Below are 72,089 nucleotides of genomic sequence, written 5' to 3' on the forward strand. Positions count from 1 at the left end.
ACAAGAAATGTACTCTGTTTCTTTTTTTTGCAATTTGAGTAGTTCATTATGTGATCGGATAAAAGTAGGAAATTCTTAGATTCATAAAATAAGATCGATTCTATTAAGAACGTGATGTATTGATGAATGTGTAGAAGAAAGACTCAATGTTCGCATTCATACAAGCAGTATGGGTGCCCCTAACTATTCAAGGCCCCTAGATCAATTGGTTTTGTAATGCACATTATATTGTTGGTTTACTGTATATAGTCACACTAATTCATGTTTTTTTCTAAGACTCAAATATGTTATCATACTATTAGAAATGACTCATCTATATCATTCATTAAAAGTTTGATTCATTTATGTTATCGTCGATACAAAATAGGCTGATTTATGTCATTATTTTTTAACGGTGATTTTGTAAAATCAGCTTTGCCACATGTGGCCTCTATTTTCATCGTTATAAACTAGAAATATTGTTTAGAGAACTAGATTGCTCTAGCTTATAGTTGAAGTTTTTGAGAGTCTATTGAGTCATGCATGTCAAAGTAGAGTCTCTTTTATATATGTATCATCATCGTGTCTGTTTGTGTTTGAACTGAGGATCAAAACTAATAACAAACGTCTGCCGATAACGACGTAAAATCAAGTAAACATTGATAGACTAATTAAACTACGTCAAAAATGATGGATCAGTTGAAGAAAACCAACAGACTATCTTAATTATATTTAAGATCTGTTTGGAAAGTCTCCTGATAATTGGAATTGGTGTACTTACTAGGGAAGTAATTATCACCCTAGTAATTACACTGGCATGTTTGTTTACAATAGTGTAATGAAAGTCATCCTTTGTCACTTTCTAAGGGTATGGTAGAGTGGCTTGAGAAGGTGGACAATCCTTCAGTGAAGACCTAATGAGAGGCTAAATTCAAACACACCCAAAATTCAAAAGAATTGTACGAACATCTATGGAGCGAAGCAAGGAACCTTGGCTTCAGCTCTCGTCACCTCACTCAATCCTACAGCGAAAACTCAAGTCGAGGCGCTGCAAGCGAGCAAAGAAGCACTTCTTATACCAAAACAAAAACATCATGGATCCGCAAAGGAAAGGCTTGTTCTGGACCACGCCACTAGATTGAGATAGCCACCTTCCTATTTGAGTAAGGAATGAATAGCGGGCTCTACTGACGTTCAACCGACTACCGGTCCTAGTGGTGCCTGCTATTTTTCCTGTTTCGGCTTGGATTGAAAATACTAGACAGGAAAGGAAAACAAATTGTCCTGCCTTTCAAGCTCTACTAAGTAAAGGGGATGCGTTGCTTTAAAATTTATATTAGACTAATAAGGAATTTTATAAATGATATTAAATTAAATATTTAAGATATATATTGCTTTTTGAAAATGTATTAATTAATAAACATATGTTCTTAACTAATATTATGCAAGTAATTGATTTATATTTTTCGGATTAGTATATTTCAATTGAATTAATCATAAAAACTAAAAGTACAAGATTTCTGTGAACATCATGAAATGTTTGTTAGACAAAAAGATTATTATTATAGATAAAATATCATAAATTATTTTAAAAAATATTTGACAAAAAGAATCTATCAAGTCAAACTAAAATCTAAATGACTTGCAATGTGAAGTATCAATCAATACTACTAAAACAAATGAAACTGAAAATATGACATAAGTTCTAAATTCAAAACAATTTTTTTTAACATAATACTCTTATGTCAAATTTCAATTTAACATACGTAAATATGATTTAAAAGAAAAGAAAAAATGTAAGTCTATAACTTTACTCAACAATGAATTCTACTTTAATTTAAAATTAGAATACTAACAAAATTATGCTAATGAAAAAAATAAACATGACATAAAAAATAGATAATACGAAGAATTACATGGAATCACGTAAAGTAAAGGTTAAGAATGAGAAGAAAATGAAATATAAAAAATAAACTATAAATTTTTAGAATAATAAAAAATAATTTAAAATAATAGGAACAAAAAATAAATTGAAAAGAAAAATAAAAAAAATAAAAAGTAATCAACGTGTGATCACAACATGTAATTATCAGCAATTCACAACCCTTCCTACGAATTAGAGAATGTAATTAGCCCTGCCAATTACATTTAGTTACATGTTGACTGAGTAATTACATTGACCAAATCTAAAGGGTGGATTTCCAACAGATCCTTAAGGAACGTTAGTTGGTTACACAAACATATCAATTTCTATCGGAAAATCAGTACAAAATAAATAAAATACAATTACTTTATTTTTTTTGCGCGAAAAATAACCCATAAAAGTATATCAATTATTTTTTAAAAAATAAGAACTTCCATTTATTCTTTATTTAAAAAAATTTAACCAACCAATAAAGTTCCTCAAGAATAGGGTTGAAATGTTGTTGGAAGACCAAAAACACTTATTTTGAGTAAAAACACTTATCTGAAAAGAAAAGAAAAAGGTGTTCGGCTAATCGGTAAAAACTCCTTTTAGATAGAAGCAAAAACAGTTTTTCTGTTATCAGGAAGAAACTAAAAAAAAATTGCTTATTAAAAAAAAGCAAAAGCAGGAAATTCTTTATTGCAAGACCAAAATATCCTTTTCATATACACATATTTACCAATATATCTCCTATATTTATTTATTTATTTTTGTAATGAGTTTTTCCTATGTGGTGATTCAATTTGTGAAATGGTCTTTAAATTTAATTTTCTTGATATTTTTAATTATATTTAAATTATCATGTTAATATTATATCAATATATAATTTATTTTTTTATTCATCTATGTCGATATTGATTGAAACTTTGAATATGTACATTCTAATTTAATTAAAAAAAATTAATAGATATTTAAAATAATCTTAATATTAAAAATGCATTGATACTTATCCTTTTTTTTGTAATTTGACTCTCAAATGTACTTTTTTTTTTAAAAAAAAATAGTCAAACTCAATATGTTTATCAAAAAGACTTTTTAAATGAACTAAACCAAACATAAATTGTTTTTTTTTTCAAAAACACTTTTCTGAAATGCTATTTTAAAAAATACTTCTACAAATAAGAAATTTTTAGCGATAATGTCAAATATACTCTAAGATTAAGATAAATGAGAATCATAATTGATTATATATTTTATTAATAGAGTAACTAATGTGGAAATGAATCAGCATCCCTATCATATATGATGCATCAAATTTTGACCCCATCTCTTAGGATTATCATAAACTAATACAAGGAATCTACTAGACAACAACCCTTAATTTTAATAAATCAATTTGGCACTTAAATATCATAATAATAAATTAAGAGTTGTCATTATGGACAGACTCAATCCATTCGAACTAGTCCAAGACATCACTATGTGGGCTGTGATTTGTGTAGGACTAACACATTTTTAAAAATAATTCTATTTTTTTAATATAATTTTTATAATATTAACATAAATATTTACAAATATTATATAATATCATATAAAAATGTTAACATCACGTCATTAGTATAACATAACAAATGAATGGCTCATTATTTTGTGCTTATTTGTATAGAGTTAAATCTTTCAGAGTTTCTATAAACAATCATTTTCTATAATAATAGACCGTTAAAATTTTTATTCGAATCAATCTTTTATATTATGGTGTAGTATATATTTTTCACTATAACAATTTTAAAAATTATTGGAACAAACAACATTGTTATAAACATTTAACTTTACATATAAAACATTTTTTTTAAAATAACATCCCTAGAAGGAAATAATAATGTTTTGTACTCCTTCTATCTCATTTTATATGATATAATTTATTTGACACTGAATTTTAGATTAAAAAAAAAAACTTTTAAAAATTGTGATCTAAAATAAGAAATAAATTTTTGTATAACTATAAATAATTTCATTAACGATAAAATGAGTATTTTAAAAATTAAATTGTTATTTAATATATAAATGTGTCCTTTCTTTTAGAACCAACTAAAAAAGGTGAATCATATAAATTGGAATATATGGAGTAACTACTAACAAGAATTGTGGTGGGATGTTTCACGTTTATGGTGAAATCATATTTAAAGTGTTATGCAAATTCAAATTTAGTCGAACTCTAATATTAATATTACGAAATAAAAAAAAAAACTATGGAGGTGTCCACGTCGGATAATCTTTAATAATGCATTAACTACTACTACAATCCAAAATTTCCCATATCAGCCTTTATCGAAACTCCTATTATATATATTTGTCATTTGTGTGTGTTGGGGCAACTGGTTGATCAACTATGGCGTTACAGAGGAAATTACTAAATGGGTGTGCCGGAATTCCCAAATTTAGGTGGTTGTCCAACGAGGGGTTGAGGCATTTTTCCGGTCAAGTGGCGGCGCCGATGGAATTGCCGCCGTTTGACTACCAACCAAAGCCGTATAAAGGACCTTTGGCTGATGAAGTGTTGGAGAAAAGAAAGAAGTTTTTGGGTCCTTCACTCTTCCATTACTACCAAAAACCTGTAAAGATTCTTTTTTTTTTGTTTCTTTATGGAGTACAAACTTGTGTATGTAATGTTCTGTTTATAGTACATTTTCCTAGTTCTTAATCCCCTATGAATCTACAAATTGGATTGTAGGATATTTACTTTAGAGGGGAACAAAAGAGAGAGAAAACCGGGTGTGATCTAATGGTCAATAGACTGACATGAGCCCTAATAGATAAAAATATTAGGTGATTCTTTTCCTATTTGTGCTAACCTTGGGGAAAGAGTTATCTGTTATATGTTGGTGGTGGGAATGATAGGTATCTCGTGAAATTAGTCAAGGAAAAAAAGAGAGAAGAAAGAAATGGAAGAGGGTTGTGGGTGGTGACTGCTATGTTGCTCCGACTCTTTTGAAATGTCAGTGGGTGAGGGTGGATTCTCCAAAAGTAGTGTGTTTTTGGAGAATCTGATATGGGTGAGGCAATTTTTGGTCCCATCAAAAAGAGACCTTGAAAGGACAGTCCTATGATTTCTTCTTCAACTCTATGCTAGTGCTTTGATGGACATCTGATATTCTGTAGTTAGGCTGATATTTGAGAGATATATTCCTGCTTTTTAATTGTACTTGACTACTTTTATTAGATAGCTAACCAAACTAAGAAGAAGAAAGAGTGGCTTAAGTAATGGCTAATATAGGTGACCGTTATGTTGCTCGGACTCTTTAGAAACATGGGCGGGTGCAGGTGGGATTCTACTAAAGTAGTTTGTTTTTTGAGAATCTGACATGGGTGAGGCAATATTTTTGGAGTGTCCAAGCAACATAGGTGGTGGGTGCCTTGTACCCTCAAGAAGAGACCTTGAAAGGACAGCCCTTTGTTTTATTCTTCAACTCTCTGCATGTGCTTTGATGGACATCTGATATTCTGTTGTTAGGCTGATTCTGATTTCTTTAGCTTTTTTCTTAATTTATAAGATTTGAGAGATATTCCTGCTTTTTAATTGTATTTAACTACTTGTATTAGATAGCTAACCAAATTAAGAAGAAGAATAAGTGGCTTAAGTAATGGCTAATAGTGTTCATGTTTGTAAATCCATTTCAAAAAAAAAAAAGTGTTAATGATGGTATGCGAGAGCTCTATAATTGATTTCTTTTAAGCTCTCCCTAATAACTCTTTTTACATCTCAAACAGCTAAATATTGTTGAAGGGAAGATGCAATATTTGTATGATGAGAATGGAAAACGTTATCTTGATGCTTTTGCTGGAATAGTTACTGTCTCATGTGGTCATTGTCATCCTGAAGTATTGGATGCCATCATGGAGCAAAGCAAGCTTCTTCAACATGCTACAACCATATATCTACATCATGCAATAGGCGATTTTGCCGAAGCATTGGCATCTAAGATGCCAGGAAACCTGAAGGTTAAAATACTACCACTACCATAATAGTCTATTTGGTGCAAATTTTCTTTAGCTATATTATGTGCATAAAGATTATACGCTGAGTTTCTCTACAGAATGATTGATATTGTTACCCTTCCAATGGTTTAGGTTTAGCATGATATGTTTTTCTTATATCTTTAATTGGCTTTCATTGACATCCTTCCCTTGATCGATACTTTCTTTTGGCGTGTTCCTTTGCTGATCCAGAATGGAATGTTTAACTTACTTCTATACGATAGCTAATTCAAACTTTTTTCCCCATGATTAGTGGTCCTCGTCCATCTACACCTTGAAAGTTTGTACCCAGTATGTGGATATAAGATTCTAGAATCCTGTGATTTCGTTTTCTCTTGTAGCTTATACAATTTTATTAAGGTAACCGTAGAGAAGTTCTGGTGAGGTTAGAATAACTTCTAACTTCCTTGTAGTAATGGGTGCTGTCAATTTCTACCACGTGTTCATGAGACTAAAGACTGAAGTTGGAATATGGACTAAGTTGTTTGCCAAAAATGCCCTGGTTGTCAAAGTATCTGCTCTTGTTGTCTTTTGAAAAGAACATGGAATATCTATATAGGCATGTTATTCATATTATTATGAACTAAGCCGATATATTAGTACAAGATAAACACTAGGTTAAGCCAGAAAAGGAAAGAGAGGTAAGTGTCAAAGCACCCTGTATCCATTGAATTGTTAGATTTTTAATCCCTCCCTTTGGAGATTGGATAATTGCAAGGTAGTGAGGACCAATTGTCTGAGTGTGGATAGTTACCTGAAGCCCCTAAAAACAAACCAAATTCTGTATCAAGCGCAGTATGGCTGTGGATTTGGATTGGTTCATGTATGCGAGGTTTATCTTCTGAAATATGAGCTCAATCAGTATCCCCCTATGGAGCTTTTTAATATTTGTCTGTCTGACTTGCTTGTTTTAAACTGCAGGTAGTATATTTCGTAAATTCAGGGACAGAAGCAAATGAATTAGCAATGTTGATGGCACGATTGTACAGTGGTCACTTAAATATGATTGCTTTGAGGAATGCATATCATGGTGGAAGCTCTAACACAATTGGGCTAACTGCTCTTAACACATGGAAGTACCCTATTCCACAGGTATACTCATAACCAAAGCATGAAGAGATTTGAAGTGTAGCTTCCTTTTTTCAATTTTAGAAGTTTATATAGTGTACACTTTGATGAGAGATGTCAAATATTCCATGCCAGCTGAATTTGATATTCACTATGCTTATCTTTAATTTCTTTGATGATTTACAGGGTGAAATCCATCATGTTCTAAATCCTAACCCATATCGTGGAGCATTCGGATCGGATGCTAAAAGATATGCTGAAGATGTACAGGATCACATTGATCATGGTACTTCAGGAAAGGTTGCTGGTTTTATTGCTGAAACAATTCAGGTTTGACTTGTTATTTCTGTCATGTGGCAAAATGCTGCTTCGAGTATAGACTAGAAGGACTTGGAACATTTCAAGTGATAATATTCTGGTTGTTTGCTTTAGGGGGTTGGAGGAACAGTTGAATTAGCCCCTGGATACTTGAAGTTGGTTTATGATATTGTTCGCAAAGCGGGAGGTGTTTGTATTGCTGACGAAGTACAAACCGGCTTCGGTCGAACAGGGAGCCACTACTGGGGTTTTGAGACACAGGGTGTGACTCCTGATATAGTTACAATGGCAAAGGTATTGCAATCACCCCTTTTCAACTTTTCAATTTCCAAATGCTTCGCCTGTCCCTTTTATGGAAGATTTTCTCCGTAGACCCTCCCTCCTCCCAAGACTTTCATCCCCAATATTCTCTCTAATAAAGGCACTTCTTATATCTTCTTTTAAGACGAGGTTGTCATCCCGTTTGCTTTAGTCTCGAGTAGGATGCAAGTTGAGGTGACAAGACTGGACTGAACCTCCCTATGTCAAGAGCTTTTGGTCTTCACAAGAGTGCACCTTATTTGTTGGTTACATATCATGTCTTTTGATCTTGTGTGATAGTCTGTTACTCTCAATGTTATTATTTTTCAGGGTATTGGAAATGGTTTACCACTTGGAGCTGTTGTCACAACACCAGAAATTGCAAGTGTTATGGCTCAAAAGATACAATTTAATACATTTGGTGGAAACCCTGTTTGCTCTGCTGGTGGACATGCAGTACTCAAAGTTATTGAAAAGGAACAACGCCAAAAGCATTGTGCTGAGGTTGGCTCACACTTGATTGGACGGCTGAAGGATCTAGAGAAAAGATACGACAGTAAGTCTTCTGTGCTTTCAAAACTCAGACATGCATGTATTAGCAAACACGGATTGCTATTAATCCCTGGAAAGATGTATATTTTTACGGTCTATATAGTTGATATCCTGGAATCATTTTGTTAGAAGTATGAGGAAGAACTGAATCATCTTCACAGCTTCCTTCGTATTCCAGTTCTATGAAACTTCTGCAGACCTTTCATTGTAAGATTTTTCAAGTCTTAGATATGTGATTTTCTTTCCTTTCCATTCAAGCAAAATTGAGAAGCCTTTCCTGAGCTTGTTTGGCATTGAATTTAGCTTCAGCCACCTGAATTTTCGATGTTACTTTTATTTCTCATTAAACAAATGGCATCTTCTTCTGGAACTCCTACCTATTCTTAGCATGATATTGGGAAATCTCATTGCTATTACTCAAACAACCATGAAACATATGCTTCCATATTCATAGGCCAAATCAGATGGAATAATTGTTGGAGACTCTCGTGATGGGTAAGCAAGCATGATAACTTATATGTTGTTCTACATCTCCATGAATCTAGGAACCTTTGCTTGCACTGTACTATTTAGTAGCTTCTGTCATCCATGCTCTGCTTCATTGATGGCCATTTTTAGGTCGGTAGCCTATAACATAGTGATTCTGGTATGTTACATGAGGTTATATCGTTGCCTAGGCAGATCGAGAGTTGATATGATTTCTGTTTCCAAGTCATGTGCTTTTGTGCTCCTTTAGTTTTCCTCCTAATGACATGTATCTTATGGTTAATATCATCACTAACATACCTTATAACTGCCAGTAATTGGAGATGTGAGAGGCCGGGGTTTAATGCTCGGTATCGAACTGGTAACTGACAGAAAAGAAAAGACACCCGCCAAGGCAGAAACTGGAGTTCTCTTTGAGAAGCTTAAAGGTTTGTGTAATCAACTGATGAATTGAAAAGTAATTGAAAAACGTCATGCATATACTAACAATGCACTTGCTTCTGGATGTTTAGATCTTGGTGTTCTAGTAGGGAAAGGTGGTTTTCATGGAAATGTTTTCAGAATAAAACCTCCCATGTGTTTCAGCAAGGATGATGCAGGTAACCAACCTCTTTACCTACTGGTTCAATATATCGCCTTTTTTCAGACTATTCCATCTGATTTGACCAGTATATTTGAAAATCATTGATACTAACACAATCCAAATTTGCAAACATGCAACAAATTCAAATTACTCCCTCGTTTCAATTTGTTTGTCTGTTTTAAATAATCATAAACCGTTTTAATATGAAATCCAAACAAACCAATATGGAAACTTTTCAAGTCTCATTTGTTTCCAGATACTATTTCATTTGCAAGAAATATATTATATGTTGTGATTTTGATCAATAAAACTTGTTTGTTGTGCAGACTTCCTAGTTGATGCATTGGACTATTCTCTTTCAAAGTTGTGAGCATATGGCATATTGTTGTGAGATTGCTCAGTTGATTCTCTTTCAACCATAGGACGCAGCTTATTCCACTACAATAACAATGTAAAAGAAAGCAAGTGATGCTTCATTCCTCTTATTTTATTCCGCACCAAATGAAATAAATGCATTATCAAATAAAATTTCCATTTTGATACCTTTTTTCAATTATTGGATTAGTAGATTTATTAAAAGTCAGAAATTGTGCTTTGCAGTATATCTTCCCTCAAGGGGGGAAAAATAGAAGCAGAGTAAAGAGATGTGTTTTAACTTATGGCAAAATTGATGTGAAGAAATACTGAAATAGGTTATAGAAATGAAGACAATACTTATAAGATTGGTTCAGAAAGTATCTCATTCCGCGGCTCAAACCCATGACTCAATAAGTCAAAAACAAATTTTATCAGTTTCCTTAAAGAGATACAAATATAGCTGACTACAGTATGAGGAAAGTGCAGGTGTATGAATGAAATAATCGGAATGACAAGTGATTACAGAAATAGGGAAAGTCAGACACCGTCAATTATTCGACTACAAGGGGAGAAGAAAGCCTTAAGAGTAAAACAGTGAACTGTATTCCATGGTCCGAGCATCAACGATCTTTTTGGAAGAAAATCTTCATAAAGTAGACATGTATGTGCAAATTTTCTACAACATAATTCATAATATAGTAACAACAAAATATTGGCTCATGCCATCATTGCTTTCTTTCATTTTATAGCAGTTGTTTATCTGCAAATCATTCAAAATTGCTTGGCTCCCATCATAGACAATTAAATACAGAGAGGCACAACTTGGAGTAACTTTAATCAGGAGACTCTGCCAATAACCTCTACCATATTGATTTACAATCATCAAAACCAATGTGAAAAGAAAATAAACGCAATTTCCAAGTTCCAATTACAGCATAGCAGAACTTATATACAGATTTCAATCAGAGATGAAGCAGTGTCTGAATGAGCGCCAACTCATAGTTTTTACCGGCAACACGAGGCAGATTTTAGCTCACACAGCTTTGATTGGCAAAGTTGAAAACCCCAGGTAGCATATATAACGGTTGTTTCTTACTTCTTTAAGCCGGTTCAGAAAGACGACCAGCCCAAAGTGAGCTAAGAGCACGAAGACGTTTAAAGTACTCTCCTAAGGCAAGGAGACCCTGAGCTGATTGGTGCGGAGCCAGTATGCAGGACATCTGTAGAAGGGTTTCTTGGCGAAGATGATCTGCCTGTTACCAGAAAGGCAAACCAGACTAAGTTGGCAGATGAGCCAAGTATGACCACGAGTAAAAAGCATGTCAAATAGTTTCATACACTTCAAAGGTTCTCACATTAATGGTTAACCTTACTGATTTTGCCTTCTACATGGCCAAAAGCATAAAAACCTCCACTTCTAATTTCTAGAACAAAAAACATCATTCCCCAGGTTATGTGAATTTTGCACGTATCAAGCCATGTGATCATTTCTTTTGTGTAAAAATTGCATCGCTGAGTTATAGTGTGGACACATATTTACGTGCGATGTATCCCAGGTAAACTTGCAAAAACCATTCCGTAAGACTAGAATTGCAATTAGAAAAAATGTAGCAAAATAAAAAATTGACATGTTACCTGATTTACAAATCTAACTAGAGCTTCCAACTTCTCAATGGTAGCGGTCATCTGTGGAAGGATAATTCCTTCGCCTAGTGTACCAGCTGCAACAGCCTCAGCAAGAATCTGATGGAGTTTTACCATTCCTTGGGACAACGCATCTTCTGCCTGCTGACAAGACTGGGTGAGGTTGCTAACCTCCTGGATTTGTTGATCTGACAATGGTTCCACATGTGGCGTGAGAACCTGTAGGAACCAAATGAACATGTATAAGCACTTCACTTAACAAAAGACATCAGAAATTAAACACCACCAATCATAGTTGACCTCCAAAAAAAAAAAAAGCAACGGAAAAGCAAAATAAGATCTGCTGATGGATTTGCTTCAACTCCTCAAAGGGATTAGACACTGACCAGGTATCTAGCATCAATCAGGCAGTGGTTCTTACCAAGTCCTCTCAAATGACCAAATCTTTTGATATTAGGCAAGAAAAGAATTGTAAACCCTCTCAGAACAATTTTCACTTCTACAGTTAATATAACTTACATATGGAGCTGTCCTCAGATAGGGTAGTTAAGAGGGAGGTGTCCAAAAGTGTTTGGAACACCAAGCACCATTACCATTTTCAAAAAAAAAAAAGTGTTTGGAACACCAAGGCTACAAAATTATTTTTAAAATTGAAGAGTTGCTTCTTTCTAGGTGTGCAGTAAGGGATGGCATAGTCATACTAACAGCGGACTATCTGAGAAAGAGTAGGATAATATTTGTGAGTTTGTGGTTCGTGTCTGTAAACTGTTGCATTCCCATTGTTCAACAGATCGTGGGTGTTACCACGGACTGTGTAGGAAGCAACTACGAACTGGAAATCGGCAGTGAAAAGAGGACAGCCTGGGGAAAATCACAATTATGCCTCTTGTTGCCATGGAATGAAAGAAATACAAGATTGTTTCAAAATAGTAAGATTTTCTTATTTGTATTGTATTTATGTTAAAAGAGAGAATACAGTGTTGTATAGATGACTGGCGAACTTGATAAATGCTTGTAGACTCATGTGGAGTCACATAAACAACTTGTACATACTTCTGAGACCATCTTGTGTTTATTGATGAAAATTTTAGATGACTTATCAAATTATTAAAAAAGGAAGTTAATTTGGCAAGGAATCCTTGAGCAATTATGACAAGAGAAAAAGGCAAAATGAATGGAGTAAGCCAGTAGATAAGTTATTGAAGACCACAGGATCTCAGGGAGGACTAACCAAACAAAATCACATCACCCATTATTCATATTTAACCAAACAACACAGACAAAGTTTTAACAGAACTTTAAGGTGAAATTGTAGCATTGTGGCCATATGTGACCCCAGATTAACTTGCATATATGTGTGAACGCTGAATCATCAATGGACAGATTTTTCAATGAACATGACATTAGACACTATTATGGCAAGTTATACTAGATCAATCATCACCTTTAGAAGTTCGGAGGGGCGAAACCCCCCAATCCACAAGAAGAAACGCTCAGCTGATGTCTTCCATGTGCCAGACATAAGGTAGAGAACATCAGCATTTGCGGCTGTAGCTTTCAAGCGAAAGAGATCAAAATAGTGATTCAAGCAACCCTCGACAAGAATGCGCAATTCTATTTCACCCATTTGGGAGTTCAGAGCATTCCTTAAATCATCTGTTTGTCTATCTTGCTCTTCCACCCAATGGCCGTACTCCATTTCAAAAGAAGCTATTCCTGCAGAATCATAAGTTAGGGAAAAGCTTCGTTTTCTAATCGAGAATTTCTATATCTAAGGCCTTTTGACAATTTCTTTTAAATGGTAATAATTGTATTCATAAAAAACACAAAGATAGTGCTGGGATTTTGTACAAGTGAGCAAAAGGCCAACAATCTCTTCAAATTCTAGTTTGTCACCTCCCACCCCAACCTTGGGGCGCGGGAGATGGTACACTGATGCCTTAAACTTGTGACAAGTGAACCAACATTTCCTTTCACTCTTAGACTTTGACAATGCATGCTTCATGATATAAATAAAATTTAAATAACTACATTAGGCTCAATGACTTTCTTCACCTAATACGCGGATTTACTCATGAATATCGTTGCATTTTAGGATTTTCAAAGAAGCCTCTCAAGAACTCAAGGTGGAAGGGTTAGGGTTTTTCTTCATTGAGGTAAGTTTGAACTTTCTTCGTAGCTTATGCATGTCTCGGGTATGTATATTGGATGGGTTTTAAAGTTGGAATTGTGGATTATCATATGGTAGTCACGAAATTGGAAATCTTGAACTTGTTAAGTTATTTTGAGCACCCATATTATCATAATGGATGAAATTATCAGGTTTGATTATAATGAGGGTGTCCAATAGTTGAACAGGTATTGTCGGAGGTTGACAATGACTTACGTTAACAGTGAAATAACATGATTTCAAACAAGAAATTGGACATGAAACAATACAGAGGAAGAGCAAAGGAAAGGGAATTAAGTTGAAAATTTAAACGCAAATGGTATGATAATAAGAATGCATCAAGACAACTACAGCAAATCAAAATATCAAGAGAATATGTTCCCATGCATACAACTATCATTTCTGACCATGTAATTGAATCATATTGGTGGCATCTTACAAAAGTTATTAAGGTACTCCGACAAAGATCATAGTTGTGTGTAGCAGATTCTCTTTTCTTCGATATGTTGTTTCTAGCCAATATTCTCTTGATTATTTCCCTTTTTCATTTAAGATATTTTTCATATGGTAAAGAAAGTGATCAAGGTAAGGAGGGAGAAACACAAGAGGAGGAAAAGGAGGAAGAAGGAGAAGTATTTAGTTATTGAAAAACTGATCGATAAATGCTAAAGAACATTATATTCATCAAATGATAAGTGTAGTTAAAAGGAACGAGAAAACTATAATTCCAACAGGGAAGCAAATACATGCCATCTTCAATAATTATCCATCTAAGACATTGCCTTCATGCAAGTAATTTTTATAAATAGTGATGTGATCAAATTTGTTTTAAAAAAAAAGAAAGCTTAGCAGCAAATACACAACCAAAGCTTATTTGAAAAAGTATTCAACAATAACAAAAAATAGGGGCAAACTACAATCCTTACTGAGCAAAAATTTGTAAAATCAAATTCCATTTACAAAATTTAGAAAATCAAATCAAGAAATCCACTTTGTACATATCAATCTACTTACTATTATTGATACTCAGATAGATTGAGCAATGAATCCACACGAACTGTATTATATCATTCCAAGCACAATATACTTCTTTTAGCAATCAACAAGAAGTCAGCATCAATCTACACACCTGAATTTGCGGTTCCAGAGCAACCTATCTGACTAGCATCTAAACCATCACCTACATACAGACCCTGTTGCAAATGTTTGTTGATTTGTTATAATTATTTCATCCCAGAAAGTAAAATGTTTTTGAGATCAATAACTAGAAAAGATTCAATATCTCAGATGTCGAAGCAAATTTTCCTTTACCTGTTGTCTATTACGTTCTAGTTCTTGTTCCAACTGAAGCAGCTTCAGTTTACTATTTTCCAACTGCTGGACATAGGCCTGAGTAACACAATGTGAATTGAGAATACTTATGTCTCAATCAGAACAAGGTTTGAAAAGACGTAACAAAATGGCAGAGAAATTCTGGGTAATGAATGAACAAAATTCAAGTGATACCTTCTTCCGTAAACGACTTTTACGAGCAGCCTCGCGGTTTTGTGCAAGGCGTCTACGCACCTGTATATGAAGGTACGACATTAAGCAATTTCTATCTAAAGATGTGAGGTTTCAGTGCCATGAAAAGGACAATGAAAAATGAAACAGGAAACTGAAGCAATCATGCAGATCATACAAATCCAGTATATAAGCAAACTACAAAGAGAAGTGCTTGAATCGGTGCAAGGAAGCCGCAAAACATGCATATTCAAGAACATAATAAACTGGGTGGGTATAGGCATATAACAAAAAGGATTCGTTGGTCATAAAATGAAAAAAAAACAGACAGGAACTGTTCTATTTTTTGAACAAGTCGGTTTTGGATTCTTTTTTAGCACCATAATTCTCTTGTTGGCATTGATACTATGAAATAAAATAGAGAAGAAAGACCTTCAAGTGAACAAAAAGATAAATAAAACCATTTTCATGAAACAAACTCTGGTGAACCCCTTTTTCTTCATTCATTTCCCTCTGAAAGCAGCAAGAAAAAAGAAAGGAATCTTAACGCTCTAGTCGAATTAAGGTCTTTTAACCATACTACCATATGCTATTGTAGATATGAAAGTTGTTGCGAAAGTTCAGTATTCAACCCATTTTCTTCACCTTCCCTCTCATCAACAATTCTCATGATTAATTTTACTGCTTTCTATCTTCATAACCTGATACCTGGTATGCTGAACGAGAAGATTGACTAGTTCATCTTCTTAAGCTAAGGGCATCTAATACCGCAACAATCTTGCAAACACTTACCACACCTCATACCTCAATTTTCTCCACCAATAGTCAGTTACAAAGCAGCAATATCAGGCTCTTAAAATAGCACAATATCAAAATCTAACAAACGCAAGAGCTCAAAATCATATGTGAGGATAGGGGTGTGCACTATTCGGATTAAACCGAATAACCAAACCAAATCAAACCGAATTTTTATTTGGATTGGTTTTTTGGTTTTTCGGATTGGTTTTGGATTAATAAATTACTTTGTTTGGTTTTTTGGTTTGGTTTTGGATTTTAAAAATAAAAACCGAAAAACCGAAAAAACCCGAATTATATATATATATAATGTTTAGGCTTAGAATTAAGTTGGAGTTAACCACTTTTGTCCCTTTTTGGTTATTGCCTTTCATGATGATTACGTTTATATTTTATGTTTGAATTACATCTATAATAGGTATACTTATAAGTATTGTGTTTTAAGTTTTACTTATGATTTATATTAGAAAGTATATTTAAGGGATTAAATATTATTACTTTGGTTATATATGTTATTAATTATTGACATAACCGAATAACCAAACCGAAAAAAGCCGAACCGAATAGAGGAAAACCAAACCAAACCAAATTTATTTTGGATCNCAAAAATCGAAAATCCAAATCGAATAGTGTAAAACCAAACCGAAAAACCGAATGCACACCCCTATGTGAGGATACAAAGACCCCTCAAAATACATAAATGTGGCGTAATCAGGAATCCAAAGACTCACAGCTCTGGCAAAGTTTACAATACATGTGTGGTGGCCTTAGTTCCATTTCACTAAAAAGGAACAAAGATATTGAAGATATGACTCAAGCCAACTTTAGTACTCACGACATTAATGATTGACTTTTTCTTTCCCAAATAACTGAGAAAAAGTAAATAAATTGCAGAATAAAAATTTCTCACAAGGAAAATGATTCCTTGCGCATGAGAATGGCGATTCTCAACAACAGAGGGTTTTAATACATGGCAGTGATCCAACCATCACCACCATCATTTAACAAATACCCACTGGGAGTTGGGTAAAAAGAAAAGCAGACAAATTTAGAAAATATATTTACCTTATCAATACGTTTAGTTGTTTCAGGTTCATATCTGTTAGACGTTCCAACAGTCACTTGTGATGGTTCCTCTATCTAGACATATAATATGTTAATTAGCATATTTTGCTGCATAACTAAAACAAAGAAAGATGTGAAAATAAAAGTCCAATGGAAAAAAGTGTACCTCATTCTCTAGTCTTTTCTCCATAATAGGCATCTCGTTCTCTAGGCAATTCTCGACTTCAAGAATCAAGGTATCTGGGAAACTGCTACCTTTGAAATCTCCCCACATGCCAATCTGATGGATTGGGTCACATATACCCATCCTTTTAGAGGCAACAAATTGAGTATATGTTGAAGAATTCATTGCCTTTGGACTGCCATTTTAAAAAAACAAGCCAGCTAATAATTGCCAAGGACTTAGACAATGCCATATGCTAATTTTTATGGTACATAAAGAAAGAGGCAAGAAATGAGAAGCACCAGAAAATTACAAGGAATACTGAATTTCTTTTACACCACTAGTACCAATATTATCTAATCCAATAGACATACATCAGTATTAGTTTAGATGATAAGCCGCACTTCTTGTAAAAGCAAAATATGTAACATTGGAATAGATTGTGTGTATATTGTCATGAGGTGAGGGGCTCAAAGAAACAAAGATCTTAAATTTCCAGGTACATATATCCTCAAACACACATTCTGGTAATGATTATTTTCCCACATAATTCTCACACATCTCAATGATTTCCAGAAGATCAAATCCATGGTATTCCATTCTCCGTTGACAGAAAAACAATTCCACAAAGGTATCAACAGGATATGACCAGAAACTACTTTCAATCCAGGGAATGAGGAGGTGTGCAAGACAGAGAAAACATAGATTTGATTCCAAGAGTGATCGCGGCTAATGAAAAAAACCTGTGGGAGTTAGCATCTATAATTTTGAGTACGAATGTAAAAACATCAATTACAAGTAGTTTTTTTTATCATCAACTTCCAATAACAGGCCATTTCAACAACTCCCTATCCTTTTTTTTGGTGTATGTTTGTTCCCTGACCATCCAAGAAAGGAGTTGCAAGAAAGAAAGCGAAACGAATTCAACAAACCAAGATGATCAACATTAGATTCATGTATTGAGCAAATTCAGCAGTTAAAGCCAATCAAAAAGAGTTGACCTTCCCTTGAATTCGAACTCAACAAACCAAAGAATATCATCAAAGTCTAAGAAACAATCAAAATGAGTTCAATTTAACACCCAAAAACAATTTAAAACAGCTTTATTTTCTCAAATTTCTTGTCCAAAAATCATGCACTACATAAAACTAAATCAGTAGATACCATGAAAAAAGTCTCTAACTATTATTTTTTTCAGGCAAGAGTACAGTTCAATTCAAGCCTTACAGAGAAAAGGGGTGAAAGGTCAAACAAGCTAGTAACTTATTTAAACCTTTATAGCTGCTTCATTTCACAAATTTCTAACCAATCAGACAATAAACAAAAAGAATGACTTTTCTGGTAAAGACTCAATTTTGAACTAAAGGGGTTTAAAAAAACTACCAAATATGGATATAAAACTTCAAACAACAAATCAAAATTACCCATTTCATTCATTAAATGCTTAAAAAGATTTACTATTTCATACCAAACAAAAACAGTAGAGCAGAGAAAGGTAAACTAACCTTAAAGCCAACAACAGCAAAGTCTTCAAGAAACCTTTTTTTCCCCACTTCAAAACTCTAAAAGCTTAAATCCTTCTAAACACCCATAGAAGAAAAATTGAATGGAATCTTGAAAATCAAAATTCCAATACCATCAAATCAATAAAGCAATACCCAATTCTCCAAAAAAAAGATCACTCACTTTGCATATATGAATATGTATGAAGTTTGTATACACAAAGAGAGAGAGAAAAAGAAAGAGAGAAAAATTCTACATGTATGTTTGAAAATGGGGTTAATGGGTATCTATACCAATACATACATATATTATTGTTGTTGCTATCATGTGCTACAGTTGAAACAAGATTAGAATCTTGAGAATGAGAACTTGTCATTTTTCCACTATTTTAACAAGAAAAAAAAAAGTCTTTTTCTTTGTGGGGGTTAGGGGTAGGGGTAGGGGTGGGGGTGGGGGGTCCCTGATACCAACACCAGGGGTGGGTGGTGGTTGGTGTCTCCGGCGACCACCATTTGATTATGGGAATAATCGTTGGAGGTGTGGCCATTAATGGCTGCACGCGCCATCAGACGGTAAGATTTAGGATGTAGCCATTTTTAAAAAACTATTGTGTGTTAGCTGGCATGGTGGTGACATCAAGGATAAAACAAATGTTCCATTTCTTTTTTATTCGTATAATGTTCGGAATCTACGTTGAAATTCAATTAATTAGTTACTTTTAATGGTGTTTGTTTACATTTTCATAGCTCGAGTAGAATCATTTAAACTCACGCATGATAGGATCCATTTTCAGGGGGGGAAAATCATTCCCAAGATTCAGATCAACTAATCTGAACTTGCTTATTACATGATTTATTTTTAAAGGATTTTTTTCATTCACAAAGTTTGGGGCGATCGATCTGTATATGTATGTTGCAGGATTTATTTCTAGAAAAAAATGATACTCAAAGCTCAAATCAACTAATCTCAAACTCGTTAAAAATAATAGAAATTTCAACCATTTCACTATCGCCTATATTTGAAAGGAACAATATTGTCATATTGCATAAATAAACTAAAACAAATGAGGGTTTATATTAGTTTAATTAATAGAGTAATGAATTGATAATTGGATTCTAGAATATTCATGGAAATAAATTTTGTTTTTATATATGTCTAGAGAAACTTTGCCCTAGAAGTTAACAATTTAGATTCAAATTCTGTCAAAAAAAATGTTCTTTAAGAAGAAATTTACTCGTATTTTGTGAATATACCAAGATTATAAATGTCATTGGTGTTATAAAAATATTTTCTTTGCAACCATATAGTATATAGTGTGAATAAGACAAGTAAGCGGCATCATATGTGCTAAAAAAAATATATGAATATTTATTAGTAGATATAAACAAATACATAAATTAGATTTTATCTGACAAGTAAATATTTTAACTCATCCTTGTTGTGTTTCATTACTATTAACATGACACATAAATTTCATAAGTGTCTAAATAATCATTTTATAAATTAAAGTGTTTCAACTAATATAGTGAGAGAAAAAAATTAAAATATCTGAATATGCATATTCAAAATTGAAGCAGCTAGTTACTGGTTACTACCAAATTTAAATATATATTTATGTATTATATTTTTATTAGTACTTGATTACAGTGAAGCTTAAAAATATATATTTAAAACTCAATAACAATATTTCATTGTTTAATGAAAGAAAACTAGGTATGAACAAGGTTGGGATATTATGAAATTATTTTATTTTATATGAATAATAGTTTCATCATTTAATAAAATTAATTACACTATTTCAAATCGAACATAAAATAGAATTAATTTAAATTTTATTTTGAAATTATTATGTTTATCTTATTTACCAACCCCCCTTGACCATTAGGCAATCCAATATAATCGAATATCGAGATATTCTTCCATCCATATAATGCTTTAATTTTCTCTCTTTTATCAAAGCTATGTCCAACAAGCTACAAGTCCAATTATTTTAGCTCAATCTTTTATTTCGAAAATTAAATTTGTTTGTCATTGAGCTTAAAATAACTTTCAGGGAATTCCTAACTTTTAATCATTCAATAGTTTTTCTCATTTTTGTTCTCCTTACTTCTTTTTATTATTATTAGTATTACACTTGGTTTTTGAACGGTTGTTACGTATTGCTTCATAATGTATTGTATCGTATTCAGGGGCGGAGCCACCTTGTACAATGGAGGTTCATCCGAACCCCCATCGATGAAAAATATATTATTTATACATGGTTAAAATAATTTTATATGTATATGTAGTAGATGTCGAACCTCCTTCGGCTACTTCATGTGTCTGTTTCTACAGATTTTGAACCCACTTATTGAAACTTCTGGCTCCACCTCTGATCGTATTGTGGTGTGTTATATTACATTGTACGGTACTGTTTTAATGAATACAACGTTTGGATTGATTGTATCGTTTTTCTTCATTACATAATGTCACACATTCATAATTTGAATGATAGACCTATAAGAAAACTAGGATACTAGGTAGAGCTATTAAGAAACGGTAGGGTAAAATAAATATAATTGTTATTATTAAATACTAAGGTAACGGTATCACACCAAATAGGTCGTTATACAAATGAGTATTTTCATTATTACCTAACGATGAATTTAAACATTACGATACAATAAAATTTAATTAACAATCAAAACAAACATTGTACTTAAACTAACAGGTAACAACCAACGAATAACAACCATCCAAACAAGGTGTTAGTATTCTTCCTATTAATAATGCGACCAATTTTCACCAATGCATGAGGTAAATATTATAAATATTTCAATTTTTGTATGAAGAATTTATGTTTTTGCCTTGTTTTATATGACAATATCATTTATTGAAGAGTGAAAATAGTTCTATCTTTGATCGTCATTTTTCCAAACATATGCAAATTTAATAATTAAATTAAAGAATTAATATCAATTTTACATCAAAAGTTAAGTATTTCGACTCTTATGTACCTCTTAGTCAAAGAAATGATTATCTTTAAATACCTTTAATGATCATGAAAACTAATGCTAAGCATATTTGATATAATAACATTTTAGTTGCTGTTAAGTATAAATATTCAGCACATCAGTTACAGTGTGTGGTTACTAGTTTACATTTTTGCATGATTTAAATTTATATAAGGTATGAATCAATTTATGTATTATTTTATGTAATACGTAATTAACTAATGTATAAATAACATGCGCGTGTAGTTCACGTGATTCATGGGAGCGTGAAAAGGATCGTCAATATTTGGGCATTTTGAAATGGTTGTTGTGAGTTGTGACGGAAGCAAAATGTGTTGCTTCAATGACTCTTCTTTAATTAAATTAAATTTACAAACAAGTTTAAAAATAAAATGATACGTAATACTTTATTTATTTTGAAATAAAATAAATATTCTAACCCCTAATGGAGTACCTACTTTCAATTATTGAATAAGAAATTAAAAATATCACGTCTTTCAATTGGAATTAAGTGCTTGCAACTTTAGAGAAGGAAAACTTGTTTATTGGACAAATATAATTAGTAAAAGTAACTTTAATAATAGAAAGAAAGAAAAAAAAAAGAGTGTAACGTCAAATATATTCATATTATTATGATTCAGATCAAATATTTATTGTAATAGATAACTTATCTTATTTTTAAGATGATAAATTTCATAGTTTAAGAAGAAAAAACTTCAAAATAGATTTGTGCTTATGGGGAGTGAGATACTATCATGATTCATAAAATAAATTCTAATAGCATATATATAATTAAGTAGAATAAATTAAGAGAAGGTTCTTCTTTTTGTATAAAAGAGTTGAGTTGTTTTTAATACGAATAAACGACTAATTGCGTGGTAAGATGATTAAAGTTTAAACACGTATATATAGAATTTCATTTCGTCAAAATATACATTGCAAGATAAACATGCTTTTACAATTGATATGAATGTACAATATAAGCTATGATGAGTTAAGTCAAATACAATATTACTTTTAGCTAAGATTCTTATGTGTTAAGAAGTATATTAAATATGTTAAAATATTGAATTTCAAATCAATAACTCAATGATATCTCAAATTCATATAATTCAAACTGTGAATTTGTCTAATCCTTAATACATTATCAATTATTCAGAATTCAAATGGTCCATAAATTCAATGATTATATTATTAAATTCAAATTGTAAATCTGCTTATGCTTAAAATGTTATCAATTACACCTAGAAAAAAAAATCAATTAGAAATATAGTTTTGACGTGTACTATATGCTTAATGTAATCTTGGTCTAGTCATAAAGTGATCAATGAATATATGGAAAAATGCCAAAGTTTGAAGATTATGAGTTGATCTCTTGTACTTTAATTTTTAAGATAAAAGGAACATTAATTTTGGCTTAAAAGACAAGTAATCATTTCTTATATCCAAAAGAAAGACCAAAAGGAAACAAGTAGTACACCCTCGGCTTTAATATTTATTATATGGTCATAGAAGTTATAATTTAAAAAGTAAGATCATTGTAATTAAATAATTAAAATCTTTGGAAGGCAATAAATAAAATGAGGCCACATAAGTTCTACGAAGTTACGTGCCTAATATCAACATTTTAATTTGACTTTGAAAATAGTACTTATATACCTCTCATCTTAAGTGACTTTCTTGATTAGTTTTTAAATTTGTTAAAAAGAGCAGAAGATATATTTCTATATTTGAAAAGAAAGTAATATTAAGAGTTACCTAGTACTTGTTATTGATAGGAGGTGACAGTTGTCTTTTGAAATTAGTTGAAATGTGCAAAAATATTTTGTGAAATTATAAGTNTATACCTCTCATCTTAAGTGACTTTCCTGATTAGTTTTTAAATTTGTTAAAAAAGCAGAAGATATATTTCTATATTTGAAAAGAAAGTAATATTAAGAGTTACCTAGTCCTTGTTATTGATAGGAGGTGACAGTTGTCTTTTGAAATTAGTTGAAATGTGCAAAAATATTTTGTGAAATTATAAGTCGAAATGCACGATACTTGGTCCAGACACCACAATCATAATATTGAAACTTCATTTCGATATAAGTTGACATGATTTATTTGAACTTCATTATAAGTTGACATGATTTATTGGAACTTCATTTTGATATAAAATTTGTACTTTTTATTAAGAAAAGAAGAAAAACAGATATGCAGATCTTTAGTATCTATCATTTTATTTTGATAGTAAGGATAATTTTGGTACCTCGTATATAATAAGATTGTGCTTCACCAACCCATAAATAAGGTAAGATTGTGCTTCACCAACCCATAAATAAGGTACAGTAGATGGGATTGCTCCTCCCTTAACTAGAGTCTTCGATTTGAGCCCTATGTATGAAAAGAACTTTGGTAGGAAGCGCTTGCCCCCGTACAAAAAAAAATTGTACTTCAAAACTCCTTTTTTATTAATTGACATTCGTGTTTAATCAAACATCACATAAAATTATATGATTTTTTTTAGTACATAGATACTATAAAACAATCCATTTTTAGTATATAAAACTATAAAACAGCGTACGTGTTCTTATCAAGCTCGCACCTAATTAATTGAGAGGATTATTATAAGTGGATTAATTAGTTGTCATTCATGTAGGGTTAGAGTTGTCAAAATGGGTTTGACCCGCTAGGCCGGCCCTATTCAACCCTTGAATTAAGTGGGGTTGGGCCTAATTTTTTTGGCCCATTTAGTAACGAGGCTTTTTAGCCCAGCCTCATTTGGCTCGCTAGCCTCATAGGTCCAATCCTCAAGCCTCAGAGGCTAGCCTGTGGGCTATGAATATTTAAAAATATTATATATATATATATATATAGTAGTGTTTTATTTGTAAAGTTTTTATCAATAAATATTAAAAAATAAAAAATCAAGTCTTTTAAACTAGCTAGTTTTTTGTGGAAGGAATGTTGGAATGATCAACATTTTTTCGCTAAATCTTACGTTGACTATTATGTATTTTTGTAAGTATTCACCGAAGTGTGTGATTCATAAATGTATTTTTGTAAGTATTCATCGAAGTGTGTGATTCATAAATGAAAATTTGTATGTATTGTTGTCGTGTTCATAGACGTCAACGTTCGATACTCTTTCTAAGAGAGTAATATTGTTCATTTTTTGGTTGAAGGGTCAACCCGTCCCAACCCGTGGCCCGCTTAGGGCTGGGTTTGGCTGCTATTTTATAGGCCCTTTAATTAAAATGGTCAGCCCGTCCCAACCCATTTAACTCTCTAGCCCGTTAGGGTTGGATTGTGTCAGCCCATTTTGACAGCTTTATGTAGGGTGCATAAGAATCTTACTAGTAATACTTCAAATCATTAAATAATGAATGTGATGCAGTGAAAAATACTCTTTCATTCTTAATTAGAGATTTAAGATTCGACTCGATCTCGATGAATACAAAACTACTTTTGTTGGAAAACATTTTACATCTAATATAAGATTTTTCAATGTGAATTCAGTCAGGTCAATTACAAATACTCTCATGCATTAGGAATGTCCAAGAGGTTTCAAAAGCTAGATTGATCACCTTTAATTAGCCCCTAGGGTTAAGTCAATAGAGGTATTTAGTCCTCTCAGGAGCATGAAAAGACATGGTATTAAAAAGTTGATAATTAATTAATTAGCACATTCTATCCACTAATGTTATCTTATTTTAGATTTCCCTTTTTTGGGTAATAACTACTATATATTAAAGCTGTTTTTTTTTCAGGACTTGGCAATTTTAATACTAATATATTTGATCTTTTGTGTACTTTGGGTGCCTTTTTGTCCACCCTAATCTCAACTTCCCTCCCTACCTAATGTCCCTTCAAATTCTATAAAGACATAGGGGACAACTTAATTAAGCTTTAATTATTAGTATAATTTTGTCTCTTATTCTTGTTTGGGACAACTAGATCTTTTAATTAGATTGGCATATATATATATATATATATATATATATATTAATTTGAAGGGGTTCACATTTGTAGTAGATTTATTTCTTCATACATTTCTAAATAACCATCTTCAAGGAGGTCACTATACAAGTATATATCTAATATAGTATGTTTTGACTTTAAATTTACTCCATTTTTCTCAAAGAAAATGATCAAAATACATGAATGTATGAAAGTCAACATGTCGAATTTTCAATGTGAAATTCATACATTGTTTTTTTGTTTTAATATTGCATAAAAATAACTAAATTTTATGGCTAAATATGCATATTCTATCAAATACTTCTAAACATATGTAACATAGTATATTTTGAGTTTTTGACTTTAAACATATGATGTATGAAAGTCAATACTAGTAATTTTCAGTAAAAAATTTAAACATTGAATTTTTATTTTAAAATTACAAAACTATATTGTGTATCACAAAATTTGATAGCCAAATTACCCTTAAAAAAACTTAGCTATATTATTAGTTTACTTCCTACATAATATAGTAATATTTTTTTGGGATGGGGAGAGTATATGTTTTTTTTTCCTTTTAAGGTTACACAATAGTTTGAAACACTTGCTTATATAATGAATATTCCCTTTTATGTCTTAGCACACAAAAATAAATTGATGTTATAAAATGCTTTTGAATGTAGTAGGCATGGGAAATCAATACTCTAATACCACACGGAAATAACCACATATATATATATATATACACACAAATGGTGCATTCTGAATTTTTTCATCGATTTAGTGGCATTACATCATAATATAAGAAAATATACTTCACCTCTCCCCCTTCTACCTAAAGTCCAAAGCATTAATAGTATATTGAGTTAATAGCATTTTAATTTGATCTTTATATTGTTACTAAATTTTTATTTTTGTGATATTGGATTAATCATGTTTAATTTTTAATTAATTGATATGTACATTGATAATATTTTTAATTGTGAATATTTATAAATTTACAAATTAATAATAGTTACATAATTCAATTGCACAATTGTTACATTAAGGTTAAATTGCTATTTCATATTTTAAAGTAACAATAATTTTAAAAATAATCTAGATATAACAAATTTCCTATTTAAAGGAACCGAAAACACATTTTTTTTTATTTTTTGAAGATTAGATATACTAATAATCATATATCACAATAACTAAAATTTGAATTTATCAATAATTGAGGTATCAAAGATATTATTTTTTCGAGTTTCCTTTTAACCATAAATCAATAAAGGTAGTTGGTTTACGAATTAGCTATTCGAGTTTTTTAATGCAAAAAATGTATCTGCACTAAATAATAATATATAAAATAATCATGTGAAGATATCCTTATTTTGAGATTTTTTTATTTTCGTTCAAAGATAATCTATTTATTTTGATTCTTATTTTATTTAGTATCTCTTTATTTATATTTTTCATGTTGCTGAGACATGCACCTAAGGAGAAAGTCTTTGCAACCAAAGTGAGCCGAGGAGCCAAGTGATGTGATAACGCTACTAATTGAGTGCCCTGAAATGACTTTCAACGAAAGATTGTCTTTGCTAACTATTCTAAGTTGATATTTGTGGAGTATGTAGCTAGGTGGGGAAGTAAAATCAATCCTTATTCATACATAGACTTCTCGAGTAAGAAATAGGCCACTTCAAATAGGTTCATTGCTCGACGAATAATAATATATAATACGTAGAATATTTACTATTTAAAGATGGATGGAGCCATAATAAAATTAAAGAAGAATTACTTCTATTGGGTCACTTAAACTAAAAACAATATTTTGTATCTTTAGATACTCTTATCCACGTCTTGTTAATGTAATATTTATTCTTATTCCACATTTTATCTTGTATAGTATTACTTAGATTCTTATATAGTTATATACTAAAATTACTAATAAAGTAACATTTAATTTTTAATATAAAACTTCGCATAACTAACTGAGCATTGCATAAATTATTATATTAGTTATATAAATTTTGTACCAAAAAAAACATTTTTTTAAGTAATACATAATTTTACACAATTTTTCGCATTGTGGATTTTGAAAATTATAATATCAATGTAAAAAAAAAATTATATTATTAATTTGAATTTTTAAATATTATATAATTTTTTTTTTTTTGGGGGAATAACACCTTACTCATACGTAAGATATCTGGATTAAAAATACGACTAATTACAACTTAATTTTAAGATTAAATAGATCCTCCTAATTATATTTACTAATTGGGCCGGCAATTAGTTTCCTTAAAACAAACAGTGGGCTATACTAGGAAATACTATTTATTTATTTATGGGTTGGTAAAAACTAATCTATAAATTATGCTAGAATGAGAGATCGAAGTACAAGTAAATAGTCATATTATTTTATCTAATAATGATGGCAATGGTTTTTTATTTCATGCCAAAAGTTTTAATTTAACTTGTCGGAAAAAAAGAATAATGTCCGTCGTATTCTAACAAAGAATAACTCTGTTTATTGAAGGGGTTAGTAGTTCTTTTCATTCCTTAGTTATCGATAAATTTTGATTTTAAGTCATTCTGATATATAACTGAATATGTTTGATCTTCAATGACACAACCCAGACCGCGTGATTGACACCCACACTAACCCTCCGATGGGAGAATCATTACTACAACCCAAACTAAACAACTCAACAAAAAACTAAGGCATTTAAAGATACGGAAGCAGGTTTAAATGCAGAAATTATATAGAGTTTTCATAAACTCCGAAGGTTTAAATAAACTACCCAAAGTAATACGGAAGAACAACCCCTAGAACCTGAAAGTCAATGTATCAAAACTCTACTAACAACCCCAAAATTAAACAAACACCTTAAACAAATAGTTTGAGTCCGAAAAGAGTGGACTTAAACAAGAAAGATCCATGGCAGCCTGAAAGAACTGGCTCACCCTTGAATCTGATCACGCTCAACAGTCACCTAGCTGAGGTTTATCAATAGCCGTTTGAAGATGCCCTGCACTCAACAAAGAACAAGCAAGTGCAGTATCAATACACAACCACAGTGTACTGGTAGGATCACGCGATTATCCCAATAAGTGAAACAAATGTAAGTAACCACAACATTATAGAACATGCATATACCAAACATATACAATATTAGTCATTTTTTTCAGGATCAATGTAGCATTCCATGTTCTCAATAATACACATTAGTTATCATTTTAGAGCAACATACATTCTTCCAATATCAATCATCATTAGATATGAACGCAATCATCACAAGTAGATACACAACACAATTCAATGGTCCTCTCACGGAATCCAATTCAATAGTCCTCTCATGGAACCCAAATCCAAATTGTTAATGTATCGATTCGTGGTAACCGATCCAATGTTTATGTCGAAATGTGGCAGCCGATCCCATATTTATGCCGGAACGTGGTAATCGATCCAAGTTAGTGTGTCGAAACGTAACACCCGATCCATTCAACAAACCACAATCACAATCACAATGTACATTCTCACAATAATACAACAAGAGGTGATTCATAGCATACAACTATTCAATTATTCTCATTTACGATTAGGGTGATCAATAATGCAACATTCGCATACATATATGCATTATAATGAGCAATTACAAACATATATCACACCAACATGAAATCACAACCATCACCTACCTCGAATCCAAGCTTGAATCCCCTAAGGCACTTGAATCTTCCATTTCCGGATTCTTTCCGTTTGTTCTAGGTCTACAAACAATTAACATANTCCAATGGTCCTCTCACGGAATCCAATTCAATAGTCCTCTCATGGAACCCAAACCCAAATTGTTAGTGTATCGATTCGTGGTAACCGATCCAATGTTTATGTCGAAATGTGGCAGCCGATCCCATATTTATGCCGGAACGTGGTAATCGATCCAAGTTAGTGTGTCGAAACGTAACACCCGATCCATTCAACAAACCACAATCACAATCACAATGTACATTCTCACAATAATACAACAAGAGGTGATTCATAGCATACAACTATTCAATTATTCTCATTTACGATTAGGGTGATCAATAATGCAACATTCGCATACATATATGCATTATAATGAGCAATTACAAACATATATCACACCAACATGAAATCACAACCATCACCTACCTCGAATCCAAGCTTGAATCCCCTAAGGCACTTGAATCTTCCATTTCCGGATTCTTTCCGTTTGTTCTAGGTCTACAAACAATTAACATACGCAAGGATCAACAATCAAAGGTCTAATTATCAAAATTATAACAAACCCAATAACCCTAGACCAAACCCAAGATCCTAATACCCAGATTAGGGCTTTTTTCACCATAATTTCCAGAACAAAACCCTCCCCCATCGATAATCACCCATGAATTTACATTCTACGGATCGAAAAATGGATTCGGGTAGTTAAAACCTTACCTTTAGCCTCAAGAGTGGTGGAAAAGTGTCAAGAAAGCACCTGGGGTCGTCTCCTAGCTCTCAAGGTCGAAACTTGCAGAATAAAACGATTTTGGAATTTTATTTCCGACTTATGTCGCATTTGTCCCGCTACAGTAGGGCCCATCCTGCTACAGCAGCATGCACGGAGACAGAATATTGGAATTTGAATTCCAAGCCCCCCATTTCACAACACACCTTCATCCCATGACACTCAGAACATACCCGTTCACGCTAAGATCAGTTTCGGGAGTTCTACTCGCGCGAATTCAATTCCGTAAAGTCGTACGGGTTCCTTAATGACTTAGCTATCTACTCATGTGATCAAAATCATAATTAGATCACCCAATTGTTACTAGATTTCTCTAGACTCGCCTGACTCCGATTTCGTCCTAATCTAGATTAGTCTAGGAAATTCCAAGTTACTATTCAAAAGTTTTCTGGTCCCAATTCTTTCCCCATAAGCTTTTCTCTAACGACTAAATCAGATCGTTACATCCAATTAATTAAAATGTTCACTTTTGATTTCTTCGCTCGTAAATATTCATAAGTTTTATCACAATTATCAATTATTTCACCACTTAGCTACTCATTTTCTATGTTAAGTATGAATTGTTAAAAATTACATACCTCCATATTAAAATGTTCACTCCATATTGAACGCTAATATAATTTTAAAAATATTACAATTATAACATAATTTTCTACAAAAAGAGCTAAAAATATATATATTTAAAATAGTTAAAAATTAAATAACTTTTGTTGAATATCATAAAAACTAAAATAAAAATTTACTAATAACAGAGAAATAAAAAAATGATAGATTCAAAATTTTAGAAACAACTATATTTTTGTTTGTTTGTTTTCTCATTTCCCTTTAAAATTATATATATATATATATATATATATATATATATATATATTTTATTTTTTATTTTTTTTTAAAAAAAATTATTTTTTTATTTTTTTATTTTTAATTATTATTATTTATTTTTTTTAAAACAAGGGAATTAAGTTGGCCCTCTATTATGGAGAATATTCAATTACAGAAGGAGTATTAATTAGTTTGGCCCGACAAAATGTAATGTGCAGTTCATTTCAACACTTGAAAATGAAATCTACAACAACATATTTCTACATTAATTAACTCTCTCTCTATTAATTATTTTTTCTGTTTGTAGTGTTTTTCATTTACATACCTCATAAGAAAAATGAGAGGCACTTGACTATATATTTTACTCATATTTATATATACCTTAAGATATAGTAATTTCTTGTTGAATATTTACTTTATAATTAAGATGTCTATAGTCTTCAAAAATAATTACTACTATCTATTATAAAGATAAAAGTAAGAAAATTAATATATCATGAACTTTTAAATTGATAAATATTTCTAGTGGGGACTGTTGCACAAGGTGAATATAACGAAATAGTGATTGAAAAAAATATATTAACGGATGTAATTAAGTGCGTGACATATATTTTTATATTAAATAAAATTCATTTTTGAGTTAGGATGAATTAATATGCATCCTCACCTTTGTTTTGTCATTTATTTATAATAATAATAATAATAAATTAATTAATATGATTTAATACACGCGTCATTGAATATTTTTCGATTAAATCGATCGACAAAAGGTGCTTTTAATTGTATGGTATAGTTATAATGGGGTCTTTTCCAAATAATAAGTAAGAAACCCATTACATAGTAAGTAACAAATCATCATGTTCCCTCCATATATATAGTTGACCTTACATTTATCCCATTATCACATGGTGCATGCTCCAATGCCCCAACCTTATCATTTTTATTTTTATAGTTTTTTATTTGCCTCTCGATATAATTTATATTTGAGTTTGATTTATTTAAATTCACATTGAGGAGGTATCATTTGAGGATAATGCTTTTCAGTAAAGATTTTTTTTCATTCACTTGTTTACCACATTTTTTGGTTGTTCCCCCAATATCAATCATACAACACTACCATTAAGTTGTAAATGGTAGTCCCAACATGAACGAAAAAGATTATAAAAAAAATAGAGTCAGAATCAGAATTTTAAATTTGTGAAAAGATATATTATTGAAATCGATTTTGAAATTTTAAAAATAAAAAAATATATTATTGAATTTTAGATAAATTATTTATTTATATTAAAATAATTTTTTATAAAAATATAAAATATGACCAAACCTGTTAAATTTTGTAAAAATTGAATAGCTTTCTCTTTAGCTCCGTCCCTTATTAAAAGATAACATTATTGATTTTGACCGAGAAGTTACACTTTTTGATTAAAAGTAAGAAAACATTGAAACATAAATGCAGAGTAAAGTTGTTTCGTCCAACTACACTTTTATCAAAAATAAAAATAAAAAGAATTATGTCATCTAAGAAATTTTTTTAGTGACACGTAACTTTCCATTCATGTTATAATTTCTAGTATGGTTTTACGAAAGAACAAGAAGGGAAGTTTTTCCTTCTCTTTTTTTCTTTGAAAAAGAAGAAGAAACATCATGTCCAACTAAGTGTCTAAGTCTACCAACACATGCCTCATGCAACATGATCCTTTTGAAATTCGAACCCATGAACTTGATTTTGATACCACCCGTTAGAATTAAGCACTAATTATTATGTCAAAAATTATAATTTATACCAAATACACTATTTTATTTCTTATCTATTTACCATGTAAGTGTCATGTTCAAACATGACAAAGAACCAATCATCTTACTTCCTTATGGACTTTGCCATAGGCACATGTTTAAGTTTAAAGTTTATTCAAACTTCAAAGTTTAAGTTTAGATAGGTTAATAATATATTTATTTTATTATTAACTTAATTTATTTTGACTCGTTTAATTTAATCCATTAAGTATTTTTTAAAAGAGATTTTCATTTTTTAAATTGAGGGTAGGGGGAGGGGAAATGGGGAGGAGATTACAATGTGGGGAATCGAACCCTCAACAACAAGGTGAGAGTTCAGGTAACAAACCAACTGAGTTACTAAGTAATATATAGTTATAACTTATATAATGTAAGAAAAAAGAGTTTTAGTAGATGCTCAAACAAATTATAAAGAAAACAGATAAAAAATTTAAAATTTAATAAGAATTAAACGGTTTGGATTATGATCATTTTTTATTTCATTTTAGTCCAACTCATGTCATCTCGAGTAAGTTTTGGTGGGTGGGTGACAACTTAGTCATTAGCTCAACTTATTTTGGCATGTACAATAATTTGAGCCAATCCATTCATTTAACACCTCTAATTCAAATATCGTCATAACTAGTGGTAAAAATAAAGTATAATATTTATCGATTTGATATTTTAATCCTTTTTAAATCCAATCCGACCGTCGAAAAATATGTACAATTTTCTCAAGATGTATAAATTCATTAGGAAATATGATTAAAGTTCTACATAATCAAATATGTACAATTTTCTCAAGATGCCACCCTTATTACTCCAAGATTTTAAAAATAAAAAATATTACCCTTACTGCTCCAGGAAATGGTGCAATTATTAAGTACTCATTATACAAAAAAGAGATAAAGTAGTCTGTGTTACCAAAAAAGGGGTATTTTAATCAATCCTTTATGCTTAATGTTACTAAATATTTTTTAATTTAGTAGTTGCGTCAAAATTTACAACTTTAATGTTTTTTTTTTTAAAATAAACTTTTCATGTGGACTAAGTGCTATTCTAATAATCATTATTTGACTTATGTGTCTAATTTATAAGGATGAGTTTGTCATTATCAAGTTAGGCTAGCAATGTCCCTGCATAAATTAATCAAGCATGAAAAAAATAAAAGCAAACTATTTTAAACTTCAATTTGCATGGTCTATTTCTCCCTTTTCTTGATTTGCATGTTCACTTATTATAATACTTGTTTTTTTATGCAAAGGATGATGGAGTATTCTGGTGGAAAAATAATGGAAACTATCGACAATCTTTTAAAGTTGACATCGATAAATTTTAGGCCTCTGTCATTAATGATCCTTTAAAGTTGACATCAACTTTCATTTAGGTTCTATTTGTTTTCATTAAGATTAAGACTTGAACTTGAGTACCTATCTGAATGATTAAGATCTTGTCTCTAAGAATAAATGATTAAGATTGATTGGTTTTAAACATATGAATATATATATATATATATATATATACAACAAATATTACAATTCAAATAAAATAGTAGTTAAATATTATATTAACAAATATTAGGAAAAAACGTCATTTTTGATAAACATTAAGATATTTGAATTATAAATAAATATTTTAAATTAGATAAAAATAAAATGGAACTACAATATGGACTACGTATAATAATAATAATAATAATAATAATAATAATAATAATAATAATAATAATTGTTAGAAAAAAAATGTAATCATCTTTCTTTTTTGTGAAAAAAGTAATTCATCACAAACTAGTCTTAAATAAATAAGTGACACATCTCTATGTTCTATAATGTGTTTGTCATGTACTCTTCCCTAAAATAAATAATGAACATGATATACATTCAAATGATTTTAGACAAATTTCTAAAGGCATCATCGTCCAATTTCAACAACACATATTTATGAAATTGCTTTGAACTTTAATCAAATAAATTTTTTACAACAAATTTTATCAATTTTTGATAAAGAAGCAGCAAGCACAAAAGTTAAATATTTAAGGAAAATAATTTGAATAACTAATAAAATTAGAGAATTACATAAGCCTCAATTTGTTTTGAAGAAAAAAAATATGAAATACAATTTTTCTCGAAAATAAATGTATTTCTAGAAGAGTTTGAATGAGAATAAGACTATGTCACATATCTATTTGGATTCATTCAGACTCATTAAGAGATTTCTAAGTAAAAAAAATAAACACACTTAAAAGTCTAATATATGAACCATTCAGATTCAGACCTCCGTTAAGTACAAATAATGAGGCCTTAGACACCTTAAGTAATTCTTGTTCATTTTAAACATCTTTAGTAGGGTCTCGATGTGTCATTTTGACACACATATATATCATTAACATAGATTTTGATAAAATATAAATTAAATTTTAACTTATGGTGACGTCAGTACTAGCGCACGCATGCAAATGCATAATTAAAAAAAAAATAATAATGGTCTCTTATTAGTGACGTTTAGTAGTAACCATAAGTTAACATAATTTATTAAATAAAATGATGTCCAATAATATATCCACTTAGAGAGATGAGATAAGATTAATAATATATATAGTTTAATTAGGTCATAGTGCTGATGTTATGTTTTTTTTTAATTAATTGAAAGAAGCATACTGTATTATATATAGAATAATAATGATAGTGGTACCTACCTAATCAATGGTTGGCTTATGATTCCTTAGTGATTTTCCTTTTCAGATTCTCTGTTTGGCTACGTCACTTTTTTCCCACTATCATCCCATTTTTACATTTATTATTATTATTATTATTATTATTATTATTTTATTTATTATAAATAAGTGTGGTGTTAAATTTATATATTCACTCGTTGTTTCAGTATGTTCGTCTTACTTTTCATCTTAGGTTATTTGTAAAAGAATGTTTTTCTTAGCAATTCAATTAATTATCATTTTTCACGTGACATATTTAAGATTGTGTTATTAAAGAACATTGTGATACATTCTACATATCTTTAATTTAAGACCATAAAATTCGAAAATCCAATTTACTTTTCTAAACTTTGTGTAAAGTCATGATCATGAAACAAATAAATTGAAAAGGATGGAGTTACATATTACTCCCCCAGTCAATTTTTTACTTTTCTAGTGTAAACTTGCAATATGTCCCTTAAGAAGGATTAAACAAAAATGGAGAAACGCATTTTTATTATATCAACCTCTGAATATAATAAATTCAATCATGTTTTGACAAATGACTATACTTAATGATTAGAATACACTGACAATTAAGTGTTAAATTATCTTTCTAAATCGAACAAATAAACATAGATATCTAGTTTAAATATAATAGATAAGTAAAAGTGAACAGAGAATAACAATTAGTTATATATCAACCTAAACACATAATGTCCAATAATGATATATGACATATATCTTATCTTTTTGAACATAGATTTGAGCAATAATTGAATTTCATATATGATTTATACAGTCCATCCAACTAAAATTTGAGATTCAAGTATGTAGTTTATTTATTGACAAGTGGGGTCTTGTGAAGTATTTTTCCTAAGTGCAATTTGTAAATTAGTGGATTTGGCACTAAGAGTGGCTATAGTGTGTGGTGTCACCATATAGTGAAAAGATTCAATTCCACAAAAAAAAGAATTTAATTTTTTGAGAAAGATTCTTTCCCTCCCCTCATGTTTGGATCATTATTATTATTGGTGGGGTACTTATAATACCCAACTTGGAACTCATCTAAGTGAATTGCTTTGTAGCTAGATAAGGAAGGTTTTAATTAGTAGCATCAAATATATAAAAAGGGTCAATGCTTTTACATGAATGGCCACTTCAAATTTGAGCAAGACAAATCATGTGCTTCTAGCCATCATCCATCATCGATTCTGATCAACTCGATTCGATCTCAACTTAATTCTCATTGAGATAAGATTTGACTTGTTTTTTGTCCTTCTACCAAATAGAAAAGATGATTCTTTTTCTGAATGAATGACGACTTATGTAATATTCATCTATTCGATTCTCCTACTAAAATGTCTTTCTGTTAAAATTCCTTTATAGATACATAATTTGACATACAAGACATTCATATATATAGTCACAACTCATCATCCAATAATGGATTATTTAAGGGGATGTCACATAGAAAATATTAGTATTATTATAAATATAAATTATAGGAACCACATATTATAAGTACTAAATAATATCCTATCCCTTCTGGTTTTCTATTTACCAAAAATTCCTTAAAAATGATGTTTGCGGGATACATTAGGTTTGATACATTCCACATAGCGGGATACATATCATTGTGCACGGGATACATGTGGGATATATAGCGTTGTGCACGAGATACATAACGTTTGATACATTCCACATAGCGGGATACATAACGTTGTGCACGGGATACATACGGGATACATAGGTAAATAAGGGATTTTTGAAAATTTTGAAATAAATAGAGATAAATGGATATTAAAGTAAGGAAAGGAATGTAGTTAAGTAATTTGTCATTATTATAATTACAAAAAAAAAATATGGTCCTCCTAATCAAATCAATTCTTGTGCCAGGATGAGGCTCATACGTCTGGACCATAGATTTATTATTTGTAATTAAAAGGTCGCTCAATTTTATCTAAGTATTAGGAAAGTCATTTGTAACAAATATATAATAATTATTCAATTTTATCTAAATATTACGAGAAGTTATTAAAAATAAATAAATAAGACAATTTCAATGATACTTAAAAAAATTTGAGCCACATCTATATATAAAATCGTTTATGGAAAATATTGAGGCTATCATTTTCATTAGTATCGTAGTTGTCTTTTTTGCAGCTTTTGTTGTTGCAGGAGTATGTGGTATAATTCGACAATCACCCCAATTGAATTATTTAGACCCACTCATTATTAATGTGCTACTACAAAAAATAGTTAAGTGACTTTCATTATATTCGATTAAAGTTGAATGATTTTTTTTTATTATTGCATACTTAACCCTCCATAATTTTGATATTAGATGTAATCATTTGAAGAAAACAAAATTAAGGAGAACAAAAGAACAATTTAAATAAAGGAAAAGAGGAGTCGAATTCAATGCTTAGTATTTGGGTATGTTAGTCAATTATTCTTTTGCCGAAGCGCCGATAGATAAGTTATGAGAATATACGTGAAGCAAGTGATGTTATGAGAATCTATATACCCCTCCGTCTCGTATTAGTTATTAACTTTTTGATGACATGTTCTTCAAAATAATGAAGAATAATTTATTAATTTACTCCTTAATTTTTATTCTTTTTTTTTTTTTAACTTTATACTTGTAGAAATAATAATTGCAAGGGTAAACTAGAAAAAAATTTGATTAGCTTTATTTTAATTTTATAAATTGACAAGTAATTTAGAATCACTAATTTTAATAACATGGATAACTAATATGGGGCAAGAGAATGTGTCATAGACCAATCACAATCAATTGGTCTCATTCCTCAAAAAAACTTATTCTTATTCTTTTATTTTCTTTAAAGAACTATTGTAACTTCGTAAACCATCATTTGGCACGTACGATTTTTTTGTTGGAATAATTACCGTTCTAAAACACTTCGATAAATTAGTTTATAAAATACATACAAAGATTTTATATATATATGTTGTGTATATTTTGATCAAATTAGTAAACTAATTGGTGGAATAATATATATGTATAACTTCCCCCTTTTTTATGTTAGAAAAAATTACACATATAAGCAAACATATATTAGTTAATTAATTAACATAGTTATAGTTTGTCTTAATTACAATTTGCGACCTACTTTTAGCTATAATTACGTGGCTCAGCTTTTTAATTTTATATAATTCGCATGTTTGTATAATTCGGAATTTGTATAACTTTTGTATAATTCGGAATTTGTATAATTGCTTACACTTCTGATTTCTGTAATTGTATAAATTCGTTATTTCGATTTATACAAAAATAATTGAATTAGACAAATGTACCCGTGAATTATACAAACCTACGAATTATACAAATCCGCAAATTATATAAACGAGACAACTTATACTGTAGCTACAACCCGTAAATATGCAAACTATAGCTATGGAGTATAATTAAGTTTATTATAGTGGCTATTTACGAAAATTCAGCATGTCACTCTTTAAATTTTGTACCTATTGAGCAAAGTGCACAAATAGTCGCTTGTAGGATCGCCTTTTAAAGCATGACTGAATAGTTAAACATTAGTCACCTTAGAATTAAGTTACAAGACTCAGGTCTAAAATTTCAAACTTTAAATATTTGGGTTAAAATGTGAAAACTTATGCCCAAAAATCTTAAATTTTGAATCGTTATTGTTGAAGTTCAAACTATCCGCAATATTTTCACAAATTTTTCACCAACATTTGGTTTAGTTTCATTGTTTTTCTTGTGGGTTTAGTTGAAATTTCTAGAAACAGAAATAATTTAAAACATGTTCTGATCGAACAATATTGTTGAGATTACATGTAACTTACATGGAAGATTGAAAAACAGTAGTGGACATTTACAATTATAGCTACATTTTTGGAATTTTTTTTCATAAGAAGCCGTTTGCCTTATTCAGGCTAAAAATTAATACGTTTAAATAATTAACTTTGTCTTAAATGGTGCATATCAAAGTAGATACTTGATACATATTTGACGTACCTATTAGCATAGTGAGATAAGGTGTGTTCGATATGAATATTTAATGGATTGAAATGGGTTGAGCTAATAAATGGGCGAAGTCACATTGTATAACAGTGTATATCACATTGTATATTTTGTATATCTATGTAAATTCGTGGGAAGAAGAACGAATGAATCAAGTTTGAGCCTAGATCAACGAGCTTTTTTTTAAAAAAAAAAATTGAGCTAAACTTTGGAAATATTTGGAGATGATTTGAGGCAAGTTTGAGCGAATGAATTAAGTTTGAGCCTAGCCTAATGAGCTTTCTTAGAAAATTGAACTAAACCTTGTAAGTTTTTGGAGATGATTTGAGGGAAGCTTGAGTCAAATTTCAAATTGAAATGTATAAATTATAGGAACCACATATTATAAGTACTAAATAACATTTTATCCCTTCTAGTTTTCTATTTACCAAAAATCCCTTAAAAATGATGTTTGCGGGATACATAGCGTTGTGCACGGGATACATTAGGTTTGATACATTCCACATAGCGGGATACATAGCGTTGTGCACGGGATACATAGTGTTTCATACATTCCACATAGCGGGATACATAGCGTTGTGCACGGGATACATAGCGGGATACATAGCGTTGTGGGAATATGTGTTTTATATACACTAATATACGTAATATACAATGTGATATACATACATCACAAAGGTGTTCCTAAGTAAATATTGAATTAAGTTTGAGCATAGACTAATGAACTTTGTTAAAAAAAATTGAGTTGAAACCGAGTCAAGCTCAATTTAACTCTTAAATATTTGATATCGCTCGTATGCAATGCTACGCCATTAGAATTATTTTTTTATAATAAATTGATTGATTGAAAAAAACATCAATAGTGTAAAATGTTTTGTCTTCTTCTTCCCCTTATCATAACAGACTTGATCACCTTTCTACTTCACCCATATATTTTTATCCTTACTTCCCTAAAATGGTAATGTTTTTGCTAACTTTTTATATTAATTGTATTCACCAAACTCGGAATGATATATTTGAATCACATTTCAATTTCCTCAGGATCTCACCATCTAAAGAAATAGTTTTAAAAAATAGGTCATACAAAAAACTAAAAGAAAAAGTAAAAGAATATGTATTGAACATACACGAAAGCATGGACAGGACCAAAATCTTCTAGTTGAGTTGTCCTCCGACCATGAAGTTTGCATTGACATTGGATCTCCATATTTGCATTGAATCATTCTCATCATTATAAATACAATTCAAGCTTGTATTTGACATCTTAAGAATAGTTTCCTTCAAAACCAATCATAATAGACCAGATGATTTTATAACTTTTATACAAGATTTAAAAAAATGAAGTTAGTAAAGCTAAGATGAATTTTTTTTTGGATGAAGAGATTTTATTTTTTTTTCGTAGATGGAAAGCTCTTCAAGGCGACTATTAGTGGAGGTTTAGGAGAAGATGGGAGGTGAGTTTATTTAATAGAGTAGAGAATTTAAATTAACTGTGTCACGTGACATTTTTACACATGTTTGGGTTGTATTATTACTCCTTCACGCGTTCAACTAACAACTAATATGTAATTATTATGGTTAGAAATGACTATGTGAGGTAACATATCCCCCACCCCACCTACAAACTTTTAAGGGGCTGTTTGGTTACGGTATAAGAGGGCATATTATGCATGTATAAAACATTGTATTAGTTTTATTATGTTTGGTAAAAGTTTTTTATTAGGTTGAAAAGTCAACATGATTTATATTATGTTTGGTTGATAAGTTCTACATATTGTATAAAAGTTATTCATGTATTAATTTTATACAATGTTTGGTTGCGTTTTTGTAATCCTATATAATTAATACCTGCATAACTTATGAGGGAATTTATGTATAAGTTATGCAGGATAGAGGGTGGAATAAATTATGTAGGTATTAGTTATACATGTATTAAAAAGATAAATTACACATTTATCCCTATTAATTTATTTTTAATTTTTTTAAATTGAAAACTTTACATAACTATTCTATTTTCCCAACTATCTTTGTTTCTTATTTCTTTTCGTATACAAACAACTTTTTATTTGTTTTCATTTAAAATCAAGGCCTAACCCATCGGTGGTCACTTAAAGTTGGCACGAAGTTTCAATTAGACACCTTAATTGGACGATGTTCATCTTAGACACCTCATGTAGATACTGATGTGTCATTTTGACGTGTAAAGTGACTAATTAAGCGATGGCATTTGTCGTTTGTGTCAAAAACAATTCTTAAACAATAAATTTTGGGTAAAAATAAAAAGCAATCAATCAATCAATGACATATGAGTTTTTGCCCAAATAATTTTTTTTAAAAAATTAAGCCAATAAATTCCCCCAGGACCCCACCCACCCCCACAGTCTTCTTCTCCAAACACCCCAGTCCATTTGCAGGAATACCCCCCCCCCCACCCCCCGCGTACCTATCCATTTGCAGAAATGTTTCTTCTCCAAATACTTGCAAAAATATCTAGGAAACACGTGTTGGGTTCTGAAGGTGATTAAGACGTCATGCGAAAGCTTACAATTGCAAATCATAAGACGATAAATTAGACGACACATAAAATTATACTAAAAGAAATATATTATTGTAGGATATGACCAATTGGCCTACATAATTAAAAACTAATCAAAAACATAGAAACTGTAGAGAGAAAATCTCCCCATAAACAAAACTCTTAAAGAACTACATTGTGGATGCTATTGTTATTGTGTTAGAAGAAATAAACTTATATTTATAGAGTCATAAAACCTTTCCTACTAGAAAAGGAGTCCTAAAGGAGAGAATAAACCAAATATAAAATAATATTATACTTTCCTTTCAAGAAAAGTAAAAATATTTATGGTAATGTTTTATTTTTTCTTTAAGGAAATATAAATCTTAAATTATGGTAAGAAAATCAGGGCAAAACCCTAACAAATCTCCCTTTTTGGCTGGATTTTCTTGATAAAGCGTGATCTGTCTTCTTCATTGCATGATAATCTTGTTCTTCACAAAATCTCCATCACTGTTGTTTGCCATGGTTAAAAATAAAGTTTAAAATATATGGGTTAAAAAATGGTTAAAAATATTTTATTTTTATTCTTAAAAATTGCAGCAACAGAAATGTTGAAAATATGTTGAAACTTCTTCTCCACATGTAGCTTGACAAAAAAATCTTCATTATCATCAAATTGATTTGAAACCATCTTGAGCCTGTCTTCAACTTCGTTGAACCATAGGACCATCGGACCATGGGATCGTTAGACCATGTGCTCTGATACCACTTGTTGGGTTCTGAAGGTGATTAGGGCGTCATGCGGAAGCTTACAATTGCAAATCATAAGACGATAAATTAGACGACACATAAAATTATACTAAAAGAAATATATTATTGTAGGATATGACCAATTGGCCTACATAATTAAAAACTAATCAAAAACATAGAAACTGTAGAGAGAAAATCTCCCCATAAACAAAACTCTTAAAGAACTACATTGTGGATGCTATTGTTATTGTGTTAGAAGAAATAAACCTATATTTATAGAGTCATAAAACCTTTCCTACTAGAAAAGGAGTCCTAAAGGAGAGAATAAACCAACTATAAAATAATATTATACTTTCCTTTCAAGAAAAGTAAAAATATTTATGGTAATATTTTATTTTTTCTTTAAGGAAAAATAAATCTTAAATTATGGTAAGAAAATCAGGGCAAAACCCTAACAACACGCCCACTCAAATGTCATTTTCTTTCTGTTTGTATCTTAATCACCAGATTCACAAAAAATAATAATTTAACTCCTATGTAAATATTAAATTATTTCGGAAAAGAATCTCATAAATTAATTTACTAAGTAAATTTTGAAATGGGTCTATTTCTAAATTTCTAAAACAATTCCAATCATTTTTCATCAGTTTACGGTAACTATTTTTGTTCTCCATTTTTGGATGTTTAAGTTTCAAAAATGATGGCTGAAAATGGGAAAGAAGAAGAAAAAAATAATTTAAAAGTCAACTAAATAAGTTTTCACGCACGGTCAACGAGTGTATTCCACTCACTCAGCCATGTAAGCAAAAAGTGTCAAAATGACACAACGATTCCCTACATAAGATGTCTAATATGAACATTGTCCAGTTAAGGTGTCTAAGTGAAACTTTGTGCTAACTTCAAGGGGCCACCGATGGATTAGGCCTAAAATCAAAATATAAATATTTATTAATATTATGAATAGGAATGTATAATTTTGATAGCGCATATGCTAATTATATATTCACATTATATATTACTAAATATATCCACATATTTAATTATCATGTATTGATTTTTTATTTAGAATGTGAATTTATAGATAAATTTATATATTTGGTATACTAAAAATGTACAAACAACACATGCATCATATTGATAGAAATTTACATTATATAATAGGATAGTATAATGTACTTGAAATATATTAATAGTATTTTATTTTTATAAATTTTAAACATTAAAAAAAAACACAGAATTCCAAGAGAAAATTCCTTTCTTTATTTTTTTTAAGGGAGAGTTTATACTATTTGCTTATTTATTTTATTTGTAAATAATATATATAATATTATATTAAAATCAATATTCAATAGTTAATAATTCATGTAATGTAATCTCTACATAACTAAATAACACATGCATAATTAATACTCGCATAATTAATACTCACATAACTAATACCTACATAATTAAATCCTGCTTAACTAATACATATATAATTAAATTCTGCATAATTAATATCTGCATAACTCTAATCAGTAATCAAACAGCCCCTTCAATGTTTATTGGCAAACAAGTATATATAAGGAAGGACTTTAATGTATTTCCCTGAAAATAACTTATCGGTTTAACATGTACTCTGTCATTTTAAGATGAATTTAGAGTTGTGTGAAGCATATATTTTTTTTAATTTCAATCATCCAAATGACTATATTACTCTCTGTTTTTCATACTAATTATGGAAAAGATATAGAATATGTTCAGTTCGGAGAAAAAAATTTTAAAATTTTTTCATGTCGATTGATCAAATTTTTTGAAAAATATTTTTAAAAAAAATTAAAAAATTATTAATAACAAGGAAAATAAGTTTCATGGTGAATGAGGAAAACAAGTTTCACAAGTGATATCTCACATCAATTTGTGTCCTCCTACCCTCCAACACCTAGCCCCGTAGCACCCTTCCCTCCAACATCAATTTGTCATGATGGATGCACTGTTACGAAAAAGTGGATTTAAGATATAAATTTGATCGATTTGATATTTTAGGTTCTCATCACTAAATATTGTTAAAATTATAGGTTCAAAATTAATTCTTATCTATTCAAATAATATATATTTATATTTCGTGCAGGAGGTATTGAGATCGACTAAACCCATTGATTGTATGTTATATCATCTAGTATTTCTAGTTTTAATATGCACATTTGATTTAATGATATTAATTTTTTTACGGATTTTTAATGGGACAAATTGAAAATTTTGAAAGATTAAAGCTAATATATATATAAAGTGCTATCAATTACCACTTAGAGAGGTGTTACCTAATTTTAAAAATAATAATACAACAAGATAGATGTAAGGTTTAAATTTCTAACCCCACTTAGAGAGGCGCACCCAATCATCATTGCATTAGTTGATACGTCTGATATGAGTTCACACATCTATATATTTTTTTTTAAAAAAAATAACACTATTATATATGATTTCAAGAGGGAAGCATGAGTTCATGTGAATCCGGTGACTCCCTCCTGCATATGTCTCTGTCCCCACCATCCCACAACCCCACCACTCCCACTCTCATAATAATTGTCTAAATTATATACAAGCAATTTTCAAATAGTATTTTTTTACTTATATACGCAACACAAAAAAATAAATAAAAAATCCACTTATTTCTCGAAAAACAATTTTATCCACTTTGAACACACCCATAGTTGGAAAGTATCCATATTAGTACAAAGATAGAATCCGAAGCCATGAGCAAGTTAAATGGTGGTGAAAATACACAATAAAATCTTAGAATTTTTTAAATCCCCATAGGAAAAAAAAGTTCTATTTTTGCTTATTTTTATAAGGAAAATATTTATCTACAGCTCTAAATCATTATAATTGATCAAGTTAAAAAAGAAAAACATTAAACTGAGTAATTACTTGAAATGCTGACTTTATAATAATTTATAAACTATGACTTTATTAAAAAAGTTCTTTTTTATTGATATTTAAAGCATAAGATGAAATTTGTCAATAAGGTCTGGGTGGTGTAGTTGGTTATCACGCTAGTCTCACACACTAGAGGTCCCCGGTTCGAACCCGGGCTCAGACATTTCTTTTTTATGTTTCCAAATTAGTTGGATATAATTTTTCTCCGTTATCTCCTATTTGGACCTCGTTAAGATTAAGACATTTGGATCGAAATATTGTGTTATATATTAAGATATAAATGTTTGAATCTAAATATTAAATAATTAAGAATGATTTATTTTCTCAACGTTTGAGATTTGAATATCTATAATTTTTGTCTTTATTTTAAAAATTAATAAATATAAAATTTAAACAAAAGTTTTAAAAAAACTACGTGCCAATAGGAGTTGATGATTATTAACAATGATGGTTGTGGTGTCGAGCGCAAATTGTGTTGGGTAGTGGTGGTGGTTCGGATAGTAACTAGTGATGATGATGGCTGATAGTAGTGATTAACAATGATTGTTGATCGTGACAACTAATAATTATGGTGGATGACGGTGATAGCTGATGAGTGGTGAATGATGACGGTAATTAGTGATATATAGTGATGGCTAGTTATGGTGATTGTCATTAGTGATTGTTGGTTACGTTGGTGATGGCGACTTTAAATGGTGGCTAATGGTGATAGTGCAGTGATTGATGGTAGTTCTAAGTGGTAGATGGAGGTAGCTCATAATGGTGGATGACAACAATTAACAATGAAAATGGATGGAGTACCTAGTGATGAACTGCATCTCATTTTTATAATTTTTTAATAAATTTCTTAATTATATTAAGACTTTGTTATAAATTTATTCAAATCATTAAGTGATTGTAAAATTATAAAAACAAATAACTTAATAGTCAATATTTAAATTATTAAAATTCAAACCTAAAAACAAACGAATATTTGTCATATAATAATATTTAGTAAATCACAAAGTGCTTTGAGTTCAAGATTAAAAATAACATCACAAAGTGCAAGAAGAAAGACTTTGACACATAAGTGAGGGAAGTCTTTTTAGTAACCAAATAATACGAAATGAAAGAATTAGCCTAAATAATATCCCACTATTCGCCTAAATAATATCCCACTAAATCGTTTAAATTGAAAATATTTGATAGATGTATAATCAGGGGTGAAGCTAGAGTATAGAGTTATAGATTTGTCAGGTTCAATAGCTTTAATCCAAACTCTATATTTGTCTTAAGAATTTTTTTAAATATGTATAAATTATTAATTTAGAACTTAATAAATGATTGAAATCTCAAACACATGAGTTTCAACCTAGCTCCGTCCTTAAAATAATTATATATATATATATATATATATATATATATATATATATAATGTTGTGATAGAAGTAAGACTGGATGCTATTCAAAGTCTTCAAGATTTGGAAAATGTTTCTGAATCGTCATCTTCTATGGAAGGAGAAAATAATAGTCTTGATTTTATGAAAAATCTTTATTCAAAAAATAATGTGGACCTTTTGGACACTATGCCAAAGATTTTATATATATATATATATATATATATATATATATTCTAAGATAGGTGATTTGGTTAATGATAGGTTTGGAGAATTAGACGGAGGATGGTAAAAGAGTTGATTTTTTAAAATACTTTTTTGTAACTAGTTTTCAAACAAGTAAAATAAATGTGGGCATTTGATCATAAAAATCAAATATTTTTTTTTATGTGAAATTTTTAAAAGTTGGAGTGGAATTGTAATCTAGAACATACTTTCAAGAGGACAAAAAAAGAAAAATTTAGAAAAGGACCAATTACCAAACTTTTCTTCTCTCTTTTCTGAAGTTTGAAAAAGACACGTTTATTTCTCAAAGTTTAAGTTCAGTTTCTTTTTTCCTTTTAATGATAACTTCCTAGTGCTGTCTTCAAATTTTAACCCAAAAGCTTGCCCTGTGAAAAAGACCAATATAGGTCTATTGATTGTGGTAGAATGATTAATATTTTTGCACTTTTATTAATTAAAAATTTTAAATTTAAATTCGAAATATAGAAAAAATTATTGAGAGCATCATATTTTCTAAAAATAAACCCTACAATATACAAAACTAAATTAATCGAGCACTAACAAATATACCAAACACAACTTGTCAAAGTACTAAAAGCCCTTATCTGAAAATCAGGCTCTAATCCAAAGCCTCTTGTTTCATTTTATTTTATTTTTATGCTAAAAAAATAATTTTTTACTTGTTCATTTTATTAAATAAATAAAAAAAATTTAACAAATAATTCATAATGTTAATTTAATAAAATAAATTATTAATTAATATTTTCTAAAGAAGTGTGTCAAATCAAACATAAGTTGTAATAATAGTGTGTATGGCAAAAAACGTAAACAAATTATTCTTTTATGAATGACTAAGGGTCTGTTTGTTTGGATATAACTTTTAAAATTATGATTTCAAATCAAGTTAATTTAAAGCTAAAATTTTGTAATTTAAATTTTTTAAGTTGTATTTCTTTTCTCTTTCATAAACATAAGAAATTCACAATTGGTGAGAACTGTCATATATTTTTTAAATCTTACCAAATGAACAAATCATAGTTCATAAATACAGACCAATTTCTTTCATAGATAAATATTTGTGATTTAATGTTATTACAAACTTTCAAATACACATAACTTTATATAAACCCACTAATCTAACATTTCATCAAATAGTAATAACTAACTATTTTTTAAATACAATCCTGTCATAACTCACATGGTATGAACAATATCTTTACATTGAATATATCTTTTTCACAAAATTTAAATGAAGAATCTTAATTTGTGAGTCTAGTTTTCATTTAAAAGAAATCAAAATTTTAGAATTCGTTTGAACATAGATATGGAATCATGATTTAAAATCACATTGATTGAAGTAGAAGTTTTGTAAATTTGGACCTACATTGTAAATTTTTCAAATTGTATTTTTCTTATAAACTGAAAAACCTCACAAACTATGAAAATAATAAAAAAATTTCAAATTCTTATATAATTTTACCGAACAAATAAACCATAATCCATAAATAAAATATCAAAACATCTTTGACAAACGACTTTGATAAATCATATATACCGTTTAAAAAAGATGTATAAAAAATAAATAATGAAAAATTTAATCAAACCAAAAATACTTCATAAGTTGGAATAACTACCTTATTGAGTAAAAAGAATTAAATAAAAAGACAACTATTTATGAAAGGGTAATAATAATGATAGACCCCAACTATGACTTGTTGACATTTTCATTCTTCTTCTTCAGACAACACAACAGAAGAGAATAAAAAGCACCTCTTCTTCCCTAACACCAAGTTTCTTTGGGGGAAGAGAGACTCATATGTGTATCTATTTGTAATAAACAAGAAAAAAGGTATATCCGGGTTTTTGATTTTCTTGATGAATTGAAACTTGATCATTCTACACTTGTTAATTTCTGGAGGAATTGGGGAAAAATTATAATGGAATTGGTTGATCAGTCTGAATCTTCTCCTTTGGTTCCTCCTTCTGTGATCACTGACACAAGTGAAATCGATCTTGAAGCTGGTTCTAGTGAACAGATTCAGTGTAGGATTTGTCTTGAGACTGATGGTCAGTTTTCTTTCTTTCTTCATTTCACCCATTTTTTGATTCTCTATTGTTTGAAATATTAGTTGGTTCAAGTGTATTAATTGGGATTTTTGTGGTATTCCTAACTGTAAAGGTAGCTGCTTTAGGTGATTCTTGAGGACCCTTTTATGGAATGAAAGTATTTTGGTGAATTTGTCTTGAAAATATGATACCATAACCCCAAGTGTATTAATTTGTCTTGGTTCAAGTGTATTAATTGGGATTTTTGTGGCGTTTTAGGTGATTCTTGAGGACCCTTTGATGTAAATGAAAGTATTTTGGTGAATTTGTTTTGAAATTTGATACCATAACCCGAAATTATACTACTCAAGTAAGGCATTAGTGAGAGGATGAGTTTTGCATTTGGTTGAGAAATTGGAGCATGTGGCAGTATTAGTTTTGTCTGATTACAGTGGAAATGAAAATATCATGTGATACTGCATATATTATATTTGAATTTGTTTCTTATCAACATTTATTTTCTATTTGGTTATTAAAGAAATGAAAGAAGTAAGAAGTTTTTAGTAAGAGGCGGTGTGAATTTTTATGCGCTTGGTGGATGCTTGTTTTTCTGGGTCGTTTGTTGTTTATTTTGTTCTATAACATAATATCATTTGCCTCGGTGATGGATGTACTAATGAAACATATTCAAGGAGAGGTGGAGAGGTGCCATGGTGTATGTTCTTTGCAGATGACATAGTGTTGATTAACAAGACACTTGACGAAGTTAACGATAGGTTGGAGGTTTGGAGACAGACTCTAGAGTGTAAAGGGTTTTTAGGTTGAGTAGGATTAAGACTGAATACTTGGAGTGCAAGTTCAGTGAAGTAACTCATGTGACACATGTGGGAGTACAGATTGAAACACAAGTCATTCCCAAGAAAGGAAGTTTCAAGTATTTGGAGTTAATAATACGATGATGTTACACATCGTATTGGAGTAGGTGGACGATATGGAAGCTCACATCCGGTGTCTTGTGTGATAAGAATGTGTCACCAAACATTAAGGGTAAGTTTTATGAAGTGGTGATCAAACTGGCTATGTTGTATGGGGCGGAGTGTTGGCCATTCAGAGCTCGCAACCTCACATGCCCAAAAGATGAGAGTAATGTAAATGAGGATGTTGAGATGAATGTGTCAACATACTAGGTGTGATAGTATTAGGAACAAAGCTATCCAGGACAAGGTGAGAGTGACTTCTGTGGTGGAAAAGATGAGGGAGGCGAAATTGAGATGGTTCGGGCATGTGAAGAGAAGAAACACATATGTCCTAGTGAGGAGGAGTGAGAGGTTAACTATAGTGGGTATAAGTAGAGGTAAATGTAGACCAAAGAAGTCTTGGGAGAGATGATTAGATAAGACATTCAATAACCGAGGACATGACCTTAGATAGGAAGATTTGGAGGTTGAGGATTAAGGTAGAAGATTAGTAGGTCGAGTGTTGTCTAGTTTCATTTTCAGTATTGTTCCTCCCAGTGAGGAGGAGTGAGAGGTTAACTATAGTGGGTATAAGTAGAGGTAAAGGTAGACCAAAGAAGTCTTGGGAGAGAAGATTAGATAAGGCCTTCATTAACCGAGGACATGACCTTAGATAGGAAGATATGGAGGTCGAGGATTAAGGTAGAAGGTTAGTAGGTCGAGTGTTGTCTAGTTTCATTTTTAGTATTGTTATTATTACTTCCCTACTATCTTATTTTTTAGTTTTAGTATTGCCTGATGTTTTTTCATTTGCTTTGGTTATCGTATTATTTTGTCGTTGCTGCCGTTCTCTTCTTTATTGTTTTCAGCATGACTTCTTCGCTATTGTATTTGCTTTATATTCTTGTTTTTATATGCTTACTTGAGCCGAGAGTCTACCGGAAATAGTCTCTCTACCTTCACAAGGTAGGAGTAAGGCTGCGTGCAGCCGTGCAACACCCTCCCCAGACCCCACGTGAGGAATTACACTGGGTATGTTGTAGCATAACATTATTGGGTTATATGTGCTGAACTTGTGCTGTTTCAGAACTGGGATGTGCTTATAAATGTTTTTGTTTTTTCTTTTCAGGTAGGGATTTTATTGCACCTTGCAAGTGTAAAGGTACATCAAAGTTTGTTCATCGGGAATGCCTGGATCATTGGCGTGCAGTGAAAGTATGTTTTTCATTTTTGGCTTTTGAATCTGTATTACTTGAGCAGTTTTAACCTTGTTATTGTAGAAGTTGCCTTGTTGCCTTGTTGCTTTTGTGTTAGAAAGGCACTCCATCAAGATTTTTGTCATTTCTTGTTCTTTTATAACCATGGTTTTCGGGCTAGCTTCCTCGTACCTCGACTAGTTCCATGGGGTACCTGTTACCTCCCATCAGTACTGGTATCAGGTAACTCTGCCCACCAAGGCTTGGACATGTCGACAAATGGGAAAAAATCGCCTAGTGTTTTTGTCTCCGTTAGAATTAGAACATTAGATTTCATGACTCTCAAGTATCCACTCCATTGATTAGTAGGTCGCACCGTTAGGTGCTAGAATACTGTTATTCCTTACCTTACTTGGAATTAATTTGTTTTTGTATTGATGCATTAAAGTGTAGAATCAGGATTTGATTAGTGTCATTTGTACGTATATTGAGCATGTATAGCTTTGGACTAGCCACTTTACTTGCAAGAGTCATTTTTTGTGTGTGCTTTTCATTTCAACACTAATTCAAATTATCAAGTAGTTGTTGAGGCTTTCTTTTCATAGAAGCAATGCCTGCATAAGAGTGCTGATAACTTCCAAGCAATTTACAAATTACAGTAAGCAATATTCACCAGAATTATATTTATTTTCGTTAGCTAAATAAAATTTGTATTTTACAGGAAGGATTTGCTTTTTCCCATTGCACAACTTGCAAAGCTCCCTATTACTTGAGAGTTCATGTTCCCACTGATAGAAAGTGGCGAACTTTGAAGTTCCGATTCTTTGTGACTAGAGACATTTTGTTCATCTTTCTCGCAGTTCAGCTTGTAGGTGGTTGGTCCTGTTTACAAATTTTGTTCTTTGATTTTCTGAGATATCCTTACCTTATTTATAGAGAACATATCCAACTGAACTCTTACCCTTTTCATTGCAGGTTATAGCCTTACTGGGATATTTAGTTTACTTGATCGACAACCACCATAAATCTTGGTTGCGTTTTACTTGGGGGTTTGATAGCGAACTAAGCTTCTACTACCTATGCGGTAAACATCTTGAGTTTTCCACTAGTTATTATTTGTTAAGTCCTGATTTTTTTTTTTGATTGGTTGTATGGGCTAAATCATGGTGTTGCCTATTGCAAAAGAAAGAGATCTGTTAAGTAATGATATTTCATGTTATCTTGTCCTATAAATTCTATTGTGCCAATCTCCTTTACTCTCCCTCTCTGGAACTTATATCCTTTTCTTCATTTGTTTGTTTCCTGGACAAAATGAAATTTGTGATGGTTGATATGGTGGTTTGAGGAATCTTGCTCCTCCTGAGATATTTTCTCAACGAATGGACATTATACCCTTCAAGAAGCTGCACCAAAGCCAAAATCTTCCCTAATAAGACTTTTATATGTTATATTGCCTCGAAGAATGATGTGATGGGAAGGGTTAGGGTCACTATGTTCATAGATGCTCTTATGTTTTTAAAATTTCTGTCCGAAGATGACACTGAGAGGATTCACATTAATAGCAGTTAGTGGTTTGTGGACGCCTTTTTTGTTGCTCGAAGGTGGTCCGTGGTCATTTAGGATAAAGTTGTTCATATTAGGAGAAGGAACAAAAGATTGTAGGTTTTCCATTATGGTATGACTGTCCCTGCACCTACAGTATATGGACCTCTTCATGCAAATTTGTGACAGTTCTGGAGGCTTTACTGGAGCAGGATACTTGAAAAACTTCCAGAGAGGAAGTAGGATGTTTCTGGTGTAGTGCTTCTATAGGTTACTAAGAAGAGATGTCACAATGTTCTGCATCTATCAGTTTGACTTCCCAAAGCTTAGATAAAGCTATGTATTTTCAGCTGGTTGGCAACAAGGAGGGCATAGCTGAAATTTGAGAGGATAAAATAAAGTAGTTGTCATGTGCAAAGTTTAGGAGAAAATGTGAATCGCCTACTATTGCATTGTCTGGTGGCAAGGCAATTGCCTATTTGCCATAAGAAGTGAGCATTTTCTTAAGCATTGATCCATAGGGCATTATGACCGGGTCAGTGTAATGTCCCTGATGGAGGGCGAGACAGGGAAAAGGTTCAACGGGCTTCAAGGCTGGGAAGTTTTTGAAGAAGGGTGCATATAACGCCTTAGGAAATCCCACATTGTAAAGGGAGAGAAAAGTAGCATGCCTTAACATAACAACGATTTAAATGGTATGTATGCTTTTTAGCTTCAGGGTGGCCCAGTGGTTTGGGCTTGGGACTTCCATGTTGGAGGTCTCAAGTTCGAAACCCATTGTCAGCGAAAGCAAGGGGTTTGCCTTCTAGGTTGAGCTCGTCGCACCGGGCTTGCCTAGTGCGGGTTACCTCTCCTATGTGGTTTGCGAGCTATTGCATAGGAGCGGGGGTTTTACCTTGTGCGCACCCAAAGGGTAGCGGCTGCGGGTTTCCCTTGTCATAAAAAATAATCCCTGTATAACTTGCTCATGGAACAAACGATCCTAAAGGGATCCTTGGTGGCTTGTTAGTATTCGAGGGGTTTATAAATTACGGGACTCATATGTTTTCTTTTTAATTTCTACTTCTGCTAGTAGTTTATGATTTTTATTTGAGATATGCTTAGTTAGTACCTTTTTCTCTGCAAGAATATTTTAAATGAACTAAGTGGACCATTCATCTTTTGTCCCCAAGTTCATCTCCATCCATCATTTGGAGGTTCTCTCAGAAGTAACAAAATATAGTCCAAACATAGAGGGGAACTGAGAAATGCTGGATAAAAAGATAAAGGCACATCCGGACTCCGGTAGCATTTTCTCCAAAAATTTTAGTCCAACAAAACTATAGAAGATGCAAAAAAGGGATAGAAATAATTAATTCCATGGTGAATCAAACCTAAGCATCTGTATTGCCCCTATTATGTGGGAGAGTTAGAAAAAAGGAAGGTGGGTATCATTGGTGTGGGGGGTAGGGTAGGGGATTAGATATCACATATACTTTTTCATATACATGGCACAGGATAAATGTCGCAGAAGATTTTAAGATAGATGTGCAGTCATACAAGATATGATAAGATTAGAGATAGTCAATTTTGATAATGGGTGCAAGTAGATCACATAAATAAAACAACAGAGTTGTTTAGATGGTGTATGATCGTGTCCAATGTAGGCCTCCAGATGAAGCACTGATGATTTGATTTGATGATGCAAAGTGTTAGAGTGGACGAGGTAAGTCTAAAGTCACATATAGAGAAGCCACAAAGCACGTAATCTCTTGGAAGTTTTACGACACAATAGAAGTGAGGGATCTATATAGGCGATCCCAATGTATTATGCTTAAGGTTTAGTTGTTATATTTCTAACTTGCATAAGGTTTAGTTGTTAGGTGTAGATTTAGAGAACTTCTTGTTTTAAAGAACTTCTAATTTTGCTTACAACGAACTTCTTGTAGTGGAGTGAAATAGACTTGATTAGAGAGGACTGGATGGTGTTGTGAAATCTGAATCAGGCTGGATGAGTTGGTGGGACCCTAGGGTGCAGGGTGGAGGTTTTAACCTTATCTAATCAGTATGCAAGGTGTGGAAAAAATCAGTATGGAAAGGGCCAAACATGTCATTAGGCAAGTTATTCCCAACAGATGCATGTCAAACCACAATATAGGTACGCCAATATAGATTGTTCGGAGGATAGCTCATATGGTGCGAGGCTGTGAGCCCCGCGGTGAAGAATCGATTCCCACTTATGTAATATCTTCCTCTAATTGTAATAAATTTTAAAAAGAACATAAGTTTGATGTAGGTTTGTAGTGTATCAGCAAATACAAAAGACCAGCTGATGTGCATTCTCATTAACAAAGCTGTTATGGTAGAATCCCATGCCGCGACCCATACAAAAGTTGTGCTAATTGCTTTGGGAGGGAACTATCTCCTCTGTTTTGCGGAATCCCATGTAAATGCCTTCACAAAAAAATATCTTCTTAGGTTGCCCTTTGTTGTGATGTAAAATCCCACTTAATAACTAGCAAAGATTTAATAAAACACATGCATGAATAGCTTCCATTATATAATTGTCACAAGTAGTTGCATAATTACCTGCTGAAGCACCTGCTCTGCTGCAGCACTGGAAGTTGCATAATCTTGTCATCATTTAATCCCTGTAGTATATTTCCCACATTATAATCCCTGTATAACTTGCTCACGGGCCAAACGATCCTAAAGGTATCCTTTGTGGCTTGTTAGTATTCGAGGGGTTTATAAATTACGGGACTCATATGTTTTCCTTTTAATTTCTACTTCTGCTAGTAGTTTATGATTTTTAGTTGAGATATGCTTAGTTAGTACCTTTTTCTCTGCAAGAATATTTTAAATGAACTAAGTGGACCATTGATCTTTTGTCCCCAAGTTCATCTCCATCCATCATTTGGAGGTTCTCTCAAAAGTAACAAAAGATAGTCCAAACATAGAGGGGAACTGAGAAATGCTGGATAAAAAGATAAAGGCACATCCGGTAGCATTTTCTCCAAAAATTTTAGTCTAACAAAACTATAGAAAATGCAAAAAAGGGATAGAAATAATTAATTCCATGGTGAATCAAACCTAAGCATCTGTATTGTCCCTATTATGTGGGAGAGTTAGAAAAAAGGAAGGTGGGTATCATTGGTGTGGGGGGTAGGGTAGGGGATTAAATATCACATATACTTTTTCATCTACATGGCACAGGATAAATGTCGCAGAAGTATAGATTTTAAGATAGATGTGCAGTCATACAAGATATGATAAGATTAGAGATGGTCACTTTTGATAATGGGTGCAAGTAGATCACATAAATAAAACAACAGAGTTGTTTAGATGGCGTATGATCGTGTCCGATGTAGGCCTCCAGATGAAGCACTGATGATTTGATTTGATGATGGAAAGTGTTAGAGTGGACGAGGTAAGTGTAAAGTCACATATAGAGAAGCCACAAAGCACGTAATCTCTTGGAAGTTTTAAGACACAATAGAAGTGAGGGATCTATATAGGCGATACCAATGTATTATGCTTAGGTTTAGTTGTTATATTTCTAACTTGCATAAAGTTTAGTTGTTAGGTGTAGATTTAGAGAACTTCTTGTTTTAAAGAACTTCTAATTTTGCTTACAACGAACTTCTTGTTGTGGAGTGAAATAGACTTGATTAGAGAGGACTGGATGGTGTTGTGAAATCTGAATCAGGCTGGATGAGTTGGTGGGACCCTAGGGTGCAGGGTGGAGGTTTTAACCTTATCTAATCAGTATGCAAGGTGTGGAAAAAATCAGTATGGAAAGGGCCAAACATGTCATTAGGCAAGTTATTCCCAACAGATGCATGTCAAACCACAATATATATGTTACCAATTTCAAAAAATGCATGTCAAACCACAATATAGGTACGCCAATATAGATTGTTTGGAGGATAGCTCATATGGTGCGAGGCTGTGAGCCCCGCATCCTTCACCATGTGGTGAAGAATCAATTCCCACTTATGTAATATCTTCCTCTAATTGTAATAAATTTTAAAAAGAGATTCTACAAAACAAAACCAGACTGTGGATGAGTTTTTTACACTCCGGTCGGGTATTGGTGTATCAAAAGGGCCCTTAAACTGTTTGTTTGTTTTTGATTTTGAGTTGGTATTAGTAGATGAAAATGTCTCGATAATATGATCCAGTTGAGGTGTTGAAGATATTTATCGTGCAAAATATTTGCATGTCTATCCCAAAGTATTTAGTTTTAGGAGTCCGAACCTTCAGGTGCTTGGACAGCTTAGAATAAGCATTGCTGGGGTTTTCACCTTTGCATTCCTTGTGATGAAGGCATGAAGCAATGCAACAGCTTCCCCAACAAGAGAATACGGGAGCCACCTCAAAATTACAGGAGAAAAAGAGAAACAAAAGGAGCAAGAGACAGAGAAAAAGGGGATTAAGTATCACAGCATCATTGGTCTGTTTCTTGTTAATCTGGGTGCAGTAGCATTAGTCTATTTCTGTATATCTTGGCAAGAGATGCCCGATTCCTTTATGTCCATCATGGCACTCAAGGACCAAAGATGGTGCATAATTTTTCTAAGGCACCCAAGGATCAAAGATAGTGCATAATATTTCAAAATAATTGATAGTTATTGCAGTGGGAATTGTGTTTGTTATTTTTCGTGATCAATAAATGCTTACTATTTGATGATATTCAACTTTAGTATTCACATCCTCTAAAAAAAAGAAAAAAGAAACTAACTTTGAGGTATTGATTTGACAATGTACAGGGGCACTTTTATTTTTCGCTCTGCTAGGCCTATCTGGTTGCTTCATCACCTGTTATGATCGAAGAGTGCGCAATGATTTGGCTCAACCCTGCCGCGAACTATGCATTTGCTGTTGTCATCCTGGGTAAAGAATCTTGACTCTTCATTAGTAATAAGCTTAATATTGCAGTCTTCTTCCTTGTTGTTCTCATCATCAATCCAAGGAACAAGTAAATGAAGGTTAACCAATGCAAGAACATTTTTTCCGTTACATCACTTTTTCACTCTTGATAGACTGCAACATAGCAATTAAGAATTATCAATGAAGCTGTGTTTGTTTAGTTTTCTGGATAATTATTGTTGTCTTAGTCTCTCCTCCGTCCTCTTTAGGACAAAATATTTGCGTTGTCATTCTGAAAATCTGCTGCTTTGTTTGGATTTGTACATCATCTATTGTTATACATGCTAAAGCTGTTTTTGATGGATTACCTGTTCTCATTTATTAATTTTATATTAACATTTTATCCGGTATCTACTGCTTTAGCATCTTGTACAACAAAAGTGCGAGAAATGGTGCTCTCTGATCTCTTTCTTGTGAAACTATTTCTTGAGGAAAGATTTATTTTTTTCTTTTTCCATTGGCTGCTGCATCATCGTCATCTAATGATGCCCTTGCAGAATGTGTGCAGACTGTCATTTGCCTGGTACACTTTGTATGTGGACTGATTGCACAACATGCTTTGAAAGTTGTGCTGGTGCGGCCAGTGAATGTGGAGGTTGCTTAGGAGGTGCCGGTGAAGCTGGGTTGCCACTAGTACTTATAATTGCTTTAATTGTGCTAGGACTATTTACTGTCATCGGCATATTTTATAGTGTTTTGGTTGCTACAATGGTTGGGCAGAGAATATGGCAGAGGCATTACCATATACTTGCAAAAAGAATGCTGACAAAGGTGCGCTTAACCCTATTCCATGTTTGTGCTTTCTTGCCATTCCTTCCCAATCATTGTCTTGAACCCTTTCGCGGTTCATTAAAATGTTATATACAATAAATCCTCGAGTACGCGATACCACTCATAATTTGAGGCATGATGACTGCTACAATTCTTAAGATATGTTTGTTATTCTTTTGAAGGAATATGTTGTAGAGGATGTCGATGGTGAGGTCAACGGAAATGATTGGTCTCCACCAGCTCTGCCACCAGAGCATGTTCAGCAGCTGAAATCACTTGGACTTATGTAAAAAATTGAGGATTTTGACATAAATGAAACTCCATACTACTGGGGCTCTCATCATGAGATTTAGTAGTATAAGCAGTTAGACCTGCAAGGCATAGTAAGGTCTGTGTACATCATACCCTCTCCAGGTGGGATTACATAGGGTATGCTGTTGTTGTAGTTAAACTTGCAAGAGAGAAAATCCCTTTCAACCCAATATTGTTCATATTTTGAGAATGATCACACATGTAATTGTTAACAAAATAGACCCTTAACAATCCAAATGAATTAACAGTTGCAATCTGGTTTAGCCCCTTCTAGTTCTAGTAGTTCTCTATTGTTATATTTGTTTGCTGTTTCCAAGTAATTGACTTGTTTATCACATCTTCTACTTTGTGAAGGAGAACATGTGGAATTGTTTTCCTTTGCTTTTTAAGAAGAAAAATTGAATATTTGCTTGTCAACAAGAAGCTAAAATTGTAGTTTTGGGGGTATTATAATGAATTATATGGTCGACTCTGTTGTTAGCTCTGCATCAGTCTCAATAGAAGTGGGGGTATCTACAATAGACACGTGTGTACGTGGCACAATACACGTAGGAGTTAGGACGCTACATATAGGATGTGAATTATCACATATATAGAACGTCACATAGGATGCATGTGTCTACTTGTTCAACTTTATACAACTTTATACTTGTCAAGACTCACGTTACACTGGTTGAAACGTTTGTTTGGTTGCATCACGTGGTCGGTGAGGGTGATGCGTGATCCTTTACCTCACATACACGTTAACAAATTCTATTCTCTACATTCTAAACTAATTGAAATTTAATGTTTCATAATTCATACTATAAATAAATATTTTCTCGATCTTTAATTACTCGTCAAATCTTCCTTTTTTACTTGTTACTTGAAGGAGTACTTGCATCAACTTCTAATTTACTACTCTCTTATCAAAGAAAAGGCAACGTGGTACTCATCTTCCTTTGCTTTTTCTCTTACATAACGTCCAATACATGTGTTACTAATATATATTTAATTTCAACTAATAATCGAACGAGTTATTCACTAATTAAATCATGCATCCTTTCTCTTTGTTTGTGTATATTCACAAATTTATCATAACTATTACCGTTTCATTTATTAAATTTGCATTTTTATTTTTTTTATATTAGATGATATAGGTTTGCTTTATAAATAATTAAATATATGCTAATATATTTATTTCTATAATGAAGGGACCAAAAGTCTTTCTAATTGTCGGTAGCTTCTAGAATGCTCTTTGAGTCTTCTTAGTCATGCACCAAAACGTCCTGAATCAAATCTAATTTGAATCTCCATAATGTTAATAAGTACTTTTTTATATTTTTAATCATAAACTTTAATCACAAATTTTGAATTCGAGGCTTTTACAATGACAATATATTTTTTTTTCTTCTCTGATAAGTAAAAATCACTTTGATTATTAATCACGATGTTTTCAAAGTTACTTTCTAGATTACTCTTCTCTACATATTTTTAATTTCTCTGCCATCTTATTCTTTTCATAATTAGACAAGGCATAACATTTAATTTTAGTTTTAAAATTTTTTTTCTGAAAATTCATTTTTGTTTTTGGTCAACACTATGATAATTAAATTGTGGCATTAAAATGCTAAGTACTATTTACTTTTGACAATATGGTCAAATGAAAAAAAAAATGTTGTTCATGATGAAAAAACTGTAATTTTTTTCTTTATTTAAAACTTCACCTAACACATTTTTTTTTTTTTACTAGAAATTATATGAACTTCACTTTTTTTAAAGTCTATATGGTTCATAAATTATAGCAAACATTGCATAATGAGTGGCATTTGTCAAAAAATGTCAAAACCTAATTATTAAGAAAAAGTCTTCACGCTTACTTTTAAAGAAGAATAGGTAATGGTGTTTTGACTTTTTTTTCCCTTTTTGAAATCTTTAAATAAATATAGGTCTTCTCATTGATTTATTGTTAAATTATTTTCTAAAGGGAAAATGAAGAAATATAGAATAAGACTAAATTATTTCTCTGAGTTTGACATCTAGAATTTGGTGAAAGTCAAGAAAATACCTTATGAATTCGAAGTCCTTTATCCAAATTATAAGTTTTGAAAACAAATATTTCTTAAGATTAATTATAAACTCCTTTAAAGTGATCCACACACTAATTTTATACACTTTAGAGCTTACACATCCCTTCTAAGAAATTTTTAAATTTTAAAATCGCCCATCACAATAATAATATATATATATATATATATATATATATATATATATATATATATATTTATATTTCATTATAATAAACATTTTAAATATAATTGGTTAACCAATATAATTTTTTTTGATTGATTAGTTAAATATGTAGTTTCCTCAACTAAACCAAAGAAAATATCATTGGATGCTCTTATCTAAATAAATTTCAANCATTGCATAATGAGTGGCATTTGTCAAAAAATGTCAAAACCTAATTATTAAGAAATAGTCTTCACTCTTACTTTTAAAGAAGAGTAGGTAATGGTGTTTTGACTTTTTTTCCCCCCTTTTTTAAATCTTTTTAAATAAATATAGGTCTTCTCATTGATTTATTATTAAATTATTTTCTAAAGGGAAAATGAAAGAAATATAGAATAAGACTAAAATTATTTCTCTGAGTTTGACATCTAGAATTTGGTGAAAAGTCAAGAAAATACCTTATGAATTCGAAGGCCTTTATCCAAATTATAAGTTTTGAAAATAAATATTTCTTAAGATTAATTATAAACTCCTTTAAAGTGATCACACACCAATTTTATACACTTCAGAGCTTACACATCCCTTCTAACAAATTTTTAAATTTTAAAATCGCCCATCACAATAATAATATATATTTATATTTCATTATAATATACATTTTAAATATAATTGGTTAACCAATATAATTTTTTTTGATTGATTAGTTAAATATGTAGTTTCCTCAACTAAACCAAAGAAAATATCATTGGATGCTCTTATCTAAATAAATTTCAAGTTCTCAAAGATCCTCTTTTGTTGTTTCGGATCTCACCAAGTACTCAACTATTTAATTAAACTTCGATTAAATATAAATTTATATATAAAAAAAAGACTCACCTAACAAAACAATTTCATACTTTAAAAAAACTTCAATCCAAAACTTTTAAGTTAAAAATAAATAAATATTTACGACTCCACACAACAAGATCTTTCTTAAAGATAAGTAAACTTCGTTGAACTCCACAAAACCATTACTTTAAAAAAAATCCTTGTACTATCCCAAAACCTTTGGGCTCAAGCAAGAATAAAAAAATAAACAATGGGAATAACTTAAAAAAATAATTTTAAAAAAGTGACAAAAAAGTCCATTGGAATATATGAAAACCAAACCCAAGGTTTTGTCATTAAAATAATACCACGTTACAGATTGTATTCATGTGGCAACCTTATCCATTTCCCACTGTTTTAGTCTTCCCCAATCTGCTATATATAAATCGAACAATTTATTTCATTACACATCAAATTAAAAGTTCTCCAAATCAAATTTTACAATTTAGTAGTATGGCTGATATTGCTATGTTGGTTGCAGAAGAGTATGAAAGGAGAGTGAAGAATTCAAGAAAATTTGGATCTGAAGAAGAGATTCAATTATTCTCTTATTTCTCTGAAATTTTAGCTCAAAAATTTGATGGGTATTCTTCAAAAATCAACATCACTTTTGGACAAACCAAAATTATTGAGCCTAAAAGTGAAGTGGGTCTTGCAGCCATTAATGGGGTCTTTTCTGCTTGAACAAACAAGAAAAAATGGTAGCTAATTTACTTTTTTTTTTTTTTTTGCATAATTATGAAGAGGAAAAAAAGTAGTTGTAAATGTCAGTTTAAGTTTTTTTTTTTTTTTTTGGGTCTATAGAATGGTAACTATTTCAGCTGTTAATTCTGTTGCTTGTTCTTCATGTAATTATGCAATTCACAATCTTGAAAAAATGTTTCTGTTTCTTAGTTTATTACTTCGTTTTCATTTTATGTGACATTGTTTGATTGATACGGTATTTAAGAATATATTTTTTTAAATTTTTTTTATTTGAAGTAATACCTAGATAAATTTATAGATATTTTAGTGATTGTAAATTATTTAGTTAAAAATAAGAGAAATTTAAAGTTATTAAATTATTTTTAATTACAAGGTAATTTGATTTTGAAATGTTCATATGACTTATGAGCTGTAGCAAATTAATTAAAACTGTTCGATAATGGCAATTGTTGTCGAGCACTTTTTCTCCGACGCAGAATTGGAATCTTTACAAATGAAAGTGACTACAATTTTAATTACATACGCAGATGTTACGAGTCGATGGTTACTCAATTAATAATTATTTTTTTAAATATCATAATAAGATAAATATATTCATGGACCTCAAAAATAAAAATAAAAGAAAATTCTATCTGTTACATTTTCAGGTTTGCCATAAGATGTAGAGTCTAATTGTATGTCTTCAAGCCAAGTTCATTTATTCAAGTGTTCAAAACTTTAATTTTTGTACTTTAACAACTTATTATAGTCCAACAAGTGAATCTAAGTACAAAATAGATCCAAATTGAGGCCCAGGGGCCTAATCCAACAGTTAGTAAATATATATGTATTCTCCCTTTTATTCTTTTCGATACACATTCTCGTACCTGATACAAATGAATTGTCTTTTTCTTCTTTTTTTCCTCTGAAAAATACTAAAGGACAACTTTGAGGAAATACATATATGTATCTATGTATTGCTGTATTTTTATAGTATAAGAGTGATAGATTTGAGGAGATACATATGTGTATTTATGTATTTGAATATCTATAACATGCGAGGATAGCTATGAGGAGATATATATGTGTATTCAGTGGCGGAGTTAGGATTTTCAATAAAGAGGTTCAAAATCTGAAGAACTAAACACATCAATTAACCGAAGGGTGTTCGACATCTACTATATATACATAAAAAATAATTTTAACCATATATAAATAGTAATCAGAAGGTTGGATCCACCCCTGTGTGTATCTATAACTTGTTAGTGGACAACTGACATTTTTAAGGAATGTCTTTTGATTTTGCCTCAACTGACATCTATATTCTCTATCTTTGGATGTGTACAAGTAGACATTTTCGTCTTACATGACAATTTAATATCCTACATGGTGTCCTACGTCTACTTGTTTAATTTTATACAAGTTTAAGTGTCTGTTTCTGCATATCCAAAGTTAGAGAGGATAGATGTCAGCTGAAGCCAAATTTAAGGACATATTTATGTATTATGCCTATGTGTATTAATGTATCTAGGATGTATTGGATGAGTGGACAATTTTTAACACAAGTGATACTAGAGCATATGTATACAAGTGATATAAGAGCTTCAAATACATGTGATACACGAGCAAAAAAAATATAAGTGATACAAGAGTTAATATTATAAGTGATACAAGAGCTTTAAAAATACAAATAATGCAAAAGTGAATAAATACAAGTGATATAAAGCGAATGAATACAATGATACAAGAATGAATGAATATAGTGATACAAAAAGAGCGAGGGGTGTGGAAATACAAAGCACAACCTAAATGTCATATGAATATAACAAATAGAATCGCTCGATACCTCAAAAAAGTATAATAGTTTATAATGTAAGATATAAGAAAAAATGGCAAAAATGATCCTTCATATTTGAGGGTAGGTTTAAAATTGATAAATAGATAATAGTTTTGAAAGCACAAAATTGTAGTTGAAGAACATATAAAAATAAAAATATTAATTTTTCAGTAGAAATCAAGATTAGTGTATTCTATCTAGATGATAAATTTTCGTAATTTTTGTGTTTCGAGGCATTATTTTTCAAACATTTTGAAGTCCGTTGATTTCTCCTCGATTTTGCCCTATAACCGATAGACTTTCGTTGATTTTGTCCCTCAATTTTTTAAAGCAGTTTATACTTTTAAATATAAGTTCTCACTAATTTTTTTAAAGAAAATTTAAAAGATAGAGTTCAATAAATATTTTTTACCGAAAACTAAAAGTATTAAGTTTTGACGGATTTAAATTCTCAAAACTGTTAAGTGCATAAGTAAGAGATCAATTTTATAAACTTATGACTAACTATATGTATATGTATATTAAGAGAACAATTTTAAACCTACCCTCAAACTCAAACATTAAGAATCATTTTTCTCATTTTCTCTATAGATACACACCAAATGAGTGATAATCACTTATACACTTAAATATTTCACAACCATTTGACATGTGTAATTTTAAATTAAGGAATTACAATTTATCATAAAATTATATACTAAGTAAGATATAGGTGTTTCCGGGGCACATTTAAAAATAATACAAGTGTTCAAATTGTTATTTATTTAAATTTAAGTGTTTAACCTAGTAGCTCTGTCAAATTTGAGAGATTAATTTAGATATTTAGCCAAATTTTATGAACGAGAAGTTGTACAACATGATTATTATTTTAAGAGAGAAGTATTGGAATTAGTTCTAAAACTCGGTGTAAATTATTAGTTTCATTTTAAAATTATTGATAGCCTTAAAAATATTCATTTTCTTGATTAATCGAACTTAAGTACACCCCTGATATTGCAACATGAATGAAATATACTATGAAATTCTTGCTAAGTTTACAGATATTTTCAACACTTTTCTCTATTTTTTATCGAAGGTGTATTGAGATTGTATCTAAGTTTATTTAATTAAATATATATGTTTTTAATACTGTGAATAATTCAAATACGAAATTAATAAAATTTGGAGTACTTTTCTCTCATTTTAAAGGTTTGCCAGCTGTTTGTCATAAGTAGTAGATGAACACGTCACTAAATATGTTTTTTTCTAGTAGAAGTTTTTGTCTATGGAATTTTCAAATAATTAAAGTGCTAAATTATATGGCTTGATGTGATGATGTCTTTTTATGTTACTTGATGTTCTTGATATCCTGGCCAATAATTTAAATTTGTTGGAACAATTAAGGCATTATCAATTGTATTTCATATTCTTTTAAAAGTGATTTTTATATAATTTTTTTAATAAAAGTCTGAATAAGTATATTTTACATGGATGATGGATTCTCTTGATTTTTTTTTGTTCGAGGCACTCTTTTCCGATTTTTTGAAGTCCGTCTGTTTTTTCATATAAAACCAATAAATTTTTGTTGATTTATTTCTGAGTATTTGACCTTTTTTAGTAGTATGTACCTTTAAATTTAAGTTCTCGCGATTTTTTTCCCCATGATTTCCAAAAAATATAACCAATAGAATTTGATAAATATTTTTGATGAAAATAAAAAAATATTAAATTGTAACAAATTTAAAAGATTAGAACTGTTAAATACATAAAACATTATTTTTATAAACTTATGACCAGCTCAAAGAACTAAACCAATTAGGTATAGTTTACAATTATTTATACAGATAATATAATTTTTTGATAAAGTGTTCGACTGACCATCCATTACTACACACGTCACAACATCGCTCTTCGCAGGACACACTTATGAAAACTTGTCATTTTTCAAATGGTTATTAATCTAAATTTAAGTGCTTAATTTACCAAGTTTGAGAGGCTATTTTAGATATTTAGCCAAATTTGAGAGGCTATTTTAGATATTTAGCCAAATTGTACAACTGTTTTAAAAGTTTTGCCAGCTGTTTGTCATAAGTATTAGATGAGGACACGTAACTAAATATGTTTTTCTAAGTAGTTTTTTTTTGTTTTTGGAATTTCTATAGTTGTCAAACCTATCACAAAGTGCTAAATTATATGGTTTGATTTTATTTTTTCTGTTTCATCCCATATCTATTTTAAAGTTTGATTAAATTTAAATTTATGTTAAAATATTTCACATTAAGGATAAAACATTTTCTAACAAAAACGACTTTATACCCATAATTTCTTTTTATGTTATTCCCACAACTAGGGCTACTTATCTAATGGATCAGACGGATAATTTCGCTTAAAGGTTTGACCTAATGAATATCAATTTTTAATTCCTCAAGATCATTCAGAACCACTTTAAGGCTGTTTATTGACCATAGCAACGCTTTGAACAGAGTTTCCCTCTTTGACTAGTGCTACCTCCGATGAAAGGAATGAAGATCTTGCATATAACGGCACATACCCGACCTTCACTAGAAGTGACATAAAAAAGATAAGGCTCATTCTCCTTTAATAGCAAAGGCCTTTTCACGAGCTGGGCTCGAACCGCTTTCCTTGTTCAAGCCGGTATTTAATTTTACTAATTCTCTAGCTAATCTATAAGATACTATTGATTCGATAACAAATTAGCACTTATCGAATGGTTATCGAATGGTATATCGGCTAACCTCTACCTTTTTCTTTTTTCCATGAACGCACCTTTAAAAAATGACTTATTTTTTTCTATTTTAAATGCAGTTAAAAAATTCTTCTAGTATAGATTTATAATAATGTAATAGTGAATAATAGGAAAGTAAATATGTTTTCAAATTTTTAGCTTTGCTGCCTTAGGACTAATAACATATAATTATATATTATGGAAAAATATTAAATGTTGCTAATATACCTAAGTTAAAATTGTTTGTATGGTAACGAGTTAATGATTTATCCAATAAGAAAATTGAATAATCTACCCCCACACCAATAAGTTGTTAATTATAAAATTCTAATCCGTTCACCAACTGTTTATTCAATAACCTAGTATCGATAAGCTAATAAGTTAATTTTGTGATTGACTTATTGATTACTATTCCGTTTTGAACACTCATATCCACAACTCACTTCTATTTTAAAAAATAGATTTTTATTTTCATTTATTCTTTAACTTATTAAAAGAAAAAATCCTTTCTTGAATTTTGAGAACTTTTTTTTTAATCAAGTTTGACAAAAGGTGGACATAAATATATTTGTATTCACTACTTAAAGTCTTAAACTATCAAATAATTAAACATAAAAAAATACTCTTGATGTAACACTATAACTCCTCCCGTTTCATAAATAGAATAGTTACTATTTTATTTATTTTTTTAAAATCATAAAAGAACTTCCCTATCTTAGCCCTTAGGATTCATTTTAAACAAATAAAAAAAGGTCAAAAATATTTTTAAATTATGTGAAATTGATTAAGAATATTCTCAGTTAATAATTTAGTTTAGTCCAAAAAATAATATTTGATCCAAAAATGTCTTTATTGTTACTTTTGAGTCATTTTTTTTTAAAATTTAAATAAACATATTATTTCCTTTTCTTTTTAAACACAATCTTTTCCTAATAAAAATATTGTAACCAATCATTTTTTTTAATTTTCAATTAGATAACAATAAAATTTATATTTTTCTTCTTAAATTTTGTGAATTAGTATAAAAAATATATGGGGTAATTCGGTTTTATTTGACAAAATAAGATTAAGAAGAAAAATGAGTACTTACCACTTTTATCTTAAAGTTGAAAGAAATTTAGAAGACAAAAAATAAGAAAAATAATGTTTTATTAGCAAGTTAATGTGTTTTAAAAAAAACACAATAACAAAATTAACAATATGAGCATTTTTGTTCAAAATATTAACAACAAAAGCGATTTGGATTAAATTTTAACGGATGACATTTTTATTCCATAATTTAAAGCCATTTTTACTTTTTCTTTACATTTTAAACATTTTTTTTTTTGAAATATCATCAAAGTATTTTTTTTAGAGCTATCAATTCAAAATAATTTCAAGCATTTCACCTACCATTCTTTTAAATTAATTTAATTAATTACTCCATGCCAAACTTTTTGTAGGCCACCACTATTCTGAGCATGACCAACAATTTTTCAACACTTGCCAGATAATGTTATCAAACAAATCTATACATATTATCAACACTACCTCTTAAAAAATAAAATAAAATAATTTAATTACAATTTTTAGTTAATATTACCGACACTCAAAGTAGGATAAAATCTCTAAATTATCTATCTGGCACAATTAACCAACCAGAAAGCCCCAAGTGTATGAAGCACACTCAATTATTGTACTAATTATTTTCTTTTTTTAATATTCTAAATCTTTTTATATACAAAAAAAAAAAAATTACAAAAATTTTCTAATAATTTTACAAAAATCTACGAATATAATTACCATGTAATGCAGATAACAAAAAAATGAGCTCCTCATCACTCCCTTCATACTCCGTCTGGTGGTTGCGGTGCTGCCGGAATTTAACCACAATTTCCTCCGGCAGCACCTTATTCCGGCAAAGTGGACACGTGGCAGAATCCTGTTGGAGCCACGTGTCCAAACAATCCTTATGAAATATATGCTTGCAATTCAACTTCCGTACTTGTTCGCCGTCTTCAAATGCCGATAAACAAACCGCACAGGTATCGGAAAAACCGGCCGGGTTGATTGATGCGGTTTTGAACCGGCTGACCGGGTTTTTTTCATCGATGAGTTTGAGGTATTGCTTGGTGGTGATGGGGCGGCCGCGGCCGGAATCGGAGATTGTGTCGGTTATGGAGCGTACAAAGATTACGAGTTCGAGGATTAGAATGGTGAAGAAGACTAGAGTCATGGTGTAGATATGAGCTAACAGCTGAGAAAGGGCAGCCATTATTGTGTATAGAAAGAAAAAGAAGTTTCTTCTTTTTTAGTACATTTAGGTTTGCACCCGGGTGCATTTTGCTTTTATCCTAATATTATATATATATATAAAGACTTTTCAAGGGGTGGCTAAGGATTTGATTGGTCATAAAAATAATTGTCTAAAAAAAAGCAAATCTTGCAAATAGATATTAAAAATAACTTAATTAGGTTCTACAACTATGATTTGCTAATTACGAACTTCATGTTAGAGGGAGGAAAGAGGTGAGCGAGAATGGGAGAGAGATGAGCGAGAGAGGACAGAGAGTGGAGAGCGGTGAATTGTATTTATATATATGTTGAATTGTTTTTATCAAAAAAATATATATGTTGAATTGTATATGTATATCTATCATATAATATATATGTAACTGGTATACGTATGTATTTGTATAATTGACGAGTAAGATTGGGAGAGGGAGGATAGAGGACAGAGAGTGAAGAGAGGCAAAGTGTATTCATATATATGTTATATAATTATACATGTATATGTATAATTTGTATTTATATTTATATATGTATAAGAAAGGAGAGAGGCGAGAGGCTAGAGAGAGGAAAAAAAGAGAGAGACACACATAATTATAGCCAAAAAGAGATCGCCAGTGGTAATTAATTCAAACTATGATTTGCTAATTACGATTCGTAACTACATGTTAGAGGGAGGAGAGAGGCAAGCGAGAGAGGGAAGAGAGTGGAGAGCGGTGAATTGTATTTATATATCTGTCATATAATATATATGTAACTGGTATACGTATGTATTTGTATAATTGACGAGCAAGATTGGGAGAGGGAGGATAGAGGACAAAGAGTGAAGAGAGGCGAAATGTATTTGTATATATGTTATATAATTATACATGTATATGTATAATTTGTATTTATATTTGTATATGTATAAGAGAGGAGAGAGGATAGAGAGAGGAAAAAAAGAGAGAGACACACATAATTATAGCCAAAAAGAGGTCGCTAGTGGTAATTAATTCAAACTATAGATATGTTAGCTAATTAACCAGTATATGTTTGCTTATTCGCGTAATCCCCCTCCCCCCCTCCCCCCCTTTTTTTTAGGACTATGCATATGTTGGTTTTTGTATTTTGATTTTAGTTACTATTTATTGTTTCTTGCACTTCGTTATTGTATCATTATGTTGTAGTTATTATTATATTTTTAATAATATTTTGTCATGTTATCTTTAATATTTTATCGTGACTTTTTCACTAATGTTATTTTTTTTTTGAACTGCTTTGGTATACTTGTCTTTGAGTTAAGGGTTTATCAAAATTAACTTTTCTATCTCTCAAGGCAGGGATAAGGTCTGTGTATACACTACTTCTTCATACCTTACTTGTGGGATTGCAATGGACATGTTGCTATTGTTATTTTTCAACTTACTTTTTTGTTGTTGAAACTGATAATTTTATTTTTCAATGTACTTTTCATTTTGAAATTGTATTCCAATACATTCAAGCATGAATCATTACCCCAAATATTCTTTGTAATAAGTATATAATCGAACACATACAATTTTATTGTTGACTCCAACATTAGTTTTGAAGAAAGGGGCAAAAAAACTGTGTTGGGTGATTTGGTCCACCCTGAAAGACATTGAGACTTTAGGTATTGTACGTCTTTTAGGGTTGATGAGGTTAAATATGCTATTAGTACGATGAGTAAGGGAAGAACGATCGGTCTCAGCAAGATTTCAATGGAATTTTGAAGAGCACACACAAGGTAGGCATGACATGGTTAATTAGGTTGGTTAATGTTATTTTTATGATGACAAAAATGCCTGATGAATGAAAGTGGAGTACAATGGTTTCATTTGTACAAAACCAATGATGATATTGAAAATTGTAATAATTACAGGGTATCAAATTGTTAAGGTACACGGTGAAGGTGAGAGAGAGTGATGGATATGAGAGTGAGGAGAGGGGTGTCCATTCTCGAGAATCAATTTGGATTCATGTCAAGACAATTGATTAAAAAAGTCATTCATCTTGTGCGGTGACTGGTAAAGAAGTATAGAGAAAGACCTACATATGATGTTCATTGAACTTGAAAAGGCTTATGACAAAGTTTCGCAAAATGCTCTCTAGATATGCTTGGAGGCTAGAGCCTAGAGGTGTCCCGATAGCTTATATTAGGACGATAAAGAACATATATGATGGAACCACGTCTCCAAGGAAGGAATTTAAAAAAATAAAAAGAATTAATAGAATTATCCTCCTCCTTATTTTATTTTATACTTTGTCCTTTAAGTTATCGTTTCTTTAACTTGCAAGTTGCAAGGCCAATTTCTACCTTACGTATGGATTGTGCAGGAAATGAGTGAATTATTCATGTGTTATTTACAAAAAAGTTATCTATAAAAACAAAAATTAAATATATATTTATAAAAAAGTTATAAAATAAATTGACAAATTAAATTAATTATTTAAAAATAAAATAAAATCATCTACGTTCGTATTGCTCTTACGAAGTAAATTTCATATCCAACCAAGTGGCGGACTAAAAAACAATAGAGCTTCCACTGTCAGAATCTGCAGGCCCATTTATTGATGGGTGAACAATGGGCCAGTGATTAGCTAACTAATCAAAATTTCTAATATAATTATTAAAAATATCTATACTTTAAAATAATTATTCAAAATGTCAATATGTCAATATTTTAGCAAATAAAGTATATCCATCATATTCTCTCTCATATTTTTTAAATTTAATTTTTATCTCTCTCATAATAACAAATTATATGTTTATAATTATCCTCCTAAAATAAATTCTATT

The 72,089-nt window shown here is 30.8% G+C and overlaps 4 protein-coding genes and 1 non-coding gene across 8 annotated transcripts; 3 read left to right on the forward strand and 2 right to left on the reverse strand.

The window, feature by feature from the left end:
• Positions 1-4,245: 4,245 nt before the first annotated feature.
• Positions 4,246-9,807, forward strand: LOC125854359 (alanine--glyoxylate aminotransferase 2 homolog 1, mitochondrial). Its single transcript, XM_049533881.1, has 9 exons — positions 4,246-4,499; positions 5,654-5,884; positions 6,842-7,012; positions 7,175-7,318; positions 7,421-7,600; positions 7,937-8,162; positions 8,959-9,072; positions 9,157-9,243; positions 9,554-9,807. The coding sequence occupies exons 1-9, from the start codon at positions 4,275-4,277 to the stop codon at positions 9,595-9,597; spliced, it is 1,422 nt and encodes a 473-aa protein (XP_049389838.1). The 5' UTR covers positions 4,246-4,274; the 3' UTR covers positions 9,598-9,807.
• A 473-nt stretch (positions 9,808-10,280) lies between these two features.
• Positions 10,281-18,713, reverse strand: LOC125854360 (TGACG-sequence-specific DNA-binding protein TGA-1A-like). Of its 4 annotated transcripts, none has more exons than XM_049533885.1 (10): positions 18,611-18,713; positions 18,430-18,504; positions 16,928-17,120; positions 16,762-16,836; positions 14,905-14,964; positions 14,710-14,787; positions 14,528-14,591; positions 12,673-12,938; positions 11,220-11,447; positions 10,281-10,837 (listed from the first exon to the last, which is right to left on the reverse strand). In XM_049533885.1, the coding sequence occupies exons 3-10, from the start codon at positions 17,108-17,110 to the stop codon at positions 10,685-10,687; spliced, it is 1,107 nt and encodes a 368-aa protein (XP_049389842.1). In that variant the 5' UTR covers positions 17,111-17,120; positions 18,430-18,504; positions 18,611-18,713; the 3' UTR covers positions 10,281-10,684. The 4 variants fall into 4 exon arrangements, with proteins under 4 accessions (XP_049389842.1, XP_049389840.1, XP_049389839.1 ...); XM_049533883.1 differs by having other exon boundaries at positions 12,673-12,944; XM_049533882.1 differs by having other exon boundaries at positions 12,673-12,944; positions 18,430-18,710.
• A 26,741-nt stretch (positions 18,714-45,454) lies between these two features.
• Positions 45,455-45,528, forward strand: TRNAV-CAC (transfer RNA valine (anticodon CAC)). The gene has a single exon. It is a non-coding gene; the product is annotated as a tRNA-Val (tRNA).
• Positions 45,529-48,669: 3,141 nt separating this feature from the next.
• On the forward strand, positions 48,670-59,005 carry LOC125856324 (uncharacterized). The gene is made up of 7 exons (XM_049535838.1): positions 48,670-49,033; positions 51,098-51,183; positions 51,886-52,032; positions 52,140-52,248; positions 57,458-57,581; positions 58,115-58,388; positions 58,571-59,005. Exons 1-7 carry the CDS (start codon positions 48,904-48,906, stop codon positions 58,676-58,678), a joined length of 978 nt encoding a protein of 325 aa, XP_049391795.1. The 5' UTR covers positions 48,670-48,903; the 3' UTR covers positions 58,679-59,005.
• Positions 59,006-68,565: 9,560 nt separating this feature from the next.
• On the reverse strand, positions 68,566-69,355 carry LOC125855246 (E3 ubiquitin-protein ligase RHA2B-like). The gene has a single exon (XM_049534951.1). It carries the CDS (start codon positions 69,276-69,278, stop codon positions 68,781-68,783), a length of 498 nt encoding a protein of 165 aa, XP_049390908.1. The 5' UTR covers positions 69,279-69,355; the 3' UTR covers positions 68,566-68,780.
• Positions 69,356-72,089: the final 2,734 nt, after the last annotated feature.

This window comes from Solanum stenotomum, chromosome 2, assembly GCF_019186545.1.
Source record: "Solanum stenotomum isolate F172 chromosome 2, ASM1918654v1, whole genome shotgun sequence".
Taxonomy (NCBI): Eukaryota; Viridiplantae; Streptophyta; class Magnoliopsida; order Solanales; family Solanaceae; genus Solanum; species Solanum stenotomum.

Excerpts from the sequence above, each read along its gene's own strand:
- LOC125854359 (XM_049533881.1), top strand. The coding sequence starts at position 4,275 with ATGGCGTTACAGAGGAAATTACTAAATGGGTGTGCCGGAATTCCCAAA. Across the intron at positions 5,885-6,841 it reads AGATGCCAGGAAACCTGAAG|GTAGTATATTTCGTAAATTC; the intron begins GTTAAAATACTA and ends TTTAAACTGCAG. Across the intron at positions 8,163-8,958 it reads TCTAGAGAAAAGATACGACA|TAATTGGAGATGTGAGAGGC; the intron begins GTAAGTCTTCTG and ends TATAACTGCCAG.
- LOC125854360 (XM_049533883.1), bottom strand. The coding sequence starts at position 17,110 with ATGAATTCTTCAACATATACTCAATTTGTTGCCTCTAAAAGGATGGGT. Across the intron at positions 16,837-16,927 it reads AGAAAAGACTAGAGAATGAG|ATAGAGGAACCATCACAAGT; the intron begins GTACACTTTTTT and ends TTATATGTCTAG. Across the intron at positions 14,965-16,761 it reads CAACTAAACGTATTGATAAG|GTGCGTAGACGCCTTGCACA; the intron begins GTAAATATATTT and ends CTTCATATACAG.
- LOC125856324 (XM_049535838.1), top strand. The coding sequence starts at position 48,904 with ATGGAATTGGTTGATCAGTCTGAATCTTCTCCTTTGGTTCCTCCTTCT. Across the intron at positions 49,034-51,097 it reads GATTTGTCTTGAGACTGATG|GTAGGGATTTTATTGCACCT; the intron begins GTCAGTTTTCTT and ends TTTTCTTTTCAG. Across the intron at positions 52,249-57,457 it reads AAGCTTCTACTACCTATGCG|GGGCACTTTTATTTTTCGCT; the intron begins GTAAACATCTTG and ends GACAATGTACAG.
- LOC125855246 (XM_049534951.1), bottom strand. The coding sequence starts at position 69,278 with ATGGCTGCCCTTTCTCAGCTGTTAGCTCATATCTACACCATGACTCTA.